Source organism: Saccostrea echinata, unplaced genomic scaffold (genome assembly GCF_033153115.1).
Source record: "Saccostrea echinata isolate AGI-Se365-2 ecotype Australia unplaced genomic scaffold, CSIRO_AGI_Sech_v1 ptg000058l, whole genome shotgun sequence".
NCBI classification, from domain to species: domain Eukaryota; kingdom Metazoa; phylum Mollusca; class Bivalvia; order Ostreida; family Ostreidae; genus Saccostrea; species Saccostrea echinata.
The window spans coordinates 4,344,602-4,416,690 of NW_026889807.1; the positions used below are offsets into that span (position 1 = coordinate 4,344,602).

Consider the following 72,089-nt stretch of genomic DNA (forward strand, 5'->3'; position numbering starts at 1 on the left):
CGGTCCTTGTCTGCCTCAGCAAGACGTATGTTGCTGTCAATTTTTCAGTTTCTTTTCAATCTTGGATAAGCAAAAAATATTCCCCAGAATTGAATCATTATAATGCTGTAAATCAATTATTATACGCGACAACTTTTATACGCAATTATCAAATTGAAATTTAATAGCAACGATTAATGCTCGCGACTTTGGATGTATTAATCATAAACACAAAATTATGTTTATAGTTTGCAGCGAAAATTATAAGCGAGTGAATAAACGTCGTGATATTTTTAGCACATAAATAAATTTGGTTTACAGTTAATCAAAATGAACCCCTTTCAGGACAGAAATAGTTTTAAATTGACATGAATTTTCCAAACCCGTCACAATTTAAACAAAGGCAGGCTTCTAACAGATAAGTTGATGTTATGGGTTTTCAGCAACCTTGTTTAATTCGGCATTTCTTAAATTCTATATAGAAGTCAGGATCTGACACATGGTGCACGAGTTGGAGGCGAGTCGTTATAATCACCTTGTCAGTAAAATCATTGGGTTGTATTTTGGCTTACTTGTTTCATACCAATTTTTAGGCCTTTGCTTTTATACTGAATTTGGCTATGGAATGGTCTGTATACCGGATCAGTATATATAGGGCTCACGGCGGGTGTGACTGCTCAAAGGGATGTTTTCTCCTCCTAGGTACCTAATCCCACATCTGGAATTTCCATGGGTCCCTGTTTTATACCTTCGTCATACCTGAGATCGGTCACTGTTCGTTATTTTACATCTTTTCAAATGAAACAGCTTTCTGCGTTTGTCATATGATTTAATTTGATTTAAACATCAGTACTTACGTACATGTAACACTCCTCTGTGATTTATAACAGTCAATTTCTTTGAAAGTGTATGGTTGTATAAAAATATGACATATTTTGATCTGTGACATTTATAAATGTCCGTCGCTTATTATAATATCCACTTTGCAATAATCATTATTTTGCGTATAATTGCATTAAACAATTTAACTTCATAATTTAACCGGGATTCTTGTATTTAATACAAAAACGTCGCTTATTATAATATCCACTTTGCAAAAAACCATTATTTTGCGTATAATTGCATTCAACAATTTTACTTCATAATTTAACCGGGATTATTGTATTTAATACAAAAACGATAAACTCTGGCGTAATGTATTTTTATAGTTGAAAAATATTTTTTATCTCTAACCATATTTCTGTCTTTTGTGAAGCATATAATAATTTTGAAGAATAATAGTAGAAAACTATCTTTTAAAGAAACATGGAAACTAAACTGATTGAGGCAGTATAGCTTAGAAATCTCCAATACCTCTTGCACAAAACATTGGATTCAATGTTACAAAGATGAGACAGCCTATCCAGATGTGTCTGAAAGCATACAGAATATTTCATGTGAAAGGGAAGGAAGATATATCCGAATTATAACAATATATGGTGCTCCAGAAGATGACAAATATTCAAAAATGGGTCCTGTACTTGAAATTTGTGAAATTAAAGTTTTTTACAGTAAGAATCTTCTCTAAAAATCACATAGCAAATTATACGTATGCAAATCATTATCTTTTAAACTACAGATAAGAGGAAAAGCAGTAGTTATTAGCGATGACAATGCTTCGTTTTGTAGGTTGGCCATCTCTAATGATGACAATTGAAATGTGAAATTAAGGAAAACTAATTAAAGACATTTAAAACAACTTAGTTCATCTGAATAATTTTCTATGCATGTTTACTGCAGAAATAATAATAAAAAAAAATTAAGAAATAAAGTAAAATGTTGTTTTATAAATGTATAGTTTATCTAGCTAAATTTATCCGTTATTTCTGCAGTGGCACTTTTTCCCCCTTGATGTTTCACATCTGCTATGCACCATTAGTGGTAATATGTTCCATATTTTGTAAATATTGATTAGTTCCAACTATTTTAATTCGTTTATTAACTCGGAAAAAAAAAAAACAACAACAACACAATCACAAAAGCAAGACTCAACAAGTCAAAAAAAAGTTGGCAAAGCAAGAAGTGGACACAGTGCCATAAATCAATCTCGCGGGATTGTGGTAGCTAATGGAAAATTTAACAAATATTTTACAGCGATCAGAACTATAACCCATTCGTATAGCTAACACAAACCAAATATAAGGAGTGCTTCAAATTTAGACCTTTAATCGATATTCAGAGTCAATGAGCAGGTGAGATGCTTTCGCGTTCTGTCGTGACACGGTGCCTCGGCAAGTGTAAGGCTTTTATTTTCGAACCGAATCCTCTACGGAATTTTCCATTACACAAACATGAAAATGGCAAATCGAGAGTTTGACTGGTGGATAGGGGATTTTTACTGTTCCATGGCACCTGATCCCAATTATAATATTTCATAGGTTCACGTTTGCTTTGCTCGCAATTTGTGTTTTACATTTGACTTTAGGGCATGATTACTTACCTTTATATTTCAGTATAGGTTGTATTCTTCTCTTTTCTGTAGGTAAGGAATTGAAGACAAACACAGGATCCACGAAATCCACAGAATCTAAGGAATTCCTATATGTATTTATTTTTCCAGCAGTAATTTGTCTACCTCTTGTGTTTTTTCTGGCTAAGGAAACTTTTTATTTACCGCATTTTTAAACCAGATATACATTATTATAAAATGAAATTCTAAATATTCTTTTCTAAAGTTCTTTTTATTTTGAATCAAATTGATATACATTTCTATAAATTTAACTATGTATTTACTGTAATTGTTATAGGCAATGGAAAGAAATCAAGAAAATACAGAACCAAAATGTATACGAAATTCCAAAAAGTACAACTACGAAAGAAATAATGGAAGTCAACCCTCAAATCAAATAAACTGAAGTGAATGTCTAGTTTTCCTTTTGAACCCTTTTTTCACTGTCTTTTAATTTGAACATGTTTTGATAAATTGGAAATGGTTTGAAAGTTTGAAAATTATTTGACGAATGTTTCATTTTTCCCTTAATTTTCTTTAAATAATGATTTTAATTCATAATGTCAATATTGAACTAGTTTTGATTGTAACGGAGACCGTTACAGATGTCCCCCCAAACGCTACCCTTCTTCTTTTTGTTGTCCCATTCTCCATAAGCTGCATTAAATTTAGCAAAATCTTTGTTTTATAGACTTTTGTATCTCATTTTCTAAATCATTTTGGGAAATAACAGCGCACATATAGCAAAATGAGAATAACCCAATTAGATTTGAGTACACGTGCATGACGAGTTTTCGATAATTTCTATATACATCATCTCATAGTATGTCCTAATAAAGAGCCACATTTTAAATTTCAAAGAATTTCACTGAAAACGTAGTATGTTAAAGCAACCTGGTTATTATCTAATCAGAATTTAGCACACGTGCTATAATAATAGTGTCTTATAATTTATACCCATGTCTTCAATTTCAAAGTATTTCATTGTAAAGTTAGAAAGAAACAGCCTATAAAGTATTAGCCAGTCTGGTTTAAGCACATTTGCATTCATGTTCTAATATTCAAATTTCAAAATATTTTGTCAAAAAACAAGTAAGTTATTTAGATTTTTGATTCAGCCAATCAGTGCAATCAGTGCTTAGCACACGTGTATGCGCGTGCGTTCATGCTAATTTGACAATGTCATTTTGTCTGGATTCCTTATAGTGTGTATCTTTATGTTTTGAGTTTCAAAGCATTTCATTAAAAAGTTACATCTATATAAGGTATATCAATCATTTCACGCTTTGCACGCACATGCACGTCCATGCATGTGCGTGCAAAATGACCTTTGTGCCGCAAATTTACACAAAATGTCTATTTACCCAAAAAAGGTTTCATCTTAATCGGATGAGCAGTTTTTTAGATCACTCAAGGACAAAAAAGTACCCAGGAAGAAGAAGAAAAACAATACGTTGCAAAAATTTATCCATGTTACACTCAATATAATTTAGGAGAACCATGAATTTTTTACATAAATGGACCATTCCTAAGGGATCGGAATAGGGTACTACTGTAGTTTCGTTATTTTAAGAAAGTACTAAATATCGCTAAATAACTAGAAGACAACAAATTGAAAGGAAATGAAACTGCAAAACAGCCTATTAATGAAGACCTTTTTACATGTATTTTAACCATATGAATATAATAAAAGCCAGTAATGTTTTCAGGCGTGGGTTTTTTTTTACATGGACGTCACCTGAGTCACAAAAGTGATATATTGCTATCTGTATTCGTCTGTCGTCGTCAGTCGTTCGACATGTGTTAACATTTAAACATTTTTAGCTTCTTCTCTGAAACTTTTGAATCAATCTCAGCCATTGTAGCACATTGCATCTTTGGGTGAAGGAGGACAAAACTTGTCAATCCATGACCCCGCCCCCTGCTGCCTATATAAAGAGTTTGGCTAAAAGCAACAAAGATGAAAAAAATAAAATCTTCAGTATGATGCAATATATATTCCTACAAAAAAGCGTCGTGTTTACATTCGCGTTTTGATCTTTATATCTATAGGTGAAAAATAAAGTAGTTTATAAATGGATTGCAATTTCGGTAGTTATTTATAACATTGCTTAATGAAATATGTGGAGAAAACGAACAGTATTCGAGCTCAAAAGTCCATTAAACATTACAAATAGGAGAAGAGCAAACACGGATCTCCAAAACATCAGATATGGGATCAGGGGCCAATGAGGAGTGATCATCCCCTGCCAACCGGTCTCACCAGCCATGTCCTCTTTGTCATAATCGGGATAAAACAGAAAAATCCGTCGACAATTCAGTGTGTAAATAATGTAAGTAATGAAAAAAGTCAGCATTTGACTTAATGATAGATTGTATTTGCTGACAAGGTCATTGTTTCGACCATATACTTACGAAATGATGACTCTAAACGAAACTGCTGATATTCTTGCTTCATCAACTTGTCAATAACTTACCTCATTTTCGAAATTTTGGATTTCCGACGTTTCGGCTTGAGCCTTTCTGAAGAAACATAATTTGTCGAAATGCGCATTGCATCAAAATTGGTACCGTATATGATTTACATTCATACGTAGAACATGCTCTTGCGTATCGAATCAACTTAGAGATATAAACTCTGTATGCAGGTGACAAGGGCATATTGCTGCATAAGTAAGGAAAGTTGACGATTAAAAAGTTAAATGCATCACGTTTATCTTAAAGCTTTGTTGTTAGATAACCATTAACGTCTTTTGCTAGTTAAATATCAAAATCTGAAACAGATGCTTCAGACTCTGTGGTTCCAACGGAAGACCTTCTACTGATTCTGATGGTTAAGATTATTCTTATTATTTTTTTTTCCTAGACACCAGCTTTGAAGCTTCATATCTTCCACATTCCTGAATGGATTTTGTTCTAGTTTTCAGAGCTTTTAGACTTTACAAAACACTATCAGAATACGTTATACAATTCAGAAATTACCTTCTGTTCAGGAGTTATTCCCCTTTCAATAAAATTTTTACGCCTTCGATTTCCAGACAAAGGCTCAGAGACTGTAATAATTGGAGCACAAAACCCTTTGAATTTGAAAAGAAGAAGCATTGAAGTTGTGCACATCGGTTTTTGTTTTTTGATTTTTGCATTAAAAATGGCGCTAGAGAGGGGTCAAAAGTTGGAATGCGGAAAAGACCAATTTTTTTTTTAAACATATTTTCCTTTATATCTTTAAAACTAAAAATATTTTGTTAAAACATGTATAATAAAAGTTGTGCATAATTGCAAGAGCTTTCATTTGATATCATTTATAAGGGCTGGTTCCTAAAATTAGGGATCTAGAGCCCTTGAAAGTTTTTGCTTTTTAACTTAAAAACGGTAAATATTTCGATATGGCTTTCGGAATTAAAGTTGCTCTTTAACATCTTATTGATCTCATGAAAATGTTGGGTTTTTTTTTTCGAGTATTGCGTAATATGTCGTAATATGTAGGTAGAAAGCAGGTCCCGTAAACAGGTAAGCGGTTTCATTCGGCAAGTAAATCAGAACTCTTCATAACTTAAACAAACTTGCTATAAATAATATACCCTATTGTATTTAATGATTATTTTCTTCTAAATAAGGTTTTAAACGTGTTCAGTGATTCACTCATAAATCATTTTTTACGACTTTCTTTTCTTTTTTAATTGAGTTTTAAAGGGAACAACATCTTCAAATAAGGGAAGGAATTAAATGTATCTATATAATATATAAGTAATATTAAACTTTAAGCATCGAATAATTAATTATCATTAACTGTACGCATTTTACGTTCTCCTTGTTCACTTCGATGTATAGTTATGTAACACAACTCGCGATCTCACGTTGCCGAGGTCACCAGTGTACCAGCCACCTGCGGTCATAAACCATGAAAAACAAAACAGACATCTGTGATCGCGTTTTAAGTCCATTGTGTAGAAACAACGATTAATGAAACATTAGTTTTTTTTATTATTTTATATCGAATCTTTAAGATACATGTAACTTTATTTCATCTTTGATTTAATCTTAATTGCAAACACTAGTGCAAAAAATCATTTCGAATTTGAATCGCTTTTACTGTCAACACTCGACACAACAATACATTGAAATCATTTCGAATCTTACATATTATCAGGGACCTATATTAGTACAAAGGTCCCTGATATTATTTTAGTTCACACTGTCTCACGCTAATTTTTATCAATCCTAACCGCCCGTGCATTTATTCATTTCAAGATTTATGCATTTTCATTGCCGACAACCATTAAGTTTGCAACAATTTATTTTTTTTTGTCTCATGTTTTAAACTGCATGTACACATGCATGATAATTGTAAGTGTAGGTGACTTTTTCAATTCTCGGCATCCTCACAATGTCAAGGTATTGTGATTTCGGAACCTTAATTGACATTGTGAGTATGAATTCCCGGGAAAATCGGAAAGTTTTACCTATACATGCATACATGCAAGCAAAATCCCCCGTCTCTGTTTTACATTATCTTTGCAAAAAATATAGCTTAATCTGCAATCGATTTTATTGATTTATATCTGATTTTGAAGTAAATGATCGGTCCGCTGAGTTGATAATAAGTTGTTTTTATAACTTATACATTTAGGGTATTCCGAATCACTTTTTACATTTTGATTGTAAACGATTTTATTAACAAGTTTATAAATGGTTGGTATCAAAGGAAAGCCAATTCTATTAAAAATCAGATCTACATTACACGGCGAGTATATCTACGATACAGCGGCCTTGACAGGGGTTATATTTACATCATTTATTGCAGGTCACTTCAGGGTATTTCGAATCACCAGGTAAATGGCTAAAAACAGTCAGATAACAAACGAATTAGTTGGTATTGTTGGCCAAAAGTATAAAAAAATAAATAAAAAGAATTATTGATTGTTCTTGTTAATTCATTTAGTTATTAAAGCCCCCCCCCCCCAACCTCTGTAGACACACTATAAAACAGCGTTCTCAGGGGCGGATCATGCAGAAAAGCAAATACCAACAAAATAATACTTTCAGAAATTACCTGGTTGTAAATTGTTGTCATGTAATAAAAATATAATCATGATAATTATGTATTTTTTTTTTTCACACATGTGATTTATTTTAATGCAAAACAATTAACATTGAACTGTCATAATTCTACGAGTTGGCTACCAAAATGATATAATGATGATAAAAAAAATGTGAAAAGGAATGAAACCAACTCATGTTTAGATTGCATGATTATCAAGAATGACATATATATCACTGCATAACGTGCACTATTCTCTTTTGAATAAACTTGCACGTACTCGTACACATCAACAATGATCAATACTGATCAAGTGTATACCGGGGCCCGGGATAGTCTTATTAGCACTTGCATTGTCAAATCATTACTTTCATACCCCTTACATTTAAGAAACACAATGTTATAAATATATATATATATATATATATATATATATATATATATATATATATATATATATATATATATATATATATATATATATATATATATATATCTGACATATAACAAGTATGTAGCGTGTGCAATTTATTTGGCTGCGGGATGTACACACGTGCTTCGAAATACTCCAAACTGTAGGGGGCTACAAATGCGGCCATAACTAGTACGTTTTTGAGGTGTTATCAAAAACAAATAATACTCACAGAAGCTTATAAAATTGCCGTTCTATCGATACCTAACATGCCATGTTTCATCCACCAACAACGCCACGACATCGATGAAAAATATCATGCAACGTTTATACACGGGCATTTTCTTCGAAACGGATAGCAAGTTAATGAATTAAAATATTAATTTCTACTGGTAAATTAACCTGTCAAATCTAACATGGGCCCACATAATACGACTTAATTCGTTTCATGAAGTAACTGGTTCTTAACAAATATATGTACATTAAACAGTATCTTTTCTTTCGTTTATTATTTTCAACCACAATTAATCTGTACATGTATAGTTACACGAAATCCATGCACAACGGCGCTACACCTGTCAATCAAAATCACTCGATATTGTAAACTCAGTCTAGTGCTACGGCAGCATTTCCGAAGTGATTCAAAATATTCTTTCGGCTAATTCTAATTTTTCGCGTTGAATATCTTGGAACAAAGTTGGAATTAAGGCTGGAGCATGCATGCATGCTGTGAATTTATCACACCTGCAGTATGCAGTCTTCCCTTCTTACATATATATTAAGCATCTGTTAAGTAATGAATCAGAGAGCATAATATGTGGAAAAGTTTGATTGAGATTTTTACTTTTCCTTTAAGATAAAATGATTAATAACATAAATTATGCATCTAATAGATACATATAAATGTACATATATAGCTTTTTAAACAAGAATCTGTAATTGAAAATGTGAAAGTGAAGAGTTAAGGTAATAGTTCTTAACAAATGACAGTTCATTCCTTCCTAGTCTATATAGCTTTAAGTTACGGTCGTGCCCTCTCCCCTTCAATTGATGTCTTATACATGCTTTTAAATTTTGTATATGAATCAAGACATTTCCACAGGTACTTGTGGACAGGACCCCCCCCCCCCCCAATTCAACCCCGATGTTTGTTAGGACATTTGTTTCCACGAATTATATTTATTACACGTATTCATCACGTGTACCATAGGAAAAAAAAAACGAGTACAAGTACCTGTGGAAATTTCTGTTTGATTCCTCCCTAAAAAATGGAATTGATTTCTAAGGGCTTGACCACAGGTACTTGTGGACTAGACCACCGACCCCCCCCCGATATTCAACCTGGGGCTTGTTGTACATTTTTTCCCAAATTATACTTTTTGTGCTTATTCATCATGTGTACCATATGAAAAAATCATGAAAATCCTAAAATAATCGTTCCACAAAAAAATGCCTCAGTATGTATAGTTAAAAAATTGATTTTTCATATTTCTTGATGAAATCAACATTAAAAAAATGAACACAAAATTAATACGGAATTACATATAACTCGAATTTGTCATTTGAATTTATCGTAAAGCAGAAAATCTGTTCTGCGGGCTTCAAGGCCAGCTCATCAGGAACCTAAAGATGTCCTCATTTTCCAAGTCCAGTAGAGAACGTAAAATAAATTAAATGAATCACACGATCACTGCGATGAACTCAAAAAAGAAGACTCTTGAGGAAAAGATATTTTGATTCGACTTATAGTCTGAAATAAACTGAACTGATATTCTCTTTTTGCAACTCTTTCCTGGTGCCCTGGGACTCTGAATGTAGAATCAGTTTTTTTTTTCACAGGTCCTTTGTACGGATTGTACGAGGGGGGGGGGGGCAGACTTTTCTGAATATAGTCTTTTGCTGTAGTTTTAATATGTAAATTTTGATTTAGTTGCTGCTTGTCCCCTCCCCACTTTTTGTTCCTCTGCGGTCATACATAGGCAAATCCCAGCAAAAATGTAATGACCCCCCCCCCCCCTTCAACACACATTTTTTTTTTATTTCTTGAAAATGTGTATTGAGATAGGACTTAAGATTGGAAAACACTTTCTGTATATCTCTACATTGAAAAAATACTTTTTTTTATATTTCCTTATGAACACAACAATTTAGTAGATAATTATGCATAGCTAATTAAATACTTGAATTAAATATTTATCTTTGCAGACAACATGCTCTGCGTTATAGAACATGATGTGAAAGCGTATCGTAATGCATCGTAATGCACCTTGTAATCCTTTGGATTTTCAGATTTAAGGCCAGTGCGAAAACCCAAAGACGCCGACTTTTTTTTATGCTGCTGTAAACGAAGATCCGGAGGCATACACAGTTTTTGTCCTGTCCGATGGTCTGTCTGTTAGCCTGTGTTAGCCTGTTGGTCCGCAAAAACTTTAACTTTGCCCATAAAACTTGATTGGTTGGAACTATTGCTTTCATAATTCTAATGTTTATTCCTTGTAACAATGACTTTCTTCAGGTACCAACATATTTGACCTCTTGACCTTAAACTTGGAGTTTGATCCTCTTTTGCAAAATTTTACCAAACTATAACCTTGGCCAAAACTTTTGAACAGTTGGTGCTATGGCTTTTATTCTTCACTTCTGAATCCCTTTTGATAAGTCTCCTCCTTGGGTTTAAATATGTTTGATCATTCGACCTTGACTTTGGAGTTTGACCAACTTTTAAACAGCTTTAGCCTTGACAATAACTTTTGAATGGCTGGTACTAGGGCTTTCATATTTCGTAGGTGTATTCCTTGTGACAAGGCCTCTCATTGTATACCAACAATTTTGACCATTTTACCTTGACCTTTGAGTATGTCCTACTTTTGAAAAACTCTAACCTTGGTTTTAACTTTTGAACAGTTGCTGCTAAGGCTTTTTTTATACCACATGTGTATTCCTTGTAACAATTAAGACCCTCCCTCGTGTACAATTAATTATGACCCCTTGACCTTGGGGTTTGACCTTTGAAAGAAATTAACCTTGGCCATAACTTTTAAACTGTTGCTTCTTTGGCTTTCATGTATATTTCACGGTATATTCTCTGTTCCATAATTTCTTTGGGTAAAAACATTTCTTTTATCTTTTGACCTTGACCATGGAGTTTGACGTACATTTGAGAAACTTTAACTTTCGCCATAAGATGCCATATGGGGGCATCAGTGTTTCAAAAACACACCTTGTTCAGTATCCAAATCGGACATAAAACATTTACAACGAACCTTTAAAGCGGTGAGTTGAACCTAATAAATAACGACTATAGAAATTGTGATAATTTATTTCGATGTATGGTCTAAAAAACGTTTATTATACCTCTGTGAAACTAGCTTACAAGTGAATAATCACTTTTAGAATAGAATTTGATTGGCTGAGAAGGTCACGTGTCCATCATGTTTGCCCTGCAACAAAACGTCGTGTTTTACGATTGTGACGTCAGAATTAAACCACTAAAAATTCACCAAAAATCACCTTAATTAATGGAATTGCATACAAATAGTAGATTAAACGTTCTTTGTTGAAATTTTTGCACTTTTCAAAATTCGTTTATGGAAATACAGCTAACATAAGACGTCATGTAACGTCATAGTCTAGACGTTCCAAATGTTTCGTGCGGTTTGAAGAGGCGGATCTTAAAATTAAGTGAACAATGCACTCGCCCCAATGGTCGCACCGTCAACATATTATTGTTTATTGATTGTGTCGATTTAAATGTGTAAAAATGCAAAAATCACACAAGCTTGTCACGTAGCAACTTACAACTGTTTTATATCGTTCTAATCAAATGCATGTTTGCTTTATTCATTGTATCTCCTTTATAATTCCTGCATTGTGCTTAATTCGGTATTATAAACAATTTATTACATAATAGTGAGGGAGACATGAAGATTTCTTTGCCTATGAAAAAGTCATATTTCCCTCGGGCGTTGCCCTCGGGGAGTATGATTTTTCATGGGCAAAGAAATCTTTATGTTGCCCTCGGGGAATATGACTTTTTATGGGCGAAAAAATCTTTATGTCTCCCTCACTATCATGCAATAAATATAAAGTGTGCACTTGTCAAGCCCGAAGCATACAAAAGGGTATCGCTGATATCATGCGGAGTGTATCATTGCCTTGATCAGGCCCGTAGGAAGCAAATTCCGTTTTTTTTTTTTTAATTTTTTTTTTTTTTTGGGGGGGGGCAGCCATACATTTTCTGTTGACAGTTAAGGGGGCACTACTATAAATTTCCTGACAAACAAAAAAGGTCATCAACTACCAAAAATTCCTTGACAATCAAAAAAGAAAATAAAGAAAAAAAAAGTCATCAGACATTTTTATTGAGGGGGCACAAGCTATAGTATCTATGTTTACTATAGTAATCTATATATCGGCAAAATTATTGGGGACATCCCCCCCCCCCCCCCCGGTTCCTACGGCTATGTTAATTAAATTCAGGATCACTAAGGAAAGAATGTTTTGACTGGATGAATGGTCTGAAAGAAGATTTGTTAACTTGTCAAGTAAGTAACACATAGATGGGGTCTGCTTATAACCAGAGTGTGTCATGGCAGGATGCAAGGTCATTTGAACGGGTTCAAGGTCATCAACAGAGAAACAACATTCCTTGACTGTCTTTCTACTGGTGAGATATTGCAAGTTGATATCTCTTACAAGATTGCTTATAACCTTAGAATGTGACATGACCTTGACTCAAGGTCACTTCTTCCTGTTTGCAGCTCCAACGGAAGACCAACTGGTTGCTTTGCAACGAGCTCTGCTCTAGTATTTATATATTTTAATTCTCCAGACAACATGCAATATTTACATATCTATTTTCATTATTCTTTATTTTTAAAATCTATAAATACCTTATATATTTTTATTATCCAGATAGCATGTTACATGTATAGTTACATATTTATTTTCTTTATATTTTTAAAATCCATTAATATATAAATATGCATTGCGTAAATTTATCAGACAATAAGTACTTTAATTCATAATAGAAAAAAAGAAGATAATAATGGTTATAACAATTGTTACTAAAAACAAAAAGAAAAAATAAAATAAACTGGTCTTCAATGAATTATAGAATTTTATTATCTCAAGATACAGTATAAGAACATGTAAGTGCTTTAACTTAATCATTTTCTATTTAATATTTCAATTTACATGCACGTTTTAATTTATCCACATCAACATCGAAATTATCGATCTTAATGACTGATCGTGAAAAAAAATTAAATGTACATTGTACAGTATAAATGTGCATTATGTCAATACGTAAATTCGAAAAAAAAAATCTCATTTTTTTTTAACTACTATCAAAATTTAATAAATAGCTTGCTTTCAATACATGTATATACGGAAAGATTATTTTGTCAATTCTTATTATCCTACATGTAGACCTTACATTGTATGTTTTTGAATTTTTGTAACTACTTGCAAGTCAGCCCCCCTCCCCCCCCCCCCCCAAAAAAAAAAAAAAACAAACAAACAAACAAACAAACAAACGCAAAAATGCTTATCACTTTCCTTCACGTCGATATATATATACAGGTGTACATGTTCACGAACCTTTTACAAGTGTACGCATGAGTGCGTAAAGCGAACCTGGAAAGCGAAAGCCGGGTTCGCTCTAGCGGACTCAGAGCTGATCCCATAGCGAACGCAGAGCGAACCCGAAGCTCACCCAGAGCGGTCCCAAATTTTCTGAAAGCGAACCCGCAGCGGACCCCGAGCGAACCCGGGGTGCGCTTTGGGTTCGCTCTGGTGTTAGGTTGTGTATTCGGTCGGTACTGTGCCTTGCCATCACACTTTTTAACATTATTTACTCATTAACAATTTCAAAATCTATTAATTTAAAGAATTTTGACAAAACCCGGAGCAAAATAAAAATTCTGAATACAGTGTATGTGTAAATATCGGTTAATTTGAAACACAGTGGTTACAGACATAGAAATTTGTTTAGAACAAAGAATCAATTAGGCAAAACAATCGTAATTAAGCAGAAAACGCCATGATATTTTGATAATATGTATTTTTTCAATGTTTTTTTTTTTTTAACCCAACCCCCTTCTTTATGACAAAGACAACCTCTTTCGCCCTGTTATAAAAAGCAATCTTATTTTAAACAATTTTTTATCCTTATGTGAATCAGTATGCATTAAATGAAACAATTTGAAACGAAGAAACAACAAATGTTCAATGCGCAAGATCATTACATACAATTCAACTTTTGCCATATTTTTAGAAATCCGTGTTCACCCCGAATACCCCTGTCACAGAGTGTCGTTAATATTTATCCTTCCTTGAGACGGATTTTTATGAAACTTAATCTATTACATTCAATAATGATTACAGATCGGGAAAATAACAGTATACTGGGAAGCACAAATTTTAATTTAGATTGCAGATATCACAACATTATTTTACTTGAGGTTCACGTCAAATCATGGCTGAGTAATTCCTGAATCTCCCCTTCCGTTCGGGCATTTTGGCACGTGACTGGAGCTGAATTTTTTTCATGAGATGAAAAACTATATGTAAACTTCCTGTATTGACCAGACTCATTATAATTTAGGGCGTGCTGATTTTTCTATATAGTGCATTTTAGTGGGGAGTGATTAGATCCTGGACATGATTTTCAAGCACCTGCTCGACTTCGACCGAAAGAAACTTGCGTGCCTTGCTGCATGGCTATATATTTTTTTGGTACTAAAATGTTTATAAAGAATTGTTTTAAAAGATCTGAAAAGGAGACTTCTCTTTTTTTTCTTATTAATATCACCTACTCAAAGTTGCGCATTTTTGGTAAGAATATATGGCAAAATTTAATACTGTTTTGCAACCTATATACACAAGACAACAAGTAAAGTTTTGGTACCCACGAGGTTAGCATCAGGAATACAGTAGAAAACAAAACTAACAAATTCCGGAAAGCATAATTCCGGACTACAATGCACACCTCGCTACTTGTAAGTGGTATAAGTGGGAAAATACTATTAAATGAATTTGATTTTTTATTGTTAACATTAAAATACAAAATATTACAAGATTCTATAAAATACACTGTATCTAGCCGGTGAAAGAAATATAAAATACATTGTAAAAAAAAAAAATGAAAAAAAAAGACATCGGACTAATGTTGGCCCACCCTTGTTTATCTTACTTTTGTATTTAGACAGTCAAAAAAAGCAGTCTATAATCTCTCTCTCTCTCTCTCTCTCTCTCTCTCTCTCTCTCTCTATATATATATATATATATATATATATGTCACAAAAAAGTGCATCGTATATAATTCAGACGCTGTGCCAATACAAAACGGACGATTACGCAATATTGTTCCTTAGACTAACGTCGGGCCAATCTAAAAGTTCACTTTACGCCACTTTATCCGAGAGGGCCAAAATCGGTCCTACATTATTAACCCAAAGACCTAAATTCATAAAATCAAGGACAGAATATAATCCACGAACTTAAAAAAAAAATATTTCAATAAGTGTAAAGCAACATATTAGTATCACTGACACAAATGCTGGACTGAACAAACTTTTTTACGCCTTATCATTTACTCAGCAATGGGCCAACGTTGGTCCAATTATGATGCAATATCATGCACTGAACAATGGGCCAACGTAGGCCCAACGATACAAAACCAATAACTATTTTGGTAATGCCGAACAATGGGCCAACATTGGACAAGCTACTGTAAATCAGCAACTGTTTGTACAACTCTTAAACTATTCAATTTAACTCTTTACAACTTACTGAACTGTGACGCAACATACACTTAATGTTCACGTCATAGAAATATGACGTTACCTTTTCCCCGCAAGCACTTTATAGCGAGGTACAAGTTTCTCTAAAGTTTAGTGTAAATAATTATGACGTAATATTTTAATAAGATTATAACTTTTCTTATTTTATGAGATAATACCAAGTACAAATTAGAAGGGAATTGTCATTAAATTGAAGATTAAATTTACTTCTGGAAGTGCGTGAAAAATGCGTGATTGCGGGGAAACGGTATATGCGTGATTTTGCGTTAGAAATAGGAAATGGTATATGCGTTAAAATTCGTGACTGCGGGGAAGAGGGTTAAGGTCAACGTAAATACGATATGCGCAAGTACATTGCTTTTTTAATTACACCATAAATATAGAAATACTGTGCAATGGGCCAACATTTTACCCAACCATACATGACCAGTTATATTTTATTTTTATACTTAAATGACAAAAAGACAACTGGGTCAACGTTAGCCGAAACACATGAGACCAATGTATCCCGATATTAGCAATAACAACTAACATGCCAATTGGTTACTAACGTTGGGTCAATATATGCATGCTGACTGGGTAACGCATCTGCTCTAGAGTTGCCGAGTAAGGAGCTTATCCTTACGTCGCGGGTTCGAATCCACTACAGGATTTCGAGAACGGTCTTTCGGATGAGACCGTATAAACCGAGGTCCCTTGTTGCAGTATGTGTTGGAACGAAAAAAATCCCTCGCTGCTCAATGGCTCTGAATGTCGAGTAAAGGTATAGGTTTAAAGCCCTCCATTGGCAAATTGTGGAGTCTCCATATGAGTAAACAATTCTCAAGAGGGGCGTTAAACAACAACAACAACAAGAACAAAAACAAAAAACAAACAAACAAACAAACAAACCAAAAAAAAGAAAAAAAAACACATTGCCTTTAGATTTGTATACTCTTTTTGTTTCTTTTCTTTTCTCCAAAATGTTACAAGAACTCATCGCTTTTTTTCCAATCACAAAATTGTATCAAGGTACCTTTTTTGTTTTGTTTATTTTGTGTTTTATTTTTTAATTATAAAAGGAATTTAAAATTGAGGTAGGGGTTAAAAGAAATGTAATCCCTTTAAAACAATTGACCCTTCATTTAAAGCTGAAATAAAATTATGCGCCCTCTCCCTGAATAAAAAAAAATGTAAAACAAATAATTGAAAAGATTCATGATAGGTTGAAATTCTCTAAGCACTTATGTATATTATTTTGAAGCCTCAATAAATGATCACTAGAGGAAATACATTTTAAAAAGTTTGTTTTTATTTTTATATCTGAAGAAAAGGGATTCCGGGGCATCATGTGCGACCAAGATTATTTTAAATAATGTACCAATATGCGTCCTTGATGTGCAAGGCAAATGAATTAACACAGTAATCAAATTTCCTCTCCATACGGCGCGCTTTAACAATTAAACAGATAACAGTAACAAAATATATATTCAAAATATCAAGTTGATTTTTCTTAATTTTATTCGTTTAAAATTTCATAAACTATAGTTTTTAGCCGATAAATATAGTTTGATCGAATTATAACAACGTAAATCTGGGCAATATTGAGTCTATGTGACAGACTACAATTTCAACAAGCTTCAAAATCAGCTGGCCCTAACTGTCTCAGGCATTGATTGCTTGCGCTCTTGGACGTTGGAAACGTTTTCATACTGAAATATGCAAGTTTAAGTTCATTATTCGACAAATAATGTAGGTTCTGCATTATTGTCAGGACATTTTATATCATTTTTGAGTATTTGTCTACCATGTGCATGAAAAGAAAAGTTAAATAAACGCAGGTATGTTAAGGCAGTACCCAGATCAAATTTCAGCGAATTTAGACTTTTTTCGTAAAATGTAACATTGATAAATCGGAAATGCCATAGATAAAACATTTACTATAATTATCCATTGTATAGACGTCATTGAGGTTTATGCTAAAAGAAGCACTCCACTACGACGTCATCACGTGACGTCTATAAATAGAAAAATTGCCTTAAAGAAAAATGAAAAAGTTCAACACTACCCCGGGGATAGTTCAATTCTTTTTGTGAAAATAATTATGTAAAAACATCACTGGGTCATGAAAAGTGCTGCTAGAATCGTACTCTCCCGACACAGAAAAAAAACATTCCAAAGTTTCTGATGAAACCTTACCAAAATTATTACATTTTGTACAAACGATCAAGGAATTGTCATCAATTCATGTTAATCACATGATTCTAGCAGCACTTTCCAAGTACTATAGAATACAAGCTTTCGATACAAACAAAAATTATGTCTCAAAGTATGCGGCGTAGTGTTGAACTTTTGCAACTTTGTTGTTATATAACGACAGAGGAAAGGCTGATCGGGATTTTAAAGCACTGCCTGTGTTCATTATAAGAAAACATCATTTAAATATATCAGCGTACCTGATTCTTAATCTTTAATTCCTAATGAATCACACATAACATTCACGGTATATGCTTTAAAACTCCCGTTTTACATATTTGTTTACATGAATTCTCGTCCCGTTTAATTTTCACTGGGCAAATTTTGATCAATAGTTATGACGTCATGGGTTTGGTATTTTACCCCCGTGATAAATACTTAGCTGTTTATACCACCCAAAAACGACATTATTTTGTTTATTTTATGTTTTTGAATGATTCCATTCATTTCTAGGACCTAAAATTAAACTTTAAATATAGATATTAAGAAATCATTATTTCTAAACTTCACGTCATACAGCTTACTATGACGTCATATTGTAGAGGCAAGTAGTATATCTCTGGGTGTAGCCTTAACATACCCGTGAAGCACCTTTAATGCATTTCATATCCCTAATCGACACATCTAGTACAGCATAATACCTATACATAATTATTTATTAATATTATAAAAAAAAATTAAATCAATTTGAACTTAATACAGAAAAAAAAGATTTCCTATTATTACATTTTGTTTTATGACATACTGGCGTTGTCCTCAACGCGAAAATTAAATACCTCGAATGTATTAATCAAAAAGTGCATTATAACATACTGCGTTAAACTCGACGCAATATGAATTGACGCAAAATGTAATAATCCTTAATTTGTGTTTTTACATTTTGCGTTAAACACGACGCAAAATCTAATAATGCAAAATATAATAATCTCCAAAAGTCTAGATTTTATTCTGTGTTGATCTCGACGCAAAATATGATAACGCAAAATGCAATAATCCCAGTTAATTACATTTCGTGTTGTAACACCCAAACCTCTTTAATCTATGTAAATTATGACGTTGGCACGAAAGTTTATTGTAGAAGGAGCACGTTGCATAATCACACAGTATGATAGTGCTCAAATTGAGGCGTATAGTCTACAAAATTAAATCAGTTTAAGCTGATATTAAATTGAATATCATTCATTAAAATAGCGTCCAATTTTACTCTTCTTTGTGTAATATTTTACTGTTAACTATTTGCTACAAAATATAAAGACAAACTAATTAGAATTATCTTTTTGTATAATTTTTATTATTTTTTCCACATTTCTTTCTTATTCCTCAGCTAACATAACTAACAAACTAAAATGAAAAGAATTACAAATAAAAATTAAAGAATATTAATTGTCAGAAAAGCACATTTTTTTTGGTTTGAAGTTGTCTATTGACTACTTTTAGATGCATACTCTATAGAACGGTTGATCATATCTAACAAACTTTTCAGAGCTTCATTCGTATGCGTTTCGTTAGATAATGGATCACAGGCTGGCATTATCAAACGAAGCGGTAGTCCAAATTCATCACAAGCTTGAACCCTGAATCTGAAAACGTCTTGAAACGTCATTTCAGAAAAATTTTTGGTCCAGAGAAGTAGAACCTTTGGTTTTTCTGTAAATGTAAAATTCTTATAGAAGTATACAATTCTAATATTAATAGGGATAGCATTTCATATTCTGGTTATGTAGTAAATGATACAAAAAAGATAATCAAGATTTGTTAATATACATTTAATCAAATTTATACCAGTAGAGTGAAATACTATATTATACATATCGATGTCTTTAAAAAGACCCTAATTGATATTGCGGTACTAAACAGAGAAAATGGTTAGAGTAAGAACCTCATCCTTTGCCATTAAAAATGTTTCCAGATAATTTTTTTTGGCTTCCCCAATGAAGTTTTTCTATCAAAACTCCCAGTGAAAAAAAGGCTCTATTGCTTTTAAAGTCAAAAGGTCAAGGTGAAAAAAATCCTATCTTGCACTTTACTGACCTGGTGAAAACATTAAACTCCTTTTTGAGTTTCAAAAATGGATTTTAAACATTAAATCAGTTTAACTTATGCAAACCTTTAGTTTTTCCCCTAGATTTCTAATTTTAATACAAATCCAGAGTAAGCTATCGAAAAACTGCAGAGATACTGGTGGATCAAAATAAATACTAAAATCAATCATCAAAATGAAAGCTATGAGTTGATTGTCATATCAATATACCTTGATTTAGTACGCTATTTTTAATTTTTTCGTTATCAATCTCATCATAACCATATAGGGTTTCCTCACAGGCATCAAGTGCATAAACAACACAATGTATTTTTCTATCCAGTTCTGATAAACTTCTACGGCCTGTTGAAGCTTCATTCTACAAACAAAATGTTGAATAAAAAATATTAAAAACAATAATTCATGTAAGTGTTGTCAATGCGCGGATTTCAATAACTATGAAAGAGAGTACAAGATAGGAAAAAAAAAAACAACTTTCATTAAATAAATATTTACCTCCAAAGATTTCGCTACGTGCAACTCAATTTATTTTTTTTTAACACCAAAACCGTTTTCAAGCTTTGAAAGTTTTCAAATTAATTCTGTTTCATATGAATTCAAAAATAGTTCTGCTAATAATGGGATGTGATTAGTGTCCATGGAAAGTACAACAGATTGTTGGAAGACTTGATCTCCAAATACTACAAAGACTAATGTCATTCAGAAACTCAAGCATCCTTTTCTTTCTTGTACTATCACTGGCATTAAAACAATACACTTAAAAATAGACAAATGACATATAAGTTATTACCTTTCAGTCCATATCAAAAGATTATAATTTAGAAGTTTACCGCACATGTGCTGCTATCCACAATAGAGTCCATGGTTTGTATATTTTCTGATTCAAGGATACGTATTTGAATTGGTCTCCCGGATTTTGTTTTTGATGAAATCACAGTAAGCTATATGTATAAAAAACAATTAACAGCGTTATCGTTATAATGCTAAATTGTAGATTTTCAGTTTAATATTTAATGTAAGAGAGAGGGTTCGTTTAGTAAAGATTTAAAAAAAAAAATGTATTCTTTCTTTTGGCGTGAAGCTAAATTTTAGAAGCACAAACGATAAAAGTTGATATACATCATTTATAATTTTGTTGTTTTACGATTTTATCGAAGTTGGGACATTACTTTTTGATCAACAGTGAGATAAAACATTACTTGAAAATATATCTCAAAGAAAGTCGATCACGATGTTAGAAATGAAAATGTGTTTGCTCACTTGCAAAAAATTATAAAAAGAGTAGTTTGTAACAAAACAAACGTGATAAAAACATTTTTAAAAAAGAAAAATAATAAAAAATAACAATTGGAGGAGGGATTATTCTTATATTGTTGGTTTTTAGAATGGAAAAATCACAGATTCAAGAAAACAATATCAGTTGGTGAGGGTTTTTGAAATTATACTTATTGTGATCGTTTATTTTAAGGTGCAGGGTCAGGTCAAGGTTTTTGTATATTCTTTTATATTATGAAGAAAGAAATGTTGCTGTCAACTGAGATTAAGAAATAAACTAGATAATTGCTAATCCCAATTTCCTCTATTTTTTAAATTTTTTTTAGATATCCTCTTTTAGGACACAAGTTATTAAATTCTTCGTATATTATTTAAACGCATGTACAAAAAGCTTTCAAAGACTAGTAAAAATGTCATTAATGTTAAGAAGATCATACAGCCTGCGTCTTTTATTTTAATATTGTAAAATTTATTTGCATAATTACTTTTTTCATTCACTTAAAAAAAAATTCTTTTGGCTTTTAATTGTTTTAACATGCAAATTTAATTAATTGCTCTGTAATCATTTTGAGAAACAGAAAGGAAGATATTTTTATATACCACTGTTTTGCCAAAAATAGCTTTAAAAAAACAGTAGGCATTTCTCCGTTTAAAATTGTACAATTCTGAGATAGAAGGGACAAAAAAAGACCTTTAAAATTCTTAAAACCTACATTAAAGCATGTTTAAGCCAATATACCTAGAATTCTTCATTTACAATGAATTCCCTCCTGTTGTAATATACAAGTTAAATGGATAAGTTAACTGAATAGATTTCACTTTAAACTTTCAATCTAACTTTCACAATAATAAGGTAAAAAGTTGCATAAATTTATAATGGTGATTTCAGATAGGTTAAATATTGAGTTCATACAAATATAAAAATATCTTTATGATTTATAATTTTTGTATTTGCATGTTCACAAAAACATAGCTCAAAAATTATATGTAGCAATCAAGATATCCGATTTTAGTATATCCTGTTCTTGTATAATACTTCTTAAAAATCAAATCAAACTCGGCTTATCTAATCTGTGTTTGTTAGATGTGGAAATGACTTACTGGTGTAGTTGAATTGGATGAGGTGGTCATAAGAGCAGCTCTCGTTTGTATTGCTGTCCGAGATTTCAGTGCCTCTGTGCACATGTTCACAAAAGTAAAATCTCCTTGGAGAGGAGCTCCCATGATTGCAATGTTGATATAATTAAGTGAATCAGGCAGATCCGGTAATTCTGTTATTTTTGCAATAACATCTTCCTCTTGCTGTGAGAAAATAAAATAAAAATTATTTGTGACTTTTTCCTCATTTTTATCATTGTGTTTATAAAGGTCTATTTGAATTATTACTTCTTTCAATGAAAATGTATCCTATGCATTAGCATTTAACAATTCTGTACCGGTGTAAGGCCATGGAAGAGTAAATACCTCTATTGTTAAGCAATGTTCAATCTGGAAGCAGTTTTTTCCAACATTGGATGTTCCTTTTTCTGTCAAAAAGGTGGATAAATATATGTAAATTTTATAAATTTATAAATAGATAATTAAAGCAGTTGTTCTATAAGAAACTTAATAGAAAATTTAATATGATACTTAACCAAGAAGTTTAAAACAAAACCTTCTTGTAAAATAATATCTTTCTTTCCTCTTTTTGTTCTTTTTTTAAAAGAATATAATTGCTTAAAAATACATGTTGTTTCAACGTAATGCTTTCTTTTTTTCTTTTGTTCGAAAATTATATGATTAATGATACACATGTGTATGTCATTTATACACATTGGAATAATTATTCAGTTGACATACATGAATGACAAATGTTTTAAAGCGCTCTGTATATACATCTCGCGAATACAATTAAGTCATTCATGTACATGTATGGAGGCCAAATATGTACTTTCTTATAAATTCCTGAAAAAAAATGGAAAAAAGTTAAAGTTTCAAATTATATGGCTTACTTTGCGATGTATAGAGACAAAGTTGATCTGAGTAAACTTCAGAAATATGATACTTCTTGAAAATGAAATCGGCAAAAGTTCCTAATTTCTTTATCTTTGGGAAAAGAAGTGGTCGCATTTCTGTGTGGACAATAACACATCCTTCCGATATCCCAAGGATCACAATGTCATCAAAATTAGCATCAATTAAATTCATTAAATTTCTTTTTAGTGCAGGTATCCTCCCTTCTGGAATTTTATGCACATCTTCTTTTGGTAATTTAAGAGAAACTTTTTTGTAACCTAGAAAACAGTCACCTTTTTACACGTTTGAAAACATGATATACAAATTTCCTCTTTTTTTTTACACACACACACACACACACACACACACACACACACACACACACACAGCCGTAAACATGACATAAGCATTCTCAATGACGTCAAAACGGTGGCATTTTGCTTACACAAATTAAAAATGTCCTTCTGAATTTAATACTGAATGTCATACCTAAGGTTTTTTTTGTGAAAAAGAGATAACTTTTGTAGTCTTAGTGGAACTATTAAATAAAGCAGGTATGTATTCTTTCGGGATCAGATGTTAACTTGTTTTGTTCATATTTTTGACGGACTGTAGATTTCTTGTTAATCGTATCGAAATATTTATTTTCTTTAAGATATTTTTGTCAGGAGACTGAATTGCACACAATGTAATAGTACAATTCTCTGTCAACCTTGGACTTTCAGTAAGGCGTGGCATTCTCGACGCTACATAATTAACGTCTCTCAAATGGTGACCTAGATTCTCATAGGTTGCTAGGTCATCAATATTCATAACAACACAAAGAAGTTGAATAATGTTAGTTCGAATTATTTGATATACAAGAAGAGAAAATAAAACACGAAATTGTGGAGTGTTGATCATTTTTTTTTCCGCGTGTTGTTTAGTTCACAAACATAAGCATGAGTCAGAGTTTATATTTTAATGACATTTTTAATTTTTTTTTACCGGCAATTGTTTTTTTTTTTCCCGGTGGCAAATGGCAATAAACAGTTCCTCGCCAGGGAACACTTACGCTTAAAACATTAGAATACTGCAAAGCAGGTGAAAACTTGAAGTTCAACAGATACTCTCTAATACTTAAGTTGCATAAAAGTCAGGCCGGTACGTAGGACCGATTTTTTAAAATAAAGAGGGGAGCTTTAAAATAAGAGAGAGAGAGAGAGAGAAACTACAAAAACTGCCCCAAGTTCAGCTACTTAATTTAGTATCTATTAAGAGGGGATCTATAAACACCAACACTATATGTAATACCCTCGAAGTTAACATTTCAATATTTCTACAGTAAAAATATTACGAAGTTGAATTTTTTATGATTTTTCAAGAGGGGCCACCGTCGTGTAGATCTACATGATGATTTCCAATGAACGACTTTCTATAATACTGCATACACATGCATAAACACCCCTATCCTCATTTTACACCATTTTAACTATAAGGCTAGAGTGTGGTCTGATCGTCATTTTTCAAAATTGATTTGAAATTCGGTCAAAGACCAAAAGTCGTTATGTGTCAAAATTGGCCCTGTGAAAATGTGGAAAAAATAAAGTAAAGCGATATATAATTTCATGGTCTATTTCATAAGTCCAGTACACTATAACTTTAAAGGTTTTGTATAAGTTTGGCAGAAAGCGCGTGCGTTTTAGTAACATTAGTCAAAACCATGGAAGTATTCCAGAAATCTACGATTTTTTGGATATTTAGTGTATTCACGCATTTTTGTATGTGTCCGCATCTGAGTATGTATCCCAGACTTTTACAAATACATCATTATATTATAAATCATTAAATTAAACGCTTAATTTTCACCTTACAAAGATGCGGACATGAAGAATTTTAATAATTTGCGTTCTGCAAATAACATTAAATCTTGGCTATCAGCAACTTTTTTCTTCATTTCACAGATTTATTATAATCTTTTTACAAGTTAATCTGTATTAAACTTCATTCTAACGACTAGAAACACTTACAACTACTGTAATTGTTTATAAAATAAATGTTTATAGACCTCTGTATTTTAATAAGTTTACCCAGGTAACGGTTTTATCTGACCACGGCATTTCATAAATTAATTATAATGTAAATAAATGACAAATGTTGAATAAATCCCAAATAATCGCCCTGAGCTTACTGTAAACATATATTTCTTGAATTTTTTTTATTTCTTTTATAGTCAATATCAAAAAACGCCAAAGAGTTTAAATATTGCCAAAAGCGATCTCAATGTCATTAACGTTTGCTTATAACAGTGTATTGATGACGTATTACATTTACAAAATGACGTCACATTATACCTAGAATCAACAACTTATTGTTGCTATAACTGTGATCAATTGATGTACTGAACAAATTTATAAGAGAGAGAGAGAAATAACGTCTGATAAGTTTTTTTTTTTTTTTTTTTTTTTTTTTTTTTTTTTGCGGGGGGGGGGGGTGTCATGGAATTTTTATAATTGATAGTGACCCCCCCCCCCCCCTTTCTGAAAATGTATTATTGTGCCGCTAAGATTTAAACCCTCAATCCCAATTTTCATTATCATTGACACAATGTTTATTATGTTTTAATGTTTACTATGTTTAAACTACCAGTTTATCCCTTTTAATAACTTAAACATTTTACAAAGCATAAAATTAAATGTTAAGGCAAATACACGAATGATAAACAAATATTGAACGCAGGCATTTCATACAGTTTCTTTCATACACTTTCTGCGTTAAAAAAAAAAAAAAAAAAAAAAAAAAAAAAAAAAAAAAAAAAAAAAAAAAAAAAAAAAAAACTGAAACAGACATGAAAGTAAAGATGTGTTTTAACAGCGATAAATTTTGTGTTTGCTGTTTACTCTATTTACTGTGGTTTTATTTCTCATGATTTGCGGTACAAATGTAAGGCATGGGCTTGCGTGCGCTTGCGTAAGACAGATCGACCATTTCAATGAAATTTTTTTTTTTCAATAGTATCACTTATTAAATGTTTTTATCATGTATGTTCCATTTAAGATCTTTTACAAATATATTTTTTAAATATAGAATATAATAAATTATATTAATTCAGTTTTTATTTTTTCATATCAGTACAAGCAATTTCATAAAGATTCGTTATAAAAATTTCAGAAAAAAAAAAAAAACTGTTATGTTTGATTGAAATAAACATATTAGTTCATAATTGATATACCTTTTGCGTGAATATAGATTTAGTAAGAACTGATAGTATCAGTTTCGGATCCAGGATTTTCCATTAGAGGAGGTGCTATGAGATGACAGGTACTCTGAATACCTACCAGCTAGATAGAAAAAGTGTCCTGTGGGGGGATGAATCCCCCGTAAGCTCCAAAGATGCCTTATTTTGACTCTAAAATGGTTGTTATTTTACTTCATTTCATCAATGACAGTAAAGTATGACTAAATTATTTTTCCTTCTTTTTTTTGGAGGGGGAGGTGGGGTGGAGCGACGATTTAGAGCTACAATTCATTACAAATTCAAAAATCGCAGTTCATCGTTAAGGTAGTCGTAGGAGACTAGTATCTTCATTTTTCGTGTTTAAACACACCAAAGCGCACCACACTGTATCTATTACCCTGAACAACCAACTTAAATATAATGTTAAATTATTTCAAAAATCTCTCAAAGTCTATATATTCTATATTAATTCCATAACATGTACGTTCGTATGAAATCGTCATTAGTCGTCGGGATATCGTGTATATGTATTAAGTCATATCGTAGTCATTCGTACGAGTATCGAATGTAATCCTTCATAATCGTAGAAATATTGTAACCAGATGTGATTGTCTCTGATTTTCTGTTACTGACCATGAGTCTCCGTAGACCTCTACTACGTGAAACTGTAATCTTTATCAAACTGTTATTTTAGGAATGACTCTAATTCTTGGCCATATTATTCGAGTATAACCTGGTTTGGGTCAGTTTACGCTGTTTTATAATCCGCTCCGCTTCGCGGATTATAAAACAGCGTAAACTGACCCAAACCAGGTTATACTCGAATAATATGGCCAAGAATTAGAGTCATTCCTTGTAATTTAATTTTAAAATCATTAAATAACTATGGGTGTAAAATTTCGTTGCTTTTTATTAGTTCAAATTTGCCGCTCAATAATACAACCATAGTAACGGAAGTAACGGAAGTGATGGGAAGCGAGGGGAGGTAAAAACTGATACATAGGCCTAGCAGCCTTTTTGTTTGTTTACATGTGGTAAGATCGAATTATTGTTTGAAGTTAAAGGTACATTTATTAAATATGGAATTTTCCATGAATCCCGAGGACAGGATTGTATGGATACAGATGATTCAGCTGGTTGTCAGGGGTGTGTGTCCCCATACCAAACCAGGTTATACGGAAATAATTTGTGTTCCTTTTTGGATATTAACCAATCGGAGGTTAGAATACAAATAGAATTAAATTATTTTATTTCATTTTGTTTAGTTAAAATTATTTTGTGTAATTTCTGCATATGTATATACAATCTCTATTGTTGTTGTTATTGTAATAAAAAAAATTATTTCAAGGGAATAAACCCTTGACAGTTTTCTCTTTAAAGTACTTTTTTGGTATTTATTCCATTAACGTTTAAGCATACATATCGTAACAAAAAAAAAAAATCAAATTCATGACATTAAAACTACAGAAAGTATATTATGTTATTTGGTTAATGTAAAAAAAAAAAAAAAAAAAAAAAAAAAAAAAAAAAAAAAAATTACGTTATTTGAAAAACTTTTCATATCAGAATATTAACAGATTTAAACGTAGAAAATTTTAGAGTTGTCTATAGCAAATATTGCTATCGTAAAAATTACATCGCGACGTCATGCCCTAAAGCACGACTGAAAAATCATGCCATGATGAAAATAATGGCAACTGATGAAAAACTAAAAGAGGTTTCGGAGAGATTTAAACTGTTTTAGGAAATATGCATTGTAGACATCCTGTGAAAAATCCTGATCATATTCAATAACAGAGCCGATTATGACCCATAACTACTCTTCCTCTTACAGAGCACAACAAACTGAAATTTACACAGCTTTTTATTCACTTCTGAAATATACATAGGATAGAAATTCGGGAAAAACGTGAACGGGTGTAGCAAGGAACCAATGGCGGCGTTTCGTACGTTGTCAACAACAATTTAAAGTTGCTGATGATATTAATTTCTTAACCAATGAGAATCAAGGTCACCATTTGAGAGACGTTAATTATGTAGCGTCGAGAATGCCACGCCTTACTGAAAGTCCAAGGATAACAGAGAATTGTACTAATTCTTTGGTTGCCAGAAAGACACCGAGTAATGGGGATCGATGTAGGGAGACACTTTTTTTTCTGAAACTTGCAATTTCAGTGAAGAAAACATAAAAAAATTACACACCACAAAAAGTTTCTTATTCACCTATATATTTTTTTCAGAGTTCATATTTCATTTTACATTTTGTAAATTTTCCTAAAGTGTTGTAACCTAATCAACCCGATATTATTACAGATTGTAGTGCCCCCGATGGCGCATACAAGAAATGCATTTGTAAATTTATCGAAAGTTTCCCTTATTATACATGTATTTTAACCAAAGCTGAAAGTTGGACTCAGTCTCACATAGCAAAATCGAGTTTTCCTATAGATTGATGCCTTTTTGCTATGACTTGCTATGACTTTCATATTTCACAGGTATATTACTTGCGACAAGACATTCCTCTGGGTACCACCAAATTTGGCCTCTTGACCTTAACCTTGGAGTTTGACCCACTTTTACAAAAACAAAAAAAAAACAAAAAAAAAAACAAACAAACAAACAAACAAACAAACACACAAACAAACAAACAAACTAACTTTAACCTTGGCCCTCACTTTTGAACAGTTGGAGCTAGGACTTTCATCCTTCACATGTGTATTCATTGTGACAGGACCTTTCAATTTGTATAAATATGTTTGACCTTGAGCTTAGAGTTTGACACACTTCGTAAAAAACTTTAACCATGGCCATAACTTTTGAACATTAAGTACTTGGGCTTTCATATTTCACAGGTGTATTCCTTGTGAAAAGACCTTTCTCTTGATACCAACAATTTTGACCTTTTGACCTTGACCTTGGAGTTTGACTTGCATCTGAGAAACTTCAACCTTCGCCATATATACGGGGGCATCAGTGTTTCACAAACACATCTTGTTTTATACTGTACATAAATGTCCATGGTTTTCCAAACAATCTACTATTTTTTCGATACATTCGTTTCGGTTTCATAAACTTCATTTATTTTGTTTAGAATGGCAACCTGAATTTCTTCCGTTTTCCGTCCTTGCTATTTTGTCTATCTTACTGAACACATTTTAGAAACGATCAGACAACATTTTACACCATGACGCACCAGAAATTAGTGACATTTGTTGTGACCAAATTTTTGAAACTTATATCTGTTCTAGGTATAGCACAATCGAAAATAGCTATGTAAAACTTTACGGTCATTTGCTTATTTTGATGTCAGTAACGAAAACTTATGTCCATTGACTTTACATACAGATACACGCGCACAGGCACACATATGCAGTGGCATGAGAGCACATATAGTAGATCGTCTGTTTAAAATATTTCTTCTATTTCCAAGCTTTTTAAAATAGTTGTGCAAATCATATTAAGAAATATTTTTATTTGGACGATTTTCGCTCTGTTATGTTTTTTTTGTTTGTTTGTTGTTTAACGCCCCTCTCGAAAATTTTTCACTTATATGAAGACGCTACCACTTGCAGGTGAAGAGCTGCAAATTTTGATCTATGCTCGGCACTTAGAGCCATTGAACAGTGAGGGATCTTTTTCGTGCAACCACCTACTGCGACACGGGTTCTCGTTTTATACGGTCTCAACCGAAGGACCGGTCTCCACGTCTCATAGTGGGATTCGAACCCGCGACGTAAGGAGGATCATCTCCTTACTCCGCGACTCTAGAGCAGACGCTCTAACCACTGCGCCACGTAGGCGACCGCTCTGTTGTGCCTGTAGGATTTAATTATTTACTGAATAAATCCAATGTGAATTGAACATTGTGATAAAATTTGTAAAAAAAAAAAAATTCATTAAATGAAGCAAGAAAAGTATATCTTTTGCTTATTAAAATAAAAAAAATGGGATAAGTAGGAGTAAGAGACATTTCGAATTTAAGAGAGAGAGAGAGAGAGAGAGAATAATTACCTTCTAAAGTTTCTCTTTTTTTATAATATTTATTGATATACGTGTTCGTTTTTCTCTCAACAAATTCAATACATTTCTCAACAAGGCCATCTTCATCGATCCTTTCCAAAAATCCTTGTAGAATGTAAATATTCATAGAGAAATCGTATAAGTGATCCATGAACTTCAATAATTCTACCCCATCATTTATCTTTGTCAGCGTCTTATATCGTCTACTACTTTTTGTCTTCAAGTTGCCTAGAAGACAAAATAAATATAAAGATAATAACGCCTTATACTAGGAAAACACGTCTTCTTTTTCACACATATCGGCATGATCTTTTCAAAATTGTTTGTATGACTTTTTTCTCTATATGAAATCTATAAATTGTCAGTTTTCAAAGGAAGTTGTCAAAAAATATTGTTGATAATGTTTAGGACTATAAGTGATCAACCAATAAAAACCAAATTTTTCATGACTATCATTTATTTAATATTACATTAAATTATGATAGCTGAAATTAAAAAAAAAAAATCTTTAATTGTCTTTTGATTTATGAAATTTATGAGAAGGTTGATTTCGGTGCACGCTCAAAATCCGAGATGTACATGTACGAGGGTTTATCCAAAAGTAATGTCACAACTGATTTAAAATTTTTCAAAGTCGAAATTTTTAGGCAAAATTTAACATACTAATCCCCCGACCTATTTTTAATTTTGCGTTATAATTTCAATTTGATCTTGGAAATACTTTTCAAAGTATTAAAATAAACACAACATAGGTTTTGTACTTCGCCAGAGGGCAAAAACTATACCGCCGTTATGGCTTTTTTAAAAACTTATTTTCAGTTAATTTGCACATCTTATATAAACGCCTCATGTGCTTTTCTTAATATACCTTTCTATTTTTTTTTTCTTTTTTGAAAAATATTAATCAACACGTTACATGAAATTATTTTATTTGTATATTTCTTTGATGAACGTCCCTTCGAGAAATTTTCACTTTCGAGGAGAGGGCTGCAAATTTAGATCTGTATTCGACACTTGTGGTGTTTGAGCAATGAGGAATCTTTTTTGTGCCAACACCACCTGCAACAATGAACCTCGGTTTATACTGACCTATTCGGTCATGAGGAGATTAGACTGATCAGACGTGCGTCCGGATTCTTTTTAAATTAATAAGTTTTTAACATCAAAATTAAAGACATTAGTGTAAAAATGTACACGCAAGTAAAAAGAGCTTAGTAGTGTACATGCAGTTGTAGTTTGAAATATAATTCTTTTGTTTCTTCATTAATTTTGCATTTTTTTAAAATTTCATTCATATTATTTATTTTTGTCATGACATACATTTTTAAAAATCATTACGAAACTACAACATATCCCCCCCCCCATGCATATAATTGGTAAAAAGTAAATCCACTCGAAAATATTAGATGAGTGAAGTATTTAATGTTTGCTGAAACATATACATGTTACATAAATTTCTTTTTAATTTGGACTTCTTTAGTAAGAACAAAATAATATATTTTCAACAAGGTGAAATTTCTTCTTCTTTTCAAAAATGTTTTAAGATATGTACAATTAGTTAATATAGTTTACATTAATATAACTTACCCTGAAGTGCAAACTTAAGTCTCCTTACATTATCTGGCGTTAGCTTCAGTCCAGTTGTAAATAAAAAATCATCAAGTTTTACGCGATACAAGTCGGGAATCTCACCATTTTCTATAATTAAATAAAATGACTAAAATACATTTTTTTTTTAAACTTTCAAATATATTTTCCCTGGAATTGTTTAAACATTGGATTACAAAACTGGCGTTCATTGTGTTCATAACACGGACTGCAATGTTGGCAAATTGTTCACACACGCTATGAATATTTGTAAGCACAGCTGTCCGTGTAAGAACACGATAGACGTCTTAAATAACAATGCACTTACATTCATTTATTATATGAAAGATTTATTGAATATGGCTTCATTCTATACATCATAATTGACAATGGAGGCAAATGAATAGTAAACTAGAGCCGAGCTCTTTGCAAAGCAACGAATAGGTCTTCCGTTGGAGCTGCGGAAGGAAGAAGTGACCTTGAGTCAAGGTCATGCCACATTCTAAAGTTATACATGTAAGAAATCTTGTGAGAGGAAGCAACTTACAATGTTTCGCTAGGAAAAAAAAAAAACTGTAAAGGAATGTACGTGACCTTGAACATTCCAAATAAACTTGCATGTTTTTCTTAATGACCTTGAACTTGAGTCAAGGCCATGTCACACTCTGCATGATTCCAGCAATGTTTCACTAGTAGAAATACGGTTGCGAAGTTACAGTTTCTCTGTCAGTGACCTTGAATCGTCCAAATGACCTTGCATCAAGGCCATAACACACACTGGATAAGAGCAAATCACAATCTGTGGGTTTCTGACTGGATAGGTTCAGCCATGTTTTTTTTTCAGACCATACTTCGGGTCGGAATAATTTGTTAGGTTCAACATAATGATTTATTATACCTCCATTTAGAATACTCAGATTCGTTTGGCTTGTTAGAAGGCTTTTAAACTCAATAATGACTCCAAAAAGTACCGTTTACAGCAATAATGACCTAGGAATCTTTGTACGTGGGGTATAATGACCAGTCAATAAAAATAATGACCGCTAAAAATGACCTGTTAATCCAAATTCCATTCAAATTAAAAAAAAAATATGCATAAAGTAACGATTGTACATTACAAAAAATGCCGTTATAAAAATATGTTTGGCATTTTTAGGATATGGAATACGATTGGCCTTTAGATGCGTCATAACATTTATCGTTTTCATTGAAACTTTCGTTACCATGTCAAATTCAACGAATGCAGACTCGGCTATCTTGTACAGTAAACGTCTGCACCGGATTGTCATTGTACTTGGGAATGGTATATGTGGATTGATAAAAATGCATGTTACTGACACTCACAGAGTGTTTTAATAAATCGGCGGGACTTGCAGGGGAAAAGTAAACAACTTCACTAGCGAATCCTGATCCCGATGGAATACTGATAATAACAATCCGTAGGTCTAATACACAATTGATTATTTTAGTAATAAAGTCTACAAAAATTGCCTTAACTTATATCGGTATAATAAAACAAATTATTACCCCTTATGAGTTCAATATGGTGGAAAAAGGACCCTTGACCTGGACCACTCGCTCGTGGACAGGTCTAGAAATATGCCCATAGGTCACGAATGGCCCGCTCAGGATATATTAGTAATGCAACATGAAAATTTGTATTAGTGTATGAAATTTGATGAGAATATCTTGAATAGTTTCTTTGAAATTGAAATCTAAAAAGTTGGATACAGATGATAAATTCTCACCAAATTATGTATAAGTACATAAGCTTACATAAATACATCTTAAGTGGTTTCTTTAAAACTAAGCAAAGTGCAAATTTAAGAAAAGTGAGGACAAGGTCACAGGAATGTTCAAGGTCAAACATTTCTGATGCAGTTGAATAGTTCTCACTTATACATAACAGCATATTAAGTTTGATAAGAATATTTAGAATGGTTTATTTAAAACTGAGTAAAACACAAATTGATGAAAGTGAGGTCAAGGTCAAATGAAAGGTCAAGGTAAAATATGTTGATGCAATTGAATAGCTTTCATCAGTATGTATCAGCATATGAAATGTGACACTAATTTAAGAAAAGTAAGGTCATGGTCAAAGGAAAGGTCAAGGTTAAAAATGTTGATGCAGTTTAATGGCTTTTATCAGTATGTATCAGCATACGAAATTTGATAAAAATATCTTGAATAGTTTTTTTTGAAACTTAGCTAAACACTAATTCAAGAAAAGTAAGGTCAAGGTCAAAGGAAAGATCAAGGTTAAAAATGTTGATGCAGTTTAATGGCTTTTATCAGTATGTATCAGCATATGAAATTTGATAAAAATATCTTGAATAGTTTTTTTGAAACTTAGCTAAACACTAATTCAAAAAAAGTAAGGTCAAGGTCAAAGGAAAGGTCAAGGTAAAAAAATGTTGATGCAGTTGCATAGCTCTCATCAATATCTATCAGCATATGAAGTTTGAAGAAAATATCTTGGATAGTTTCTTTGAAACTGAGCTTTGAACTGAGTTAAACGCAAAGCGCGACGGCATGACAGACGGAAGGATGGAAGGACGGAAGACGGACATGACAAACACTATATGCCCCGGCCATTTTCATGGGGGGCATAAAAATTCATTGAGAATGTTTCATGTCCAGTTTGGATAAGTTGTAAAACGTAGAGATCGGTCGTTTAGATGAGACCGTATAAACTAACGTCTCGTGTCGCGGTAAGTGTTAGCATGAAAGGGATCTGTCATGTTATAAATTTTGATTTACCGAGTGGCAGCAAATACAAAATTTACATGTCAGATGTAAATTTTGTATTTACTGCCAACTGGTAAGTTCAAAATTAACAACATGACAATTCCATGGCACTTGATTCGACCTCTGATTTTTAAAGGTTCGTGTTTGCGCTGCTCCTGATTTGTATTGTTTGAATGGTCTTTTAAGCTCGAATGCTGATCATTTTTCCCTATATTTCATCCCTTATTGCTCAAAGGCCGTAAGTACCATGTACATTGTACATGTATAAATTTTCAGCCATTCATCATTTATATCTTATTAAAATTTTAATTCCATCTATTTTTTTAACATTAAATTGCTGGAGATATAGTAAAAAGATCCGGAATGAAAATAATAAATGTTAGAAATGAAATTATTAATTGTTGGAAGTGCAATGCAAAATTCCGGAAATCAAATGCACCAAAAATGGTACCTTCCCCCACCCAAAGACAATAATAGTACACACTTCGACGCTCAATTGACCACTCCAGTGAACACATAATATCGTTACATTTTTTAAATTTTAGAAATTAAATGAAAGACCTTAAAAAAGTTTATAAAATAGGAAAGCTTAGTCAGGGATATTAATCGTGGCAGACCTTGTTTTCCGATTCGCGAATAACAAATGTCGTGTAAGATTATTGGTTTATATTAAAATAGGTTGTGGATTTCTCTCGAAATTCAACACAAGCCCTCATCTACATGTATACGTACCTGAACAAACCAACCGATTGACATTCTCGGCTCTGAAGGAAAACATCATATTCATTTAAGGGGGGGGGGGGTGGACGTATAGTGATGAGAGGAAATTTGATCACCTGTCAGTCCATTAAACATGAAAGATTATTTTGGAATATTTGTATACAACTGCGTGGCTTTCTTAGAACCAAGTTAGAATTTGTTAAAAAAATTAAATAATTATTTAGCTGTTTAAGGACATTGGCAAGTCAAGGTTTTCCGGAGAAAAAAGGTTTAATACATGTTTTGTTCACTTGAAAATAGCGATTGAGAGTGATCCTCCGTCACAGCATTCTCTAAGCTGTGAAAATCAATAAAGCGTTTGTTACAGAGGTAAACAAAAGCACGTGTAATTTCTTCAATGGGTAGAATCATCTATACAGCAAGAAAGAAAAGTAGTAATGGATTTGTTGTACATTGTATTCAGCGGACAAAGAGCCAACATGTCGTTATTTACCAGAGTTATGTTCAGTATGCTGGGAAGTGCAAAGGTGTGACATGCTGAAAGGTAGACCGACTGAGAACAGCTCTTAGGTTGTGTGAAGGAAGTCATAGGAAATGAAGATACAATAATGTATATAACACAAAAACTATATGAAATAAGAGGGTTTTGGAGAAATTTTATGGTGAACAAGATGTGTTTGTAAAACACTGATGCCCCCGTATGGCAACTCATATCAAAGGCTAAACTTTCCCAAACACAAATCAAATGTGTTCGTACCCGAAGTAAAGTCTTGTCTCGAGGGATATACCTTTGAAATATGAAAACCCTACCAGCAACCATTGAATAGATATGGAAAAGGTTAAAGTTTTTCAAAAGTAAGTAAAACATCAAGTTCAAATGGTCAAAATTAATAATGCCCATGGAAAAGTCTTCTAACAAGAAATACACATGTGAAATATGAAAGCCCTGGCACCAACCGTTCAAAAGTTATGACCAAAGTTAAAATATTTCAAAAGTAGGTCAAACTCCAAGGTGAAAATGTCAAAGTTGTTTGTATCCAAAAGAAGGTCTTGTCACAACAATTACATATGTGTATATGTGAAGTATGAAAGCCGAAGCACCAACCATTCAAAAGTTATGGCCAAGGTTAAAGTTTTGGAGAAGTAGGTCAAACTCCAAGGTCAGGGTCAAAGGGTCAAAGTTGTTGGTATCCAAAGGAAGGTCTTGTTACAAGAATAACATATTTGAAGCATGAAAGCCTTAGCACCAAACATTCAAAAGTTATTGCCAAGGTTAAAGTTTTGCAAAAGTAAGTCAAACTCCAAGGTCAAAGTTAAAAGGTCAAAGTTGTTGGTATGCAAAGTAAGACCTTGTCACAAGGATTACATGTGTGAAGGATGAAAGGCCTAGTGCTAACATGTCAAAAGTTATGGCCAAGATTAAAGTTTTTCAAAAAGGGTCAAACTCCAAGGTCATGGTCAAAGTGTCAAAGATTTGGTATCCAAAAAAGGTCTTGTCACGAGGTATACACATGTGAAATATGAAAGCCATGACATCAACGCTTTAAAAGTTATGGCCAAAGTTAACGTTTTTTTTTCCAAAAGTAGGTCAAACTCCAAGGTCAAAGGGTCAAAGTTGCTGGTGTCTGAAGGAAGGTCTTGTCCTAAGGTATACACCTGTGAAGTTTGAAAGCCCAACTATTCAAACATTATGGCCAAAGTTAAAGTCTGAAAAAAATATTGCAAATGTGGGTCAAACTCCAATGTCGAGGTCAAAAGGTCAAATTTATACACATGTGAAATAAGAAAGCCACAGCTCCAACCAATCAATAGTTATGGGCAAGGTTAAAGTTTTTGCGGACAAACAGAGACAGACAGACAGACAGACAGACGGATACAATGTAGATAGACAGACAGATAGATAGACAGACAGACAGAAAGACAGACTTCGATTACAGGGGCATAAAAATTATGTAGGTCTCTTTTATCAACATTATACATACAAAATGCATTGAGAATTGTAAAAACAGTGATTTGACAATCTCTAAAAAAGAAGGTAGGCTTGGTAGATTAAACGATCCATAATATAGCTTGTTTAGTACATTTAAACCTACTCAAAAGTTCTTGAAAAATACTATACGATAACCAGGAACCTTGCCAGTGTCCTTAAGATTTGTTACATATTTGTAAGAACCGCTTTATTTACAAAACAAAGTTTCACCCTTTTATGGACGCCGTGATATATTTGATAGGCTGTTTAATTACTATTCGGATATATTGGCATTCAAAGGACTTACACATTTTTTTTTAATATTACCAAAGGTCCTGGTCTAAAACAAATTGAAATTGACAAACCCAGACCACGCGGTTTTATTTAGAACATGCACTTAAGTCTGAAAACGTTCGTTCATTGAAGTTAATTTAGATAAAATGTCTGACAATTTTCAACCTCGTTTGCTATAATTTACCGAATCGGATCTTTTTCCGTATAGTTGAAATGCATGGACGAAGGATAAAAAAACCGTATGCTGATCATTCAAAACAGATCATTAAGATTGTGTATTTAATTTATGGATACATGTTTTTCCCCCTGTTTTTCCTTTTCTGTGAATTTCCCGTTTCCTTTGTACACAAGCATGTGTTCATATCTCTGTTCATACGTGCTATCAATGTGATCGGAGAGAACAAGACATCCCCCAGCAATTTATTTCTATTTATTAAAACACTAAATGAAAACTATTTATGTGAAAATAAATCTACTAATGTCTAATTGTGAGATCAACAACCGTAACAATGCCTGACCAGAAGGACTTTAATATTACCGTTATTAAACTACTCCTTAAGAACTAGAGTAAAGCTCGTTGCAAAGCAACGAGTAGGTCTTCCGTCCTGTTTTGACCGGAAGTGACGTTAACAAAAAAAAAAAAAAAATGAGTTAAGACGACTCCGGTGACTTTAAAATTTCAATTTTGTATCAAAACGTGCAAAATAAGATATTTCTGGCTACTGTTTGACCGGAAATGATGTGGAGGGATGAAAATTTTGGTTGGACGCTTCTGGTTACATAAATTAACCAATAACATGTCGGAAACGGCAAAGCTATGCATTTTCTGACTACTTCTGTTTTGGTCGGAAGTGACGCCATTTTACGACCTATGACAAACTTACTCGCTTGTACTTGTCATTTTGAAGAATTTTGCTTCTTTGATGCATCACAAATTCTCAATTGTTTTTTAGATATTAAGAAAATACTTTCAGCCCCTGTAGATCCCTTCTTTTAGGGGCCAGCCCCTTTTTGTCGATATCAAATGGAAGAGCTTGTCATTTTGCACAATTTTTATCCTATATGTTTTAACAAAATATTTACAAGGAAAAAGATATTCCTGAATAAATGCTAAAACATTTGATATTCTCAATATGACTATTTTCGGAGCATACCGATCGTCCACGTGCGGCACTTCCGGGAAAAATGAACTACTTAGTACATATCTATGAATATTGCTCTATCATCGCTGAAAATATCAAGTTCCTCTTTGGGAAATTTTCTACGTTGCCATTGATTTTTTTCAAGGGGAGGGGGGAGAATAATTTATTTATTCCTAACATTTTTTAAAGTAAGAGCTGTAGCAACCTCCATGGACTTGAGCTTGATTGTGACCTTTGGGTCAAAGGTCAACATCAAAGCTCAAGGTCATTTAAAAAACCTTTGCTTTAAACTGAGTTCAACACTGAAATGTACATGAATTAAGATGCATGTTCTGATTTTTTTTTTACCCTTGAGTCAATGTCAATGTCAAGGTTAAAGGTAAAGGTCAAAGTTCAGGCTCAAAGGTCAAGGTCATTTAGATAAATAGCTTATATCAACAATCTATATAGTTTTTCAATGACCTTGACCTTTGTCCTTGACCTGAATTTTAAGGTCAAGTTCAAGATGTCTAATGCAGTTGGCGCAATGTCTTTACGAATTGTCGTTTAGAAAATTTTAATAATTCATAAACATCAAAAGTTTTCAAGGGCAAAAACTACTCAAAGAGGTTTACGAATCCTTTCGCACTTAATAGATTGAAGAGTCTACTAAATTAGTTGAAGGCATTAGTGAAGGTTTTATATTTCTACGGTTTATGGTTTTGGAGGAGTAGCGATAACAAGGTTTTTTCACACAAAGGGGCAATATTTTCTAAAGAGGTCAATCTTAGGGGACAAGAATGAAATCTTTAAACTCATTTTAAGAGGACGTATTGAAGATGCAAAGATATACAGTATATGTTGAAAGACAAAAGAGCTATAAAAACAGATAAATTTCCAATATTTTGAATGTCCTTGACTTTTGACCTTGATCACAAAATCTAATGCAGTTGGTCCTATGTCTTTACGACTTGTCGTTTAGAAAATTGTTCATTATTTGTAAACATCAAAAACTCTCAGGGGCAATGACTTATTAAAGGGCTCGACAAATCATTTCGCAATGAAAAGTTTGAAAAGTCTTCTAAAGTAGTCGAAAGCAATGGTGAAGGTTCTGTATCTCTATGATTTATGGTTTCGGAGGAGTAGCGATAACAAGCTATTCTTGTGAAAGGGGCAATAACTTCCTAAGAGGTCATAGGTCAAACACGGGGGGTCGTTTATCGAAAAAAACTTTTAATATCCAGTATCATGAACTATAAAGTTTTTCGATAAGTCTTGCGGTTTCAAAAATCCGGGTAAGAAATAAAATAATAATAAACATAAGCATTTCAAGGGGTCTTTCCACAGAAAGGTGAAAAGACCTCAAAATTTGGAAAAGAAACCTAAGAATAACAATAAGGTCTTCTGCTGAAGACGGAAGATCTTAAAAATAAGAATAATCTTAACCCTCAGAATCAGTAGAAGGCCTTCCGTTGGAACGAAAGACCTTAAATAGGATTTATTTTGTTCTTTGCAAACAATCCACTGTCTTAGGGCTGCTGAATGATAAATGATTAGCCGTAAATTCCATATAGCTAAATTCATAGACCACCTGTTATTGTTCAATCAGCGTGATTTTTTTTCCCGTTCATAACATTTCACTTGTCATACACGTCAATCGGTAATACATCGTTTGTGACGCTCCATAATAAAAATCATTACTTTATAACCTTTTAAACTCCCCGTCCATTTATGATGTTATTAACGCCGAAGCTATCAATACGCTTTATAAAAGAAATAGAGATATTTACATGTGCATCTGTCCATATATATTCACTAGATTGTTGAAACAATTAAAGATAGAATATTCTTTTTTTTTTACAAAAAAGTTGGTGTATGTAAAGGTGTACCACCCCTTCTGCATAGCGCGCAGAATTTTTTGTACAGTACCAGCCAGACGTAACCTGGCACCACAGAAAAAAGCAGTCACTGGGATTGCTATGAGACTGCCCTAGGACCACTGTTGGACTGCTCTGGGGCCTTGGTAGGACTGCTCCAGAGAGCAAACTAAGCAGTCCAAGCAATCCCTGGGATTGCTTTCTCGTTCTGCTATGTTCACCCATGCATGAAAAAGATTCTGAGTAACAAGAAAGCCCCGTTCCTTGTGTATTCCGAATTTGCAGGTTCCATTTTTTGTAGGCTTGTTTTCTTTAAGCAGAGAAGTTATCAAAGTAAAAACGAGAAAGATTTTTCATTTATTTACTAAGAACGATTAATTACCGAAGACAAATCGGGAATTAATGTAAACCGCCGGTTTCGGACCATTGCAGTGTAAAAATCAATTAGAAATATTAATTCAATGTTGAAATTTTATGCCACGTTGAAAAAAAATCAGACAAGGATTTTTTTCTTAATCATAGCATTCAACGTAAATATGCTTGTTTGAAAATAAGCAATTGGACTTAAAAATTGATGAGTTTTTGACCTGAGCAAATGTTTCTTTATACATAACAATATTTACAAAATAATTTTGATTGCCCTAATAATGAATAACAGAAAATGACTCTTAAAACATTTAAGAAAATAAACCTGAATACTTGCGATTAACAGACAATACTACACAGAAGGCATTAATTGTTCTTTACATAAAATAACATGTACATTCACAATGATGCTTCTGAAGGATGAAAGGATATAAAAAAAGAAACAGACAGAACATGGTTTTTGCACATAATAATTTCAGATACTGTAAAAGTTATAGTATACATGTATGTGGAAAAATATACCTTTTCGGATTACCATATATCCCTTCCATTTTACATTTTTGAGGAAAACAAACAAGCAGACAGCAATCAGTGAAATAGCAAAAAAAGTTCCAATAGCAAATACAGCCACATTCCTGCAGAAATCAATACACCAATGTTAAGAACACCTTAAAAATCGTTTAAGGATTTGAAGATTAAATCTTGTATTGAAATAAACTAATTAGTATCAAAAAGAAAACCTGCCTGGTAGTTTCTTTTGAGTGTCCGTAAGTAATATTTTCTTGAGCATTTGGTTTTTTTCGCCTCGTTACACTGAAAGATGTAAAAATCATAACCTTGATAGTTTTTTTTTTTTTATCTTTACATGTAAAATCTGATGTGAGGTTTTGGAAATTAACAGTCTAGAATAGATATGCAAAATAATAATAATAATAATAATAATATGATAATTTGTCTTGTTAATTCAACTTTTAAGTCATCTTTTCTTTTTTTAATATGTCAGATGCTTCAACACAAGCTATAGATTCTTCCTTATGGTCTGTTATAAAACATGTGAATATATTATTTTTTTTCAAAACAGACCCCAATATACTCTACAGTTTATCAAAAGTAACATCAACAAAAAATTAGGAGCTGGTTAATGGGACAACACATCAATATTAAGGTTCATCGTCCATCCGATTTATGATAATTATTTTGTAACAGAAGTTTAATTTATGAAAGCAAAAAATTCTGCGCACCTTCTTAGGCAGAATTTGACGGTAACTTGGCGATTTAAATATCGCAGTGAGGGTTATTTCTCTTATTAAATGGTCAGGTAACCTTAAATAATTATATTCAGATACTATTGAAACATTATTTTCATATTCAGAAGTGAATTATTTTACTCACCAAGGATCAGTGCAGCAAGTTGGATCTGATCTGTAGCATTTGTTTTTCCTATTAATATCATTGCATGCTGGAACTGTCATTTTGAAAGAAAAAAAAAAAAAGAAAATGAATATTTTATAATATACTTGTCTCTAGTTGCGTTTAATTCTCGTATCGTATTTACTATAAATTAAAGTTACTCTGAATAAAACACATTTCTAAGGTAACCCTGTGTAAGCAATTCTATACATTCATAATAATGGGTTTAATGGGAAAAGCACAGTTTAATTTTTCAGAACCTGTAGGAATAACTGTTCGATATATATAAATTAAGTGTATCTTGTATGTTAAAATTGACACACTTTCTGTTTAATAAGTATTCATTTCTTGATACATGTTTTTTTTTTTAAATCCTGCATAAATTTTAATTATTGTCTCTGAATTGGAAGTTTCATGTTAATATTTGCTATTTACAAATATATTAACGATTACCAACACTGTTAATAATGAGTACAATAATTGTAAAATATAAGTCAATTTTTCTCACATTCTGAAGGGAACATGCTACAACAAAATGAGTATTTTGACGTTATGAAAGCAACTTTTCATATTCATATGATAATTGATCATTTATACATGTTGTGCTTATTCTTTGTATTCAATACTATCTCGGTTTTGTAACCATTTTAAAGAAGACACTCCTCACCAAAATAAAGAAAAACAAAAAACATAAAAACGATGGGACCAACAACTCACACTGAAAAACTTGCTTTGAGAAAAAGAATTCCTTTGGACAACCTTCTAAAAATTCACTGCAATTGGCGAAATTAGGCGATTCATTTTTGCCAAATTCATATGTATATACTGGGCAGTATCCTGAAATTAAAAACAAATGTTTAAAAAAGCCTGAGTATCTAGGGTTTCGGTTTGTTTGTTTTTGGATAGAGGCATATTATGTATAGAAAGGCGAATCCTTTTTGAAAACACAAATAATGTCGTTGTTTACTTGCATGGCTCCAACAAAGTGTGAGCAGTAAATTACCTTGCAAATCCTAAGTTACCAAAAAAAAAAAAAACAAAAAAACAAAAAAAAAAAGAAAAAAACAAAAAACAAAAAGAAACCTAGAAACCCTCTAATACATGTTCAGTGTTTTATGCATTACCATAAATTTAAACTATGGAAGCGACAATATCACATGTAAAAAAAAAAATAATAATGCTTTTACCACCATCACTAGGAACACTTTTACCGCAGAATTCAACTGTTTCATTTAAATAGTTGGTTGGTACGCAGTGATAAACAGATTCCTGTTCCCTAGGATCTTTAGATAGAATATCATGTTTACAACCAAGACGCTTTGATGATCTTCGCCAATCCGTAATGTTGTTTGGAATAGGACATTTCTTTGTTCTGTAGACAAACTCTGGCAGATCCGCAGACACGTGTATCATTTTCTGCATATCAATAAACTCTAGTGTCAATAATAAATTATTTACTTCATTTTCCCTTGTAATTATCTATGTTATTAAAAGCTACATTTAAACCTAATGTACAAACTGGTTTGTATTATCGAGTAATGGTAAATAAGAACAAATGAGTGAAAAACATTTGGTACAAAAGTTAATGAATGGCTACGTCAATAAATAGAAAAAAAAAATGAATGAATTGGTTAATAACTAAATGTCAAATTCTCTAAAATTCACAAACACAACTGAACATATTCATTAGGCTCTAATATTATTATTTGTTCTTTTTTTAATACATACCATCACTATCAGGTGGAAAACAATTATCTCTGTGTAAAATATCATCCTGTGATAACATGGAGAAATTCTACAAGAAATACACAAGTTATGTTTCAAATATCTCCAAAGCAATAGGCGTTTTTCTAAAGAAGCCACCACTTACAATAATATCATTGAAACTGTGTCTGATACATGCAGTCCATGAAAATATTCTTTTCTGAAATCCCACAACAATGAATTCTATTCTCCTACAACAATAAGATATAAATGCCTGTTTACTTTAAAATGATTTTAAAATAATAAGGGTTGATATTTAATATTGAACCTTTGTGTTGCAGGCTTGTGATCCTGCAGAGACATAGCGTTAAATGTTCTGAAATTGAATAATAATAATAATGAAAAAAAAAAAAAAAAAAAAAAAAAAATTGTGACCTTTTTTATAAATATATCATTTTCAGATCTTTAAAAGCTGAATGTTGCTAACTACGTATGAACTATGTCTCATTCAAAGATTGCCAGCGTCGTATATCATGTTACGTCTTTATTTTGAATTTGAAAGAAAAAAAAATATTATCTAGCAGACAGATTGGATGAATGCACGAAACGCAACTTTGTGTGTTTTGCACCTGAATAGACATCAAATTTCGCCAGGCGAACTTCACCATCGGCAAACCATATCCTGCTTTCATCCCATATCTGCTTTATCACATCACGATATCTGAATTATTTAAGGAATGAATGTAATAGCTACCCAATTTAAACGGTATAATGTGGGACCCGGCAGTTTACGCTTTTTAAACCGCAAAGCAGGTGAAAGAAACTTTCTTAATGTTTTTTTTTTTTTAATTTAAAAACGTGAATATTTTAGATCACACAAACTATCTTAAAAATTTGAGAAAGTTTGCAAAGCTTAAGTGATTGCATATACTCCGACATATGTCATTGCATTGTATTAGAAATGTATCATATAATAAAGTTGAGAGTTATAGAGATGAGGGAGTAATTTTTTAAAGCAAAATATGAAAACAAAGAAAACATTGCTTCCCTACTTATTTTAAAACATATCAATTTAAATGAAACATTTCTGGTTATATTTCAGATACTAATAATAAAAAAAAAATCAGTGCTAGTTTATTTGTTTATTTGTTTGAGGAAGAACAATTTCAAATTGACTCAACGTTGCTTCATCTTATGTGCTTGCCTAAAAAAAAATCAACATACATTTAAATCCCGGGTCATATATGTAAACAAAGCTATCTTATGACTAAGATCTGTCTGAAGACAGAAAATTATCTTAAGATTGCACCATAGCCGTTTCACAAAACTGTCATATTTTATGATTATCTTAAGATCTATCTTTATCTTAAGACAACTAGATACCTGTATGATACAGTATGATGGAAAAATTAATGAAAATAAATTATATCTCACAAGGAAAGTTCATAAAATAAATTACGAAAAAAGTAAGATATCACTCAAATTACATGAAAGTATAATATTTCCGCTAAAACCTATGAAAAAGCTTTTTACATTGCTTACCAGATGCCGACAGTACAGTTGAATGGATCATACGATAAGTAAAACAAAAGTTATAAAAATATAGCGATTTGTCTTTGGCGTACTCCAATATCGTACACACCCCGACCCTGTCAAACCAGTTTTCTATAAATAGGATCTACTTTTACTTCGGTGCCTCTGGTTCCCGCGCCCGCCACTCTGTTTTTCACTTCGTTTTGGGGTCAGGTAAAAGCCGACCCCATTTAAAAATGGGGACCTCTATGTCGTGAAAAAGGTACGTTTTTCATGGTCAACAAATATGTTCAGATCATGGCCAATCAAACTAAAAGAAATAAAAACTGAGTGGTGCTGAAAGTTTATTAGGATGCTTTGATGAAGTTGCTGAGTTTTTGTGGGCTGACAGAGCTCTTATCTATATTTTTGCCGACTTTTTCCGGTTTGCTTACATCTGTACATAACCCTCAATTTGAAACATAGATAATAGATCATCAAACAACAATGACTTAGCTGTGCAGATCTGTAGAAAATTTTATTCAGGTCATATTCTTTCAGAAAAACTCGAGGTCTAGATTTGGCAACCTATATACGACTTCTAAATTGAATTTAATCATTTCGAATTTCCCCCTACTTCTAAACGTTCGAAGCATAGGTCCAATTGTTATATTTTAAAGAATTCTAGTCGTTCTTGATAACATTGACATGCAGGTTATTCAAAATATGAATCGGGTTTTTTTTACTCAACTAATATTGACAAGTTGCACATGTCATAAATTCAATGGAAAAGGGGGGGGATATCTATTAGGGAACACAATGAAAGATTTTTTCCTCTTTTCACTCCTATAATGTGCTTCCAAGAAAGAAGAGGGAAAGGAATATGAGTTCTCCTACCAGAGATACTCCTCTGCAAGCATCAAAGAAACAGGAACTCTGTGTAAGATTTTTAAACTTTTAAATATTGTATTACATGATTATTGATCATAAGGAACATTTTGAATATATTTAACAAAATAAATATGAAGTTATTTATGACACTAATAAATAAAAACAATGAATATGATTCAAAATTTCTGCTTTTATTTGTAAGTCCCTTGGAAATAAAAGAAAAACATGGACTTAAGAGGAAAAGGTGTTTTTCGAAATTTTACTTCATAGTTCATAAAGCTGGTGTCCTCCGCATTGTGCAGTGGTTAGAACATCTGCTCTAGAGTTGCAGAGCAAGGAGCTGATCCTTACCTTACGGGTTCGAATCCACTGCGGGATGTGAAGACTGGTCCTTCAGATGAGACTATTTAAACCGAGGTATTGTATTGCAGAAGGTATTGCCATAAAAAAAAGATCCCCCACTGCTAAATGACCCTGTATGAGTGCTGAGTATGGGTATAAATTTGCAGCCCTCCACCAGCAAGTGGTGGCATCTCCATATGAGTGAAAAATACTCGAGAGGGACATTAAACAACAAACATAAAGCTGGAGGAATTCCCAGTGAGAGTCTATTTTTTTTTTTTGGGGGGGGGGGGGGGACAATTGTGATAAATATATATGTAATAAACATTGTGGAGGACTGGTAAAATTCTTGGTTATTTGAAATGCAGGTTGTCATCTGATATTTTAATTCTTTATAGTGGATATATTTTCTTTATAAGATAAGGTTCATTCTCAAACAAAATCTAAACTAGAAATTGTCTACAGCAGCCTACTCTTTGTAAGGTATCTTGAAATATAAAGGACATAATTTTTCACAATAATGGAAGAACATGAGAAGGTATATGGTTTAAACAATAGTGCCATGTCTCTTGAGATGTATGTTGTATATACTGCTGCATTTCAGTGATATGGTGATGTTGTCACCTGTTTGCTTCAAAGTAAATTTGGTACAGTGAAGGTGTCAAAAGTCAATATGATTATTTGAAACTATGTCTACCGAAGAGTTGGTAAGGAATTCATAGCCTAGTTGAATAGTAAATGATGAACCATTTTAGACATACATGTACATTGTTTTACATACCTGTATGCTGTATTTAAGTACAATATTTATTTGTTCTTATGATTAATGATTTGAAGGTTTGAATAAAAATCAATTTTCTAAAAGTAAATTGATTTGAAGACCATTGAACTATAATTTTAAGATATAGGTACTTGATACTAATTGTTCATGAGTGATATATCATTACTTTTCACTAAACATATTAATTAAGTTCATCACAGTATGACATTCTTTAATTCTTTCAAGGATTTCATGTAAAAGTATCACATTTCTTTTTTTTAATTTGATTTTATATTTATCATATCAGGTATTTGACCGTCTTCAGGTTCTTGGAGTTACTTCATATGCAAGCGCTCTGTCTTACATGAAAGATATAGGGAACATGGATGTTGTCAAAGGGGTCCAAATTTAAGCAATATAACTTTCAGAATTATTGGCGATAATTGTAATATGAAAGTAGGAGTGAGACTTCTTGTTCAATAATAGCATTTACGGGTGCAATTATAATAACAATTGATTTTATATCACAAACACCATCAGAAAAAAGTGGAAGGATCTCAACTATTAGGGATTTGTCATATCCTGTAGGAAGGATTGTCACCATGTCTTTGGCTTTTATAGAGTCGTGGGTTTCAGAAAAAAAATTCTTGATTAAATTGTTTTTTAAACATTAACAGAACTAACAGATGGGTCAGGTAGCGATTTATTCTTTATACTGTTTGTAAACAAAACAATTAATGTACACATATCACAATTAATTAATTACTTAGTAGGAAAAGCACAACTGCATTAAAAAATCAGGGAAAACATACATCTTGGTCCATCGATGAAAGTATGTACCATCTCATGAAGAACATAAAACTGATCCACATTTATTTGAAATTAATCAGTCAATACAACCCTTTTTTATCACATGAAATGGCTGACTGCTAACATTAATCAGAAATGGTATTATATTTTAAAGGATTTAAAAAATGTATTGTATTTAGATTAAAAATTTAGCGGAAGACAGTACAAGTTTGAATTATATTTAGGGTTTAGTGTTCATTCTCAGCCCTCTGGAAACTTGTGCAATAGCCCGTGACCGCGATTGATCACATATATTTGGAATTGTAACTATCGCAGATATAGAGAAATATGGCGGACATCGCTTTGCTTTTGCATATAATAGGTTTATGACTTGGCACGATAGCTTTAAGGACATACGCAATGTAGTTTGAGCTTTATTGTCTTTTTCCCTGGAGTTAAAGAGTTCCAATACTTAAAGGAACTGTTTACTACATTTTAATGTCTATATATGCTGTTGTACACTTTTCCTAAAACAAGTTTGGATAAATCAAACATCTAGAATATATGTTAGGTAATTTTTGTATATTTTTCTTTGAATTATACAAGAATTTTCATCAATTGATCAATTTCATCAATTGATATCTTTTCAAAACACCTGGTAATGCATGCTGATTGATTTTTTGTCTAAGAACATCTGACGGCACTATAATCTTAAATTAAGAATATCTTGAAAAATTATCAGCAGGTAAGGTACGTTGCGTATGTCCAGTATATCTTTTGGCTAAAAACCGAAGGATATTGAAAGAAAACGTGTGTTAGAGATAGAACATTCCTTTTGACAATATCAGGGCAGTCCAGTCGGAACAATGACCCCCCCCCCCATTCCCCCGCCACCCTACCCCCAAATAATTTGCCAGTAAATATTAAAAAAATAAAATGTACCTGCTTTGTGTTCGTGCCACTTTATTCATTTCGAGGCATTTTTCTTTGGTTGTGCCCCCTGCCGACTGAAATTAGACTCCCTCCCCAGAAATTGCTTCTTAAGGCCATGTATATGTGTACAAATGTAAGATCCAGATATCATTTATAGATTTATTCAAAATTGTTTAATTTTGAATTCAATACCCCGCAAGAACATCACAATTTCTATGATCTAACATTGCTTACTTATGCAATTTTTAAAAGAGCTAACGTGATTCGACATACATGTAGTCTATTGATATGTTAAGTAAATAAATTTTGAATACACAAAAATACGAAATATATGCATTTTTATGAATTGGATAAGTCCTGCACTTGAAAGTAAAAAAGAAAACTTCTCTGTAGCTACCCTACATTTTTAAGACGTTTTACTTTTATTTATTTTGTTACATTGTAGTGATTCTTTTTTAGAAATTTGGAAGTAAACATTTCTTTCCATATTACAAAATTAGATGAAAATCAAATATATACTTCAAATTCTTGGGGTATCCCTCATAAATCTACCGGAATGTGTACGAAAATTCAATATAATTACTGCTGTAAAATTTGATGCTGCATGCATGTACATGTTTTCTTCATGCTTTCGTCGTATCATTTGAAACTGTAAAATTGTGATTGGAAATAAATTATTGTTCCTTTGTCTGTTAGTAAATGCTAATTTGTTGCAGTAGTTGAAGCGTTTCAGAGACACCTTCATCGAATTTTATGAACGAACTTTGAACACGATTTTGTGTTTCGAAAGGATTCATTGCTAAAATCATTCATTATTTGTAAAGATTCAACACTTGTAGATTTACTTAAAAGTAGTATCACATACATTTTGTCAGCAACTACTAATTTCTGAGCAAAATTAAAAGTTATTTAAGAAAATTTTATTCAATAATTTTTCTGATGAAACTAATTCAAATGTAGTTTTTATGACCCCCCCCCCCCCACCCCACAAAACACACACACACACACACCCTCCCTCACACACACACACACACACACACACACACCCTCACACACTCTCTCTCTCACACACACACACACACAGTACATTAAAGTTGATGCAATAAAATGTGTTTTTTTTTTTCCGAGGGTATATCTGCAAAAGAAACACACTATTATTTCTATATTTCAAATGAATTAAAGAAACATTTTTTTAAAAAAAAAATCCCTGCAATATTAAAGAATGGAAAGACTTGTGAGATTTTTTATACTTAAAATAGTCTTGTGAAACAACATTGACAAATATTATGATTGTCATAAGTCAGATCTTAAGATGATCGTAAGATCTATCTTAGGACAAATCTTACAATAGTTTTTTTGTGAAACCAGGCCCAGGAATGGAGTGGAAAATGGACTGAAAAAAACCATTTGATTATTGTTCAATTGTCAGTTTGATACATTTTCGATTTCATACAAAAGCATTAAGCAATTGAAAAAAGACAATTTCCGACTGGATATATTAAGGCATAACTGTTTAATTTTTAGGAGACGTTGGAATGTGCATACTTTACTATTTCCTCAGTATTCTTGAGTAGCTTATTATTGCACTAATGCGCTTCATGAAATATGCCTACGTGACAAATCTGTGTGATTTACACACCAATAACTAGCACAAAACTTAAAAAACATTCCTTAAGTGGTCCAATACTTTACCTTATATATGTTCCTTGATCCTTTAACGTTCACTTACGATATACACAATGGCTTCCACAATTTTCGTCACTGAAGTTTTATTTTTAATCCTGAAAATGATAATTTTTAATCCTGAACAATGGTGTTTTTTCTCGAGATGACTTTTTTTCCCATTGTTCTTCCGTACAAATGTAATGCGTAGTTTTAAAAGGTACTATCCTTATCAGACGTTGTTGAAAAATGACACCTTGCCTTTTAAATTCCAAAAATAGTATTTGCACACGATCATTATATCAAAATTGAAAGGACACAGGTTGCAAAAATGCTGCCAATTTATTCTTGTCATTTAGCAAACAAATTGCATAGGATGTTTGAATTCATATGGTATATAAATATATTCATTACACGAGGGATGACTTTTTTCATGTTATCCTCAATTTGACTATAATGCTCTGCCATTAATCTTAAAGATAAATATGACAAATTATATATTGGTCTACTAAACAACGTAATTTTCTCCGTCAAATAAATTCTTTCATACCATTTTTTTTTTAGACGAGGAAAACTTGTCCCTTGTAATTTGGGGAAAAATTCTAATAGCACTTAACCTAAGAAAAAAAACAAAGCAGAAGTGATTCAAACCCAATAAATGTAAATATAACTTTGAACGACCATATTTTCTGTCCCTGAAGGGATAAAGGAGAAGGGTTTCCAAATTTATTATAACGATTTCATGAAAACTCAATATTTTTTCTATCTGTTCATATGATGTGTAAAGATTGGTATACAATTAATTACATTCATCACATATTAAACAGTACGTTCTAAAAGTAAGTTCTAAAAGCTTCATTCACGTCACATGATCGAATGAGCATGAGGTAAAGAAAAAAATGGATGGGTATTTAACTAACTTAACATGTCTTTCATATGCTAAAGAATCCCTTTATTTGGAATTCTTACCTCATTCTTAAAGTGTATATATGAAATATATTGACAGATGCAGTGTCTACGATATATGAAGTTTTGATTTTTCCGCAGGCATGTTAAGGAAACATTCAGATATTCTGACTGGGAAAAAATTGCGCGGGTATGTTAAGGCTACACCCAGAGATATCCTACTTGCCACTGTAATCTGACATCATAGTAAGCTGTATGACGTGAAGTTTAGAAATAATGATTTCTTAATATTTATATTTAAAGTTTAATTTCAGGTCCAAGAAATGAATGGAATCATTCAAAAATGTTATGTGTGGTTCATAAGGAATTAAAGATTAGAATCAGGTACGCTGATATATTCTTATCATGTTCTCTTATAATGAACACAGGCATTGCTTTGAAATCCCGATCAGCCTTTCCTCTGTAGTTCTATAACAACAAAGTTGCGAAAGTTCAACACTACGCCGCATACTTTGAGACATAATTTTTGTTTGTATCGAAAGCTTGTATTCTATAGAACTTGGAAAGTGCTGCTAGAATCGTGTGATTAACATGAATTGATAACAATTCCTTGATCGCTTGTACAAAATGTAATAATTTTGGTAAGGTTTCATGCGAAACTTGGGAATATTTTTTTTCTGTGTCGGGAGAATAGGATTCCGGCAGCACTTTTCATGACCCAGTGATGTTTTTACATGATTATTTTCACAAAAAGAAATGAATTATCCCCGGGGTAGTGTTGAACTTTTCACATTTTCATTAAGGCATTTTTTTTATATTTATAGACGTCACGTGATGACGTCGTAGTGGAGTGCTTCTTTTAGCCTAAGACTCAATGACGTCTATACAATGGATAATAATAGTAAATGTTTAATCTATGGCTTTTCCGATTTATCAATGTTACATTTTATGAAAAAAGTCTAAATTCATATCGAATTTGAAAAAAGGAATGAGAATTTGAAAATGTTTTCAATCAACTTGTTCGAGCAAATATTGAACAATGAATATCTGTCATACGCTTCTCTTTATCTATTCAAAAGTACTACACGGAAAAATATATCAAAATTGTTTGCTGTGTCCCCTAATAAAACATTTTTGAGATTTGTTCACTTATACTAAGATTTGTTTTTTTTTCAAACTCATAACTGTATCATTTGGGGAAAAATGAAAAAAAAAAATTCCTGCATGTTCCTTTGTTTTGCATGGTCTGACTTGCATTTTACCCCTCATTAGTTCGATTACAATGATCAAAAGAATTTGTTTCTTTTTTCTTTGTTTGTTTAGTCATTTAAACGTAGCCTTTTGATTGACAACATACAGGGTATAAGAATTAAAACATGCCTTCTCAGCAATACCAGCCTCTTGTAATTTAAACAGTTAATTCAAAGGGTTTCGGTCTGAAAGACAAAAACATTTAAAGTAATAAAGAAGAAACCCTTTTTTATTACAAGCAGTTAGAACTTATTTGAGAACAAAATTTGTCAAATGCAATGTTCCTATAGACCAAAAAAGTGTAAACATTTATGCCGTATAGTAATAAACTTTTATAGGAATACAATCGGAAAATCAAAGGTTTTTAACTGTTTAAATACAATTTTAACACCTCCAAAATGTGAACTATCAAATTATCAATAAAAGTCGCGTTATCGAATTACCGAAAGGAGATTAGAGTGAAAATTAAAACGTCTTTATCATACGAGGGTTGTCCGGTAAAATCATGGACAATATGTCTAGAGTGAAAAAAAAAAATCATCACTGCCTTCGAAAATTTGCATTATTCTTTAGTACATATTTCATCAATATACCTACCAAAAATAAACAAAATATGATAATAATAATAACTAGAGCGAGCTCGTTGCGAAGCAACGAACAAGTCTTCCGTTGGAGCTGAAGAAGGACGAAGTGACCTTGAGTCAATGTCATGCCACATTCTAAAGTTATACATGTAAGCAATCTTGTAAGGGGAAACAACTTACAATATTTCGCTAGGAAAAACTGTGAAGGAATGTACATGATCTTGAACATTCCAAATGACCTTGCGTCAAGCCATGACACACTTTCGTCATAAAACCCAATCTGTGTGTTACCGATTTGAAAAGTTCACAGTGACACATGTTCTTTTAGTCCATACATCCAGTCAAAACATTTCATTCTTAATGACCTTGAACTTGAGTCAAGGCCATGTCACACTCTGCATGATACCAGCAATGTTTCACTAGTAGAAATACGGTAGCGAAATTACAGTTTCTCTGTCAGTGACCTTTTCTCGACCAAATGACCTTGCATCAAGGCCATAACACACACTGGTTCAGAGCAATCCCGATCTGTGGGTTTCTGACTGGATAAGTTCAGCCATTTTTTTTTTTTTTTTTTTTTTTTTCAGACCATACAACGAGTCGGAATAATTTGTTAGGTTCAACACAATGATTTAAAAATTCATTGAGAATATTTTATGTCCAGTTTGGATAAGTAGTAAAACGTGGAGATCGGTCCTTTGGATGAGACCGTATAAACTAAGGTCTCGTGTCGGGGTAAGTGCTTGCATGAAAAGGATCTTTCAAGCTATATTTTTTTAATTTACCGGTTGGCAATAAATACAAAATTTACAACATGACATGTAAATTTTGCATTTAATACCAACCGGTAAGTTCAAAATTTACAACATGACAGATCCATGACACTTGATTCCACCTCTGATTTTAAATGGTTCGTGTTTTCGCTGCTCCTGATTTGTATTGATTGAATGGTCTTTTAAGCTTGGATGCTGATAATTTTCTCCGAATTCCATCCCTTACTGCTCAAAGGCCTTAAGTACCATGTACATTGTACATGAATAAATTTTCAGAGATTCACCGTTTACATCCTATTAAAATTTTAATTCCATCTATTTTTTTAACATTAAATTGTTGGAAATATAGTCAAAAATCCGGAATGAAAATAATAAATGTTAGAAATGAAATTCATAAATTGTCGGAAGTGCAATGCAAAATTCCGGAAATCAAATGCACCGAAAATGGCACCTTCCCCCACCCAAAGAAACTAATAGTACACACTTCGACGCTCAATTGACCACTCAAATGAACATATCAAATCGTTACATTTTTTAAGTTTTAGAAATGAGCTAAAAGACCTTAAAAAGTTTTTAAAATAGGAAAGCTTAGTCACGGATATTAATCGTTGCAGACCTTGTTTTTCATTCATTTGACGATTCGCGAATAACAAATGTCGCGTATGATTATTGGTTTACATTAAAATACGCAGCACTGTTAAGGCGTACTTCAAAGAATTCAACAGAATGTAAACGTGCATAAATACATACCTTTTTAAACTGAATTTATTTTTGTAAAGGTACTATATTATCTTAAGACTTTAACATTCTTTGAAATAACATTGTATACCCCGCTCTGTACTGAATTTGGTTTGGTCACGTTATTTGATAGTCACGTGATAAATGCATGTAATGTGTACTGTATGTAGGTCACAAACAAAATTCAAAATACTCAAGGGCATACCCTAGTTGAAATTAAAAATTAAAGTAATGGATTGTTTCTACATAACTTGTAGTTAATGAAAAGTGCTGCTGCTTTAAATAGAATTCGCATTTTATTAGTTTAAATTTCAAGTTATCTAACTAATGTCGAAATATGTGTGACCTTTACCAAGTATTTTGTGTATTTATTAAATTATGCTATCGATTTCAGGAAAGCAGCAGCACTTTTCAAGTTAAGGAATAAGTCCGTTATGTGTATTCAAAAAATGGTCAAAATCTATTAAGTGTATGCCCTTGCGAAAAGGCGATTTAATGAGGCACCTCGGCGTGAAACATGCACACCTTGTAGACAAAAACACGGTAGCATTAATTCAATACATTCTCTAGATATTTTTTATATAATGGCACTAAACAAATGTTTCAGATTTGTATTAATGGTCTACCTAAGATTTGCAAATAATATTCTGTTTAATAATAAAATGCATTTTTCACTGTGAAAAAATTACTTGATCCGCCTCTCACTGCACATAAAATGCGTCAAACATTACCATGATGACGTCATGTCGACAAGTGCATTGCGATCAGTGACTTGTTTATATCTTGCTGTGTGGGATTTAACTAGCGACAAAAATGAATGCAGTGGTAAGTTTTGATGTAGTTCATTACTCTTATGCAGTTTAGATTCGCAAATTATTTCATTTTCTGTTATTGTGAGGAATTGCTAAATTTGTGTGATGTCACAGTAAACTTTTCCAGTATAAATTAGGCCCCGCCCCCTTTCTGCAGCCTTAACAGAGCTGCGTAGGTTGTGGATTTCTCTCGGAATTCAACACTAGCCCTCACCTATATGTATACGTACCTGAACAATCCAACCGATTGACATTTTCGGCTCTAAAGGAAAACATTGTATTCTTTAAGGGGGAGGGGTGTACGTATCGTGAGGAGAGGAAATTTGATCACCTGTCAGTCCATTAAACATGGAAGATTATTTTGGAATATCTGTATACAACTGCGTGGCTTTCTTAGAACCAAATTAGTATATGTTAGAAAAATTAAATGATTATTAAGATCTTTAAGATTTGTAACATATTTGTAAGAACCACTTTATTTACAAAACAAAGTTTCATTCTTTTATGGACGCCGTGATATATTTGATAGGCTGTTTAATTTCTATTCGGATATATATTGCCATTCAAAGGACTAACTCATTTTTTTTTAATATTACCAAAGGTCCTGGTCTAAAACAAATTGACAAACCCCGACCACGTAGTTTTATTTCGAACACACAAAAGTCTGAAAATGTTTGTTCATTGAAGTTAATTTGGATAAAAAGTCTGACAATTTTCAACCTCGTTTTCTATAATTTCCGAATCTTTTTTTCCGTATAGTCAAAATGCATGGACGAAGGATAAAAAACCGTATCATAATATTGATCATTCAAAACACACCATTGCGATTGTGTATTTAATTGATGGAGACGTTTTTTTTTTCTTCTGTTTTTCCTTATCTGTGAATTACCTGTTTGCTTTGAACACAGGCATGTGTATTCTGAAAGCTCAGGATGTATTTAGTTTGAAAGCACTTCCATGTAAAACTGCATATACTTACAAGCATGTATCCGTAAAATCGTGTAATTGGGATATTCTGTTTATTCGACGAAATAAAAGAAATGCATAAGTATATCATTCTTTACAATACAATTATAAGTTTGGTAGCAAATAATGCAAACTCACAAGTGATTAATTTAATTTTCGATTTTCCCGAGAATTGAAAACGTCACCTCCACTTACAATTATTATGCATGTGTACATGCAGTTTAAAACATGAGACAATAAAATAAACTGTTGCAAACCTAGTGGTTAAGACAGCAATTAAAATGCATAAAACTTGAAATGAATAAATGGACAGGCGGATAAGTTAATGATAAAAATAAACATAAGACAGAGTGAAATAAAATAATAGGTAAGATTCGAAATGATTTCAAACCCAATTTTCCATTAATCGCTATGAGTACACATTGCATTTTAATACCGATATGACCGCGGCTCACTGATCTCTACGGCCACGTGTGAACGAGGAGTGGGTTACAACAGAGCGACAGAGCGGAATGTAAACTGTGTGCTGTAAAAAGGCGTGGATTATTGTATGCTTAAAAGTATTATTTTATGTATATAGTTTATACTGTTAATATTGAAAGAAAAATTAAGTAAGAAACAAGAGACTGATAGAAAAAAAATATATTTTACACAAATATTAATACTTAATACTTCCATCACTCATTGTAATTATTTGCCATAGCACCTTTTCAATTACAATTGAAATAGAATACAGTAACACAGGATAGAGAAATAAATTGTTTTTTTTAATCGTATTGTTGTGTCGACAGTGAACAGGCCGATGAAAGCGATTAAGATTCGAAATGATTTCATGCACTAAAGTTTGAAATTAAGATTAAATCAAAGATGAGATTAAGTTATCTTAAAGATTCGATAGAAATGATTAAAAAAAACCCATAATGTTTCATTAATCGTCGTTTCTACACAATGGATTTAAAACACGATCACAGTCTTCACAGATGTCTGTTTTGTTTTTCATGGTTTATGACCGCAGGTGGCTGGTACACTGCTGACCTCGGCAAAGTGGGATCGCGGGTTATGTTACATACATATGTAACTATAAACATCGAGGTGAACAAGGAGAACGTAAAATGCGTACATTTAACGATCATTAATTATTCGATGCTTAAAGTTTAATATTACTTATATAGTTATATAGATACATCTAATTCCTTCCTTTATTTGAAGACGCGTTCCCTTTAAAACTAAATTAAAAAAGAAAAGAAAGTTATAAAAAAAATAATTTATGAGTGATTGAACCATAGAACACGTTTAATACCTTATTTAGAAGAAAATTAGCATTAAATACAATACAGTAGGGTGTATTGTTTATAGCAAGTTTGTTTCAGTTATACACATGAAGAATTCTGATTTACTTGCCAAATGAAAACGTGTACCTGTTTACGAGACCTGCTTTTAACAGACATATTACGAAATATTACGCAATACTCGAACAACATTTTTATGAGATCAATAAGGTGTTAAAGAACAACTTTAATTCCGAAAGCCATATCTAAATATTTACCGTTTATGAGTTAAAAAGCTTAAACTTTCAAGGGCTCTAGATCGCTAATTTTAGGGGCCAGCCCCTTTTCAATGATATCAAATGAAAGCTCTTCTAATTATGCACAACTTTTATTCGACATGTTTTAACAAAATATTTTTAGTTTTAAAAATATAAAGGAAAATACGTCAAAATTGTTGCTCTTTTCCGCGTTCTAACGTTTGAACCCTCTCTCACGCCATTTTTAATGCAAAACTCAAAAAAAAAAAAAACCGATATGCACAACTTCAATGCTTCTTCTTTTCAATTTCAAAGGGTTTTGTGCTCCAATTATTACAGTCTCAGAGCCTTTGTCTGGAAATCAAAGGTCTTAAAATTTCAATCAAAGGGGAATAACTCGTGAACAGAAGGTAATTTCCGAATTGTATTACAGTATTCTGAGTGTTTTGTAAAGTCTAAAATCTCTGAAAATTGGAACAAAATCCGTTTTGGAATGAGGAAGGTATGAAGCTTCAAAGTTGGCGTGTAGGAAAAAAAAAGGAATAATAAGAACTAAAGCAAAGCTCGTTGCAAAGGAACGAGCATGTCTACCGTCCGATTTTCAGAAGCACTGCTTGTAAGATGGAGAAATGAAAGTAATCATTAAAATGAGGGCCTCCAGACCATAAATGATGTCAATCTGTTTTTAGTTTTTTTTTTTTTTCTGATTGAAATCTATGCTGATTTTCGTTAAAATAAAGCAAATGAAGACTACTTCCGGTTTGGCCGGAAATGAACCCAAACGACAGAAAAGTGGGTCAGAAGTCTTGGGTGAATTTAATCATTTGATTTTATGTTGATATCTGCAGAAATAACGTCATTTATAGTTACTTCCGGTTTGACCGGAAGTTGACAAAAGTGACAACACTCTACAGGAAATACAATCAGACATCCTCTGTGACATGCATAATTTAATTCAATAGAATATCAGTGAAAATAAGCAATTTTCTACTACTTCTTCTTTGGCCGGAAGTGACGTCATTAGGCGCATTTTGGTGATCTCACAAGCTGCTATTTGTCATGTTGAACAACTTTGCTTTTTTGAAGTATTACAAATTCTCAATACTATTTGAGATATCAGGAAAAAAACTTTTGGCCCCTCTCTATCCCTTATGTTAGGGGCCAGCCTTTTTTTGAGATATCATTTAAAAGATCTTGTAATTCTGCACAAATTTTGTTCTATATCTTTTACCAAAATATTTCCAAGTAAAAAGATATCGTACAGAAAGTGTTCGAAATTCTGAAATTCTCGTTATGACTTTTTTTTAGGCCATAGCGAGCGTCGACGTGTGGCTTCCGGTGAAATTTAACTGCGTATTACAGATCTACATATGTTGCTCTGTCTTTGCTTAAAGTTTCACGTTCCTGTGGTGAGTGTTTTTTTAGAAGACCTGCGGAAAAACTGACCCTCCAAAAATCAATAAATCGCAAAATCTTCGGACCGGAAGTGACGTCATCAAAATAAAAAATATCTATCAACTTTTTTTAACGTTCTATTGGAACTGAAAGTTCCATGAAAATCGGGTTTTTGAGAAATCGCGTGCACAGAATCGGTAAGAAGAAATTTGAAGAAAAACAGTGGAAAAGAAACCGAAGAATAACAAGAAGTCTTTCCGCTGAAGACGGAAGATCTTAACTAGAGCCAAGCTCGTTGCAATGCAACGAATAGGTCTTCCTTCGGAGCTCCGGACATGACATAGCGACCTTGATTCAAGGTCATGCAACATTCTAAGGTTATAAACAATCCTGTAAAGGGTATCAACTTGCAATATTTCAACAGTAGAAAGACAGTAATGTAAAATTCCCCTCAGTCCTGTCAGTGAATTTGAACTTGTCCAAATAACCTTGCGTCAAGCAATGACACATTCTGCAGCTGGCTAAGAGCAAACACCATATGTATGTCACCGATATAAAAAAAAAATTCACAGTCACGTATTCTTTCAGACTATTCATCCAAAACATCATATTCTAAGTGACCTCGAATTTAAGTCAAGGCCATTACACACTCTGGATGATATATTTATCATCTTTTGAGTGAAATGCAAATGCATGCAATTTTTTTCTATTACAAAATTATATACATTTTTGTTTTTATGTTGTTTAACGTCCCTCTCGGTAATTTTTTAATCATATGGAGACGCCACCATTTGCCGATGGAGATCTGTAAATTTTGACCTATACTCGGCACTCATAGCCATTGAGCAGTGAGGGATCTTTTTCGTGCCAGCACCTACTGCCATATGGGACCTAGGTTTATACAGTCTCATCCGAAGGACCGGTCTCTGCGTCCCACAGTAGGATTCGAACCTGCGACGTAAGGATCAACTTCTTACCCCACGACTCTAGAGCAGACACTCTTACCACTGCGCCACTTGGGCGACTAGACCTTTTTGAATTTTACACTTATTATATCAGTGACCTTGAACTTGCCTAGATGACCTATGTTAAGGTCATAAGCAACCTTTGAACAAATTATGAGCTTCCAGTGATACCCAATGACAAAGATATACCTGGAAAAGAATATTGCACTTTTCTGTAAGTGACCTTGAACTTGCCAAAAGACCTTGGATCAAAAAACATCCTTGGATCATAAGCAATCTCTGTATCAAGTAAAAGCTTCCAGTGATTTTATATTACAAAGTTATAGCATGGAAAAAAATAATATTCATCTGCCAGTGACCTTGAACTTGCCGGAAAAACCTTGGTTCAAGGACAGGACAAACCTATCTCAAGGAATCTGAGAAAAAGTTTCCTGTGTTCCTACAACCCCTGATAAAGAAGGCAGGGTTTTAGCCTTATTGTGCTCTAAAAATTAAATGTTTTCAAAAAGTCTTGAAACTGGCTGAAATATTAGTTGAATATATGACTGTGATAAATCAGGAAAGAATAGGGCATGAATGAGTACCATTCTGGAAATATGACGTCATTAATTTGTCGCATTTTTCTATTTTAAACAGAAAAAGCCTCAAAATGACCCATTTCAATGGTCATTTTCCTTAAGAAAATAGTGTCCATAGCCGTCGCCCACTTTAATTTTCGGATATGTTGTGTAAAATTCTTTAAAAAATCACATATCTCAAAATCTTTGTGGGCGATGCCTGTGGACAACATCATCTGAAAGAAAATTCCATTGAAAATTGGTGTCTTCTGCAACTTTTTTAAGAAAATACGGGAAAATGTGTATGTTTATGACGTCACAATTAGCATTTAGAAGGTCATGTGAGATAAATGATTTGTATGATCTTTCTGCATGGAATTTCAATGATTCAGAAAGCATGAATTTTAATTTTTTACATCACTTTCATTTTTAAGAAAAACACAGGGTAATATTTGTATTGAAACCGTACCTTGTTCTTTATAATCCAGGCACGAATTTTGCAACTTCTTCTGCCAGTTTAGTACAATGTTATCTCAAACCGGTGGATCATAAGCAATCTTTGTTCCAAATATGAGCTTCCAAAATTATAACATATACAGTAATCTTACACTTTTCTGCCAGTGACCTTGACCTTACAGGAATGACCTTGGATGAAGGTCGTGGCAAACCCTATTATCCTAAGCAATTCCTAAGTCAAGTATGAGCTTCCAATGACTCTCTAAATTACAATTAAATGGGTCGGACAAAGCTTTGTTATTTTTTCAGTGATTTTGAACTTGCTGGAATGATGTTGGATCAAACCCTGACACACCCTTGGATCATTACCAATCCTTGTACCAAGTATGACCTTCCAGTTTCTTCATAACAATGTTATATCCTGGGCAAACTATCACGCACAGACGGACAGCTAGGCAGACGGACAGTGCTTCAAAAAGACACAAAACACCCCCACCCCAAACCCACAGACTTCGTTTGGGTGGATATATAAATTCCTCTGCTAAATGTAGAACACTTTCCGGCTCAAACTTCTCCCTAGAATCAAGATTTGAAAAAGAAATTGAATGTTGGAAATTTTCTCATTCTAGTCCATGGGTTCTTGAGAATACTATTTTCAAATGACCTCATGCGCGGAACTAGAGGGGGTTGGGGGAACAGTTAAATGTATATACTAAACCAAGTAAAAGTGACCATGGACCCCCACCCCCGCCCCTAGAAAACGCGGACCCTTCCTCAAAAACGCGGATCTGTGTTAAAATGGTATGAAAAGTCTTAGGTATGAAGCTTTTAAAGTCAACGACACCCCCCCCCCCCCCTCCCAAACACACACACATACAAACACATACTAAATATGTTTTTCACGTTTGGGAAAAGAGTTGTTTTTTTTTTCTTTTTTTGTTTCTTTTTTTTTGTTTCTTTTTTTTTTTTTTTTTTTTTTGGTTGTCAAGATTTCTGGGTTGATTTTTTTTTTTGATTGGGATCCCCCCCTTCCCGTGGAAAAATTCCTTGCTCCTCGCCTGTACCCTATCTGATTTTTACTACATGCATCTGTTAAAAGAGGATGTGGCCCTTCATTTGAACAAATCTTTACGAAAAATATTCTGTGCTAATTTTCGTTGATATGGCCCAGTGGTTCTTGATAAGATAAAAATGAGAAAAATTTACAAGTAGCTTTAGAACGACAACGACGATAACGCTTATATACACCAAGAAAGCAAACAAAGATGAAGAAATATGAACAGAAAAGCTTACTTAGGCCTCTGGCTTGGGAGATGAGACATTTATTAAAAATTGAAATTATTTTGTCATTTTTTTACGATCGACGGGGCTGCATTTCAAAAAGAGAATGAGCTAGGTCTTTGAATAACAGTGACATCGGTGCAGAAAACCAAGTCCCTAGGAATGTACATGTATATAAAATAGGCAGTGCCTTTCTCTCGGAATTCATCACCTGCTTCTGTAAAGCTCCATCCTCACTTGTACTTACATGTACCTGGTAAAACCAACCGACTGCGAAGGAAAACATTTTATTTATTTAGGGGATGGGGGTATACGTATAGTGGTGAGAGGAAATTTATTCACCTATACGTTCATTAAATACGAAAGATTGCTTCTGAGTATTTGTATACGATCGCACGACTTTCGTATTAATTTTTAAAAGTAAGATTATGTAAGCAAAAAACTAAATTAACATTTGTTAGATGGATCAAATTATGATTTAGCCGTTTATAAGTTTTTTTAACATCTGTAAGAACCACTTTATTTTAAAAAAACAAATAATCGTTCTATTATGGGCGCCCATGATATATTAGACAGGCTGTTTAATTAAAATATAATTCAAATATCGACATCCACGAGAGCAACACATTCTTTTTCAGTGGCGGATCCAGGAATCTTGAAAAGGGGGCCCGAACTAGTTTTGGGTCGGGGTAGGGACCCAAAGCCACCCACACACACAAATGATTTATAAAATAATGTGTATATTTTGGATACAAAAGGGGACAGACCCCTGGGCCTCCTCTAAATCTGCTAGTATTTTTTTTCATTAAAACAGACTTGCAGTATAAGCGAAATTCGCCAGAAAAATCTCGAACCCGATCTAAAACGCGTTGACAAAGTCAAACCAGACGGTTTTTTTGGGGGGCATTTTTACAGTGATATGAGAAAAGTCTGATAATTGCAGTTGATTTTAAGATAAAAAATTCAGCATTTTTCAACCTAGTTCGGTATGATATAATTTTACTGATATTTTTTTTTCCTTTTAGGAGGAACACATGGACGAAGGATAAAAAAAGAGGTATTCTGCATGTACATGTACACATCATTGCTATTGTGTACTCGGATTAAACCCAAAGTCCTTCATTACATTGTATTTGGGTATAATTTTCACATGTTCCCAGGCGGATATTCATTTATTTTTATCTCTCTAAAGAAAATAATTTCAGTTAATAGAGAAATGTTTTTATTTCATCGTTTTTCCCCATCCGTTTAATTTATACGTTTGTTTTTTATACATGCTTTGTACACAAAAGCGTGTGTTCATGTACCGCTGTTTCTACGAGCTATCGATGTGATCAGGGAGAACATGATATCTTCCAGCAATTTACTTCAAATGAAAACACTCTATGAAAACATATAAGGTGAAAATATATATACCCGTTAGTATCTTAATACCTTAGTATCTACCTGTCTAATTACAATGTCACCAACCGTAGCGATCGCTGACCAGGACTTGAATATAATTTATTACTGGTATTAAAACAACTCGTCAGCTGAGGGGACCTATGATTAAGTAAAATAGGGAAATTCCAGAGTTTGAAGTGTATTTATTTTGGGCACTCTTCCACAGAAACAAATAAAACCCAATTTACGCGTACTTACATGCATGTACCAGCAATTCTTGTTATGGGTGTATTCAGTTATTAGATGAAATAAAACAAATGCATAAGATTAATCTTCCTAAACAACAGGTTTTTAAAACAATCTATCTAATATAACTGACGGTATAAAATAACAAAGAAAATAACGGGTTTGTGTTTGCATTTAATATGGAATGAGAACAAATCTTTACCTGTCAAATCATTTATAAAACATACTTCGTTTTCCAGATACTAATTGCCATGCATAATCTTCACATGCACTGACCAAGAGGTCACAAGTTTGAAATGTATGGCATCTCATTGCGCGAGTTTTGTCAACACTGATTCCCAAAGAAAACGACATAGGAAGTTTTTTTTGTACACTTAATGGGTAGAATTCATTCAACGCTCGATAGAATTTTCAAATACAAGTGAAATATTTAGTTAATTTGCGTCCGACCTTGTATTTTGTATGCAATAAAAGTGTAGGTTAGGTGGAAAATAATACAAACTCAAAAGTACTTAATTTTATTTTCAATCTTCCTGACAATTAAAAATGTGACCTCCACGTACAATTATTGTGATAATTATATACATGCTGTTTAAGTACAGGTCCACGTAAGAATCAGGCAATCGGTGATAAGTCGAATATTTCATATTCGGCCAATATTTTTTTTATATTATTACTTGATACAGTAGTAATTAAAATAAAACATGATTTTTCCAAAGAGGCACATCCAGGCTGTGATATGTTACTATAAATAGATTTGGGCATTTATGGGCCAAAATGTCAACCAAAAAAGAGGAAGTTCAGTACAGAAGTAACAAGTGTTATTGTTTTTCATAAATTATCTAACCCTATTTTATTTTGAGATGAGTCTGTATCCTTCTTGTATTAGTTGTCATGGAGTTGATATCTAGGTTGTATCCATAGTAACCATTGTAATTATATGTCAAGACATTTAAGATGTCACAAACATTGTGAATTAAAACAATATTATTAAAAACAGCAAACACATTATGTAGCTTATTACACATGGAAAAATAAAACAAATGCTCATTATTAGTTTTCCAGTTTAAAAGTGTGAAAAATCAATTAGCAGTTTTTAATGAAAAGGAAAACTGTTGAGAAATTTTGTAAAATTGCTTGAAGTTTGACAAGATTTTTCCTAAATCTAAGTGATTGTGTGTAAAATTTAACTTATATTGAATTGTTTCTTAATTACATTTATCACATTATTATGAATTTTTCTATTCAATGTACCAAATTTACTCTGGAATTAATTTTATTTCTCTAAAATAGTTTTGGAGATAATTATGATCGGGATCGAAATTCTGTATATTAAGTACCCAACTTTGATGATTCCAGATTTTTTCTGTTTTTATTTTAAACAGCTGTTAAAACTAAGCAGGCACATCCAGTTTTCTTGTATTACTTTATTTATATAGTAAACATGATGACCAATCACTATCTATTTGGGTGATTCTTCTTATATAAGCATTTATTTATTTCTTTTTCATTTAGTTTTTCAGCTTTTACTGTTTGTCAAATACTAACTTATATATATATATATATATATATATATATATATATATATATATATATATATATATATATATATATATATATATATATATATATATATATATATATATATATATGTATGTATATATATATATATATATATATATATATATATATATATATATATATATATATATATATATATATAACTCTGATTTAAGGACTAGGGAGACCAGACCATTATATATGGCTTAAGGAGACAATATACAAATTTTTTAAATTTGCTTTTTTCTAAAAAGAAATACCAGAGCAAAGATCTATAAAACACCATTTAGTCGACTCTTGCTTTATTTTTTCACAATAAATGCCTCCTAAAAATATATGAAAAAAATGGTCTCCTTAATATTTTATGTTTCTCTCATATGACTTAAGGAGACCAGTGTATATTTTTTTATAAATATAACTTGTGGTTTAAGTAGACCATTTTTCTTTCATAGTAATTTCACTTATTATGCATTAATTAACATATTGTTTCCAACCAGAATAATTGCGGATGGTCATTAGTCAAGGCCAGCAGAAAGATATTTGTGCTAATGTGACTCAACATGATCAGTACAAAACGTTGAATTAAACTAAAGTCATTGCACAAGTGACTTAAATAGAGAGTAGTTGCCCCAGTGGCGCAGTGGTTAGAGCGTCTGCTCTAGAGTAGCGAAGTAAGGAGTTGATCCTTACGTCGCAGGTTCAAATCCCACTGTGGGATGGGGAGACTGGTCCTTCAGATGAGACCGTATAAATCGAGGTCCTGTATCGCAGTAGGTGCTGGCACGAAAAAATCCCTCGATGCTCAATGGTTGTAAGTGCTGATATAGGACAAAATTTGCAGATCTCCACCGGCATGTGGTGGTGTCTCCATTTGAGTGAAAAAATCTTGAGAGGAATGTTAAACAACATACAATCAATCAATATATAGAGAGTATAAGCCCAGAGTAGCTTGTTCTGATATCCACATTTAACTCTCATTGCTGTCGCCCACGTGGTGCAGTGGAAAGAGCCAATGCTCTAGAGTCGTGGAGTTAGTTGATCCTTTTCTCACGTGTTTGAATCCCACTGTGGGACGTAGAGACCGGTCCTTCGTACAAACAGAGGTCCAGTGTCGCAGTAGATGCTGGCATGAAAAAGATCCCTCACTGCCCATTGGCCCTGAGTGCCGAGCATAGCTCATTTGCAGCTCTCCATATGAGTGAAAAATTCTCCAGAGGGACGTTAAACAACAAACAAACTCTCAATGCCCAAAACAGTTTAACCTAAAAGTGAATGCAGACATAGATTATTCTTTAGACCAAGTATAGTATACTCCATATTGTTTTGTTGAGGACACAAAGTTCACAGTGGACTTCAAGTAGTTTTTCCCGCTATTTATACCAAGCTTCTTTTAAACCATATAGTCACTGAGTGCATTCGCTTTCCAACTAATTGATGAAGTTCTGACCTATGCCTATATTTGTTTAAATTCTTTCTGATTTAAGAATACATTTGACCAGTTGAAACCAAGAGTACATGTACTACATAAAATTTCAAGGTTGTGATTAAGATTCAGTAAAAGTTATGCCCCATCCAGTATAGCAATATGTGGATGCCATGTTCAATATACATATTTGCTATCATTAAACTTGCAGAGACCATGGATCAAAATAATTCAAATGCTTAAAAATCATTTTATTTTTACTGCTAGTCAAAACACAGTCACTCAAGCATATCCTTTGTTAATTTGAAAAAAAAATGATAGTTTAACATTTATTATTAATACCATACCAAAGCACAAGATAGTGCACTTCTTACATAATCCAATGATTCATGCTGTGATTTTACCTATTTAGATGTTTCTTATTTACAGTTCAGTATGCATGATATACCAGTACAATGTGACACTAACCTAGTATCAGTTAAATGGATCATTACTATTCTGTTTTTAAGAAGTTTGCAGGGTAAAAAGTATAATAAAATAAAAATGTTGATACATTTATTGATTGCATATGCTAAAAACTTTTATAAAATATCAAACATTGTATCATAACAGCTTTTACAAATGAATTCAATACATTCAAAGGTACAAAAATCAAATTATTTTCATCCACAGTTTTATCATATTCAGTTGAACAACAGCTACATCTATTATATAAAATGTATGGTAGTTGGCACTGATGGTATATATATCCTGAGCAAAGAAAAAACATACCTAATCAAAGAATACAAAGCTCACTTCTATAAATGTTATCTACTAGTAAGGTAAAGTCTCACTCAACAAACACTCTGGTAATGTATATCACCTGCATCCAAAATCTATGCAAGTTGGTCTGGGTTAATAACCCTGAAAATGTATGTTACATCCAGCATCAGAAGCTGGATACATCATCTATGTTTACTGATCACCAAAGAGTATATTGTTACTTTGAATGAACCTTCTCTAAAAAAATGGTCATTAATCCAGAAAATCTAAGTCAAATCAAGGATTGGTACCCTGAAACATTTACATGTAAATACATCATCTTTGCAGGTTTGTTCAACATAGAGTTTATAATTACATGAGAATAGGACTGCTCAAAACACTTAATCTTGTGGAGTCCCCCATGTGGCGCAAAGGATAGAGTTTGTAATCTAGAGTCGCGAGTAAGGATTTAATCCTTAAGTCTCAGGTTCAAATCCACTGGGGATAGGGGGACCAGTCCTTCAGATTAGACCATATAAACCGAGGTTCCGCCTTGCAGTTGATGTGGGCACAAAAAAGATCCCTTACTGCTCAAGGCCCTGAGTGCAAAGTATAGGTCAAATTTTGCAGCTCTCCACCAGCAAGTAGTGGCATCTCCATATCGATGAAAAATTCTTGAGAGGGATGTTAAACAACAAACAAACAAAAACAAAAAAACCATGAAGAAAATGTAGATCAGGTCAAGCATCTGAAGTAAATCTGTTAATGTGCTTTAATCCATGCAAGTTTGTCCAGGTAGAGCTTAGGAATGAACCTTGCTCCTTAAATTTTAACTGGGATGACAATGCTAGGTATATAATAAGAACTCATCTAGACTGTCCAGAAAAGCTAAAAAATATTTAGCTATTTCTTACTTGCATGATTTAAAAAAAATCTGCAATCTAACATTATTTAAAAAAAAATTCAACACATTTTCTAATTTTCAACAAATTCAATGCACTATGAGACGATTTAACATTTCTTAACCACATACACTGTACTTAAAGTGTAATATACATGCATTATACTGTATGTTAAATCTTTACAGTTTTAAGTACTCTAATAGTATATGAAATATGAAGATTACCAACAGTGATCAAGCTTTAAAGTCCATTGAAACAATTCATAATTAGAGCAGAGCAAACACAGACCTCTAAAAACACCAGGTGCAATGGAGGAGAAAGCATTTCCTGCCATGTGCTCCTTGACATGACTGGGCAAATGGAAATATCCACAAACAATTCAGTGTAAACAATTTTGATGAAAAACATTAGTCAACATTCAACTTAATGATCGATTGAATTTGCTATAACAATTAATTTACACGTAAGTGTACACACATGTATGCATACTAGATGAATTATTTCACAATATCCAAAATTGGACAATAATAGTTTCTAATCTAGCTAGACAACAGGAAATTTTCATTATTACTTACATTACATGAAACTATTGAAGTCTGTGAGCTACAAATTATATCTAAAAATTATACACATTTTAACAAGTGTTTACAGTTTAGTGTATTTAGTATACACAAATGATGACTTAGTAATTATGACATACTAGTAAAGTCCACATATTGACTTCCAGATTTCAGCTCAAAGGCTTGAAGATTTTTAGTGGCTCTTTCATCATTTTTTTTTTCACTGAATATTTTCATTTTTATTTTCAAGACGCTGTTTTTGTTGAGGTCTTTTAGCAGTTTGATGCAATCCAAGAACTCCAAGGGCAATTTAAGAACTCCTGAATTTCTTTCTTACCTGGAAAAAATAAAAATTTAAAAGTTTAAAATATATTCAACTTACATGAAGAAAACTAGTAAAACTAGTGATAATGTAATAGACCTTTCAGATGTTCCAAAGCAGCTACATGTATCTAATTAAAAAATATAAAGTTTGAAGTATTTAGAGTCACCTGTACTCTGAACATGGGATATATGTATTTGACAGACAGATGAATGAATAGACTGATCACTATAGAGCACCTTAGTCTTTTTTCAATAATCTTTATATTAGTGAAAATCAAATAGGAACTAGAGTGTTTCAAGGAATGTATATGTCACCTGCTAGGTATCGTCATTAAAGAGGTAAATAAATCTAAGAGTGGTCAGCTATTAATTTAATATTAGCATGGAGGTTCATCCATTTGCCTGCAAGGAAAAAAGGATCCAAAAGTAAAAGACTGGGATAGAATCTGGCAATCAAAGAAAATATGGTTCCCCAGTCCTCAAATGAATAATTTAATTGAAATTATGAGGAATAACTATTTATCATTTTATTAATACACATGTAGGTGCTTCCAACAATCCTCGGAGGAAAGGAATTTCAGACTGTCTTTACTTTAATTGTCACTTTGTCAGTCAACACGATTCTTTGTGGAATACTGATCCCAATGTATTTTCATAGTATTTAAATATAAGTTTGTGTGGTAACTGAATTTCATACAGTTTCAAAGTATAGTATCATGAGCTCAAAAACATATATAAATGCTTATTATCAAAACCCTGCCTCTCAAAATTTTGGAGATATAAGGTGTGACAGACGGACAGACAGACACCAGGTAAAGTGATCTCTACGTGTCGTTCTGCTCTGCAGTTGACACAAAAATGAAAGTTAGTCAATTTTTGACCATGTATATCACTTCAGTGATGAAAGGAATGCTGAAGTGGTAAGTCTATCCTAATTATTTGAAAATACGGCAACCCTATTGGTCAGAATATAATACATATGCTGTCCAGCCTTAATTTCTTTGGCATAAAGCAGCACAAAACACGATTTGATTGGATGGTGCAACTTGTTTTTCTAGGGGGCGCTGTTGCAACCCTGGAAAAGAAAACAGGACTGGGGCTTGCCCCTAGGGGGCACTTACTGACCGGAAGTAAACAAACAACAGAAATAGCAATACACTAGAAATATGTCCATAGGACATGTATGCCTGCCGAGTGTATAGTAATGCAACATGAAATTTTGTGTTAGTGTATGAAGTTTGATGAGAATATCTTGAAAAGTTTCTTTAAAATTGAAATTGAAATCTAAAAAAAATGGATATAGATGATAAATTCTCACCAAATTATGTATAGATGCATAGCCTTAGATATCAATATTTTAAATGGTTTTAAAACCATGCAAAATGCAAATTGAAGGAAAGTGAGGTCAAGGTCACAGGAAAGGTCAAAAGTTTTTGAAATAGTTGAATAGGTCTTACTAATTATATATGTATCAGCATATTAAGTTTGATAAAAAATATCTTGAATGATTTCTTTAAAACTGAGCTAGTCACAAGCGTGGCGCCATGG

General features: G+C 32.6%; 1 protein-coding gene and 1 long non-coding RNA gene across 2 annotated transcripts in view; both read right to left on the reverse strand.

Moving 5' to 3' along the window:
• Positions 1-19,380: 19,380 nt before the first annotated feature.
• LOC133174568 (uncharacterized) lies at positions 19,381-35,624 on the reverse strand. The gene is made up of 9 exons (XM_061309675.1): positions 35,576-35,624; positions 32,096-32,206; positions 30,500-30,736; positions 23,268-23,549; positions 22,741-22,802; positions 22,378-22,578; positions 20,832-20,942; positions 20,212-20,359; positions 19,381-19,607 (listed from the first exon to the last, which is right to left on the reverse strand). The coding sequence occupies exons 1-9, from the start codon at positions 35,622-35,624 to the stop codon at positions 19,381-19,383; spliced, it is 1,428 nt and encodes a 475-aa protein (XP_061165659.1).
• A 34,749-nt stretch (positions 35,625-70,373) lies between these two features.
• The window catches only part of LOC133174646 (uncharacterized), a 16,745-nt gene continuing 15,029 nt past the window's right edge, over positions 70,374-72,089 (reverse strand). The window contains exon 4 of the long non-coding RNA XR_009719154.1: positions 70,374-70,554. This is a non-coding gene — a long non-coding RNA (uncharacterized LOC133174646). The remainder of the gene's footprint in view (positions 70,555-72,089) is intronic.

Coding starts and splice junctions, on each gene's coding strand:
- LOC133174568 (XM_061309675.1), bottom strand. CDS start 35,624: ATGATGTTTTCCTTCAGAGCCGAGAATGTCAATCGGTTGGTTTGTTCA. Junction 23,550..30,499: donor AAAAAGAGAAACTTTAGAAG/GTAATTATTCTC, acceptor ACTGTTTTCTAG/GTTACAAAAAAGTTTCTCTT. Junction 20,943..22,377: donor CATCCAATTCAACTACACCA/GTAAGTCATTTC, acceptor TTATACATATAG/CTTACTGTGATTTCATCAAA.